The sequence below is a fragment of the Vulpes vulpes genome, chromosome 4 (assembly GCF_048418805.1).
Source record: "Vulpes vulpes isolate BD-2025 chromosome 4, VulVul3, whole genome shotgun sequence".
Lineage (NCBI taxonomy): Eukaryota > Metazoa > Chordata > Mammalia > Carnivora > Canidae > Vulpes > Vulpes vulpes.
Genome location: NC_132783.1, coordinates 121896745 through 121968833, shown reverse-complemented (window position 1 = coordinate 121968833; position 72089 = coordinate 121896745). Strand labels below are relative to the sequence as shown.

The following is a 72089-nucleotide window of genomic DNA, read 5'->3' as shown; positions in this document are numbered from 1 at the left end:
AATCCAAAATACATAAATATGGGTTAATATTTAAGAAATTTTTGAATGAGTAAGAACATTTCTAGCACCAAATCAAGGAAATAACTATATGAAAAAGATTCATAGTGTAATTACCAAAAAAACCTAGAACCAACCTTTACCGTAGATGTAGCAATGGCTTAGTAGCCTTAAAATATATAACTCTTATAAGGGGGAAAAAAGCCCTCACTGAAAATGATATACATAAAATTCAAAAATTTTCAAAGACAATTAAGTTTGTTTTGTTTTGTTTTTTTAAGTAGAGCCATGATGGTATGGTGGTTAAGAGCTTGATTTTAGAATCAAATTTCTCATGGGAACAAGTACCAATTTTGCTAGTTACCTGCTGAGTGACCTTGGGAAACTTCACAATTTCCTGAAGTTTCAATTACTACATTGTAAAGGGGTGAAAATAATATGGTACTACTTACCTCACATTGATATGCTAAGTTTAAATAGGATAAAGGCAAAGTGCTTGGCACAAAGAAAGCATTCTCTCAGTGTTGGTTCTTGTTCTTAACCATGGTGGTTGTTGATGTTATCATTACTATTATTAGTAATAGTATTGATACTAGATCTCTAAGTATCTTATTCATCTATTATCTTATAAAATGCTTTACAGATGCAGTCAATCAATAAGGTTTTGTTAATTGAATAAATTGATGTTTAATTGAATTGTCAAGTATAATACATTGAACAATATCATAATCAATCTCTACTAATTGCTTACCCAGAGATGGGTAGACTCTAACCTACATAGTGTACAATTGTGTGCTGTAGAATCAGGGTTTCTGATAGGCTCAACCTGAAACTGCTAGCATAAGCCATACAAAGTTAAAACAATAGGGCGATTATAGACTAATTACATAGTAGTCATACAGAAATAGAAGTCAGTTAGAAACATAACATTCTGGATGTCTATCAGTTAAATCCCACAACACAGAATTCCTCCAGAATTTACTCCCACAAACAAATTTAGGAAAGGAGCATCTACACACGTGCCAACATTGAGGGAGTCAAGAAGAGACTAGGAGGCACTCAGGTTGGCTGCAGAAAGAAGCTACCCTCTCTCTAGGGCTAAGGAGCCACCGGAAATTCCCAGAGCCTGGTAAGTGTTGAGCCATTAAGGAGTACCACCCTCTCTGTTTGCCAGTGTCTCCCATTGGCTAAACCTAACTAGAAGCTAACCATCAAGATTAGCCTCCTTGGGCATAAAAATAGGACTATAGCAGGAAGACAATGGATCTGGAAGTGAATATTTGGGTAGTTGGAACATGGGTGGAGAAGCCACATGATGCATAAAATATATTGCATTTCCTCTATGGTTTTCAAGTATTCCTCGTAATTTTCATTTATACAATTGCCACAGGACAAGGTGTGTATTTTGTTATTCTAGAGCTGTGAGGGGATCCCTGGGTGGCTCAGCAGTTTGGCGCATGCCTTTCGCCCAGGGCGTGATTCTGGAGTCCCGGGATCGAGTCTCACGTCGGGCTCTCGGCATGGAGCCTGCTTCTTCCTCCTCCTGTGTCTCTGCCTCTCTCTTTCTCTCTGTGTCTATCATAAATAAAAATAAATAAATCTTCTAGAGCTGTGAAGAACGTTGAGTCGAAATGTCAGTAAATGGTGTCACTGGCCACAATGAGTAGACTCATAAAATGTTCTCATTTATTTCAAATTTTAAGAGATTGGAATTTTGTTGACCTTTTTTTTTCAGGCTATTAAATAATAATATTGAGTCTAGTCATGGTAGTAATAATATATTCATGCCTGACATGGAAAATCCTTTCTGTCGGGCATATCACTTCAGTTTCTAATCTTCTTGAATGCATTCAAGGTGTTAGCATGCATAGAAAGCAAACAGCAGATTCAATAACCTTTGTACTTAGACATATTCTAAGCAAATTAGGGGGGTTTTTCTTCTGCCTCTAACTTTCCAGGGTAGACAATAAAAAGACTGGACATAGACTCTGAATATTTATATCACCACTTTATCCTTTTGGAGTATATGTAGGCAAATTGGCCCAGAACGATAAAGGTTCTGGGCCTGTCTGAATGAGAGGGAAAGACAGAGAGAAAGAGACTTGTGTATGTTTTAAAATATTTTCTATTTTATATTCTTGGATATATGCACAGATATTTTATATTCTTGACTAAAGTGGGTAATGACTATACAATCCACACACCACTGTCTAATATATGTTTAATTAATATTGCATAAAAGGCTTGCTGTGTTTTTTTATGCAAATAGGACCATAAGTATATCTGTAGATTTTCTTTTCTTTCCTACTTCTCTCTTTTGGAGTTTTGCTCTCCTGAGGTACAAAACTGAGCAACAAAATTACCTTAAAGAGGTTTTATGAATCACAAAAGAGAATTCTTTATGTACCTTGTTTCCATATGAAAGTAGCAACATTTGTGCATAAATGGCTTGCATCATTTTTTTATGAATTGGGCCTTAAGTGCTCATGATTGTCCTTGGTATTCAGTTTTTAGTCATTAAGTAGCGTTGAAACAACAGGAGGAGAAAAAAGGAAACATTTTGTACCTGTGGTACACACTTGGACAACACAGCTTTAGGAAAATAGCTACACTCTTATCCTTTTATATGTATAAATTATTCAGGGACAAAGACAAGTGTGAATTGATGAAAAGGCAAATAATATATTTCTGAAACATTAATAGTCGAAGCCATACTCAGGATAAAAAAAAATTGCATTGATTTTCTTATTTGATTCACATGCACTCTCATATTTTGCCAATCTATATGGCTCCGTTGACAGAATTAGGTTGCTCCAGATGAAGAAAGGAATAACTCTCTTTCTACCTCTGGTAATATGTCACCTCTCTTACCACATTACCTAATAATCACCCCCCAATAACTGAGGAAGAGGGCCATGACATATAGATTTTTTTAAAAGGTTGGTTTTTACTATTTTATTATTTTATACTGCAGACAAAAGTAAAAGGTTTGAGATGAGAGAAATCTTTCTTTTGGATATTTGAAAAAATATATAAGGGAAAAATCAAAAGATTTCACTCTCTCTCTTGCAGACTGAAATGTATCCTTCCAAATTCATATGTTGAAACCTTCATCCCAGAACCTCGGAATGTGACTGTATATGAAGACAGGGCCTTTAAAGAGGTGGTTAAGTTAAAATGGGGTCATATGAGTGGAGCCTCATGCAATATGATTCTGTCCTTACAAGAAGATATTAGGACACAGACACACATAGAAGGAAGATGATCTGAAGATAGAGGCAGAAGACAGCAATCCACAAGCCAAGGAAAGAGGCCTGGGAGAAAAAAACAAACCTGCTGACACTTTGATTCCAGATTTATAGTCTCCACATTTGTGAGAAAATAAGTCTCTATTGTTTAAGCCACTGAGTCTGTGGTATTTGTTTTGACATCCCTAGCAAGCTAATACAGGAGACTGCAGCTATAGGTTATCCCCTGAGGTTAATGGAGGAGAATGAACTGTTTGGTGGAACCTTGTACCACTGGTCTTTATTGAATGCTGAACACATTTCTTTCTAGTACTTCCTGAACTCTCAGTTTCTTTGTTACAGTTTCAGAAAGTACTTCCTCAAACCATTATCACTAATAATCACATTTAGATTTATTGTGTGAGGTAGGCTTATTTCTATTGTTAGAGGTAGTGAGGCAAAGCCACAAGTGTCTTGTATGAATTAATATAGTCCCCTCTAGATCCCATGGCTTCCTTCATTGCCTGAAACATATTTAGGAAATGGCTAAGTCACTACACCTCCCAAGAGCCTGACTGAACTCTCTGCTGGAGGCTGACTATAACAGATACATGGTCTGCATTCAATAACTGTTTGAAGAACTAGCAAATAAATTAATGTTTTCTCTATAAAGAAGCTCCCAAATAGTAAAGATGGATGATACATTTAAGAGTATATGGGCCAACAGTATAAGTCTCAAAATTACTAAATCATGATCCCATGTCCTGAAAAAATGATTTCTCCTTTGCAATATGAAGTGATCCAACTTAGCTTTTTGATTCTATGTCCACTCATAGTTACTTTTTTGACTTTATCATTTCTCTATATTGTCATCACCAAAGGTGTTCTCTATTTACTATTTTCAATTCCCAATATAACTTTCAAAGTTTCCTCCAGACTAATTCAAGCAAAGAAGTAAGTGGTAAGAAACCGATGTCTACCTCTCTCAGCTACAAATACTACAGGAATCTCCTGGATTATGTCACATTATCTAGCAATGGAAGTGGGATTTCAATGTTATAGGAAATCTATAAGTCTTCCAACTTAAACCATGGAGTTGGTGGCTATCTATGACATTTGGGGAGGAACCACTGTGCACACATACTGGACTAATACAGTATCTAAACTTTCATCAAATTAGGCCAAATTGAAAAAGTAAGAAAGGAAAAATGCATGAGCTGGGGGAAATAAACTTTATGAAAACTACTACATTTTCATGATATCATTGAAATTTAATAAAACTCACCAAAAAAGAGTGGATTTTCATCACGATCTTGGCAATTCAAAGGATGAGAAATAGAAAACAGTGGAGGTAAGACAATTTCTCAGGTGTAGCAAAGATGAAAAGATATTAAAGATTCCATAATGCCTTTTCCATACATGTCTTAAATAATAGCTTACATATTGAAACTGAGTTTTGGTCTATGATGAAATCAATCAGAAAGGTGAGATCAGAATCCAGTGTCTCAGTACAACTAGTAATATTTTAACATTTTCGTTTTTATTTTGCATTCACAATCTGGCTTCTTTTCATGCTAAATTGAATAGTAATCTTGCTTACTAACTTTATACTTTCAAACAACTAGAGGGACCTGAGAACACAGCAATAATAAGAGTAATAATAACAATAAAAAGAAAAAGCCGAAACAGTTTACCTTTACAGATAACTTACTGGGGGTCAAATGCTATGTAAACTCTTCCAAATACATTATCTCTTTGAATTTTCATAAACCTATAAGCATTATTAATATTCTTGCTTTAATGCATGAGCACAACCCAGGATCAGAAAAGGAATTTCTTAAAGTCACACAACTAATAAGCAGAACCATGATTTTGAATTAGATTATTTAATTCTAAATCTAATGCATTTTTTCATTCCATGGAATAAACCTATAGGAAAGGTTTGGAAAATAATGCAGTACATGGCAAAAGTATTAGCTTCTAAAATTAATGAAATAAATTAGTCATAACATTGATAACAATACCAGTTAATTAATCCAAATGTTCTGTGTAATTAGCTAATGAAGATTGAGGGCCTATGCTGAATTTCCCACACCTTATGTTGCTATCAAACTCAGTTCCATTTTGTTCTTTCAAGTTGACAATAAATAGATCCGCTCAACTTCAAACAGTAATTGTTTTTGGAGGAGTCTTTCTTTGTAGATAATTTTAATTGATATGCTTTCTATTAAAACGCCAATTAGACTTGATTTTCATCCTTTATTATTTAAAATAGGTACTGAATAATTTTGTTGCAGATATAAAACCCACAAACCTTTAATGAGGTAAATTGCTTACGGAGTTGCTGTTCAATTAGTTCAGTCTCTAGCTGTCATTCCTAATTAGGTAACTAAATTTCCTACTTTTAGAAAATATCACATTTAGTATAAACTTAACACTGACAGCAATTAGTTTAATATCCCATGGCTACATTTATGAATTCACTTACAAAAAGTTGGCTTTGTAGGCATTTGTTTCATTCACTCATATTTTAATTTTAACACAGGCTGCATTATTATTTTTCCTTATCTTTCTCTGTCAACTTTTGTTTATTCAAAATAATCTTTTGATATATGATTGTTTTAAAAATTAAATAAAATTGGCTGTTAATTATTAGGTTTGTTATTTTGGTTTTTATCATGTAATCAAAAATCTTTTCAAGATCTCTTACTTTTTTTTTCCCAAGAAAACCCAAGATTTTCACACCATCATTAGTGAGTACATGTTTCTTTCTACCTACTCTGATTTCTGTTGAACATGATCTACTTTTTATTGTAAGCTGGATTCAAATCTGAACCTACAAACTCCTGATAGGCATTCACTTTTTTTCTCTAGTTTAATTTGACTTTTTGTGTAATGAAGCTGTAGCCCACATTCTTGGCCTAAATGTAGAAGAGCTGCATTAGGTTAAAAGCAACTCATATTAGGAAATGTGAGCTCTCTCATCGTTTTTGATCTGTGATTTTTATTCCCCGCATAGGGAATAAAGAAATCACTTTCCAATTTTAAGTGATTTTATTTTTTTTATGAAAAGATAGAAGATTAAGGAGAATATCTTGACTCTTTTTAAAGGCATAATTAAGAATTCTAAGGACAGTCTCTTTAAAAAATAATAATTTTATTATTCATTCTCCTTTTCAAAAAAGAGTAAGATATCATGTAATACATATATGAAATTTAAGGGATGAAATTATTACTGAAAAAGTAAGTCTCTGGATAATACTGCTTGTGGCAAAAAACATGGATTTGGGGAGATAATTACAAATTGAATGGAATCTTAACTTTCATAATCATTGTTAAAGGATATTATAATAATCTATAGAAGATCAAGGGTAAAGTTTAAATGAACTTGAACAATCGTATTTATTTATAATTTCCCAAAGACACATAAATTGGGCAATTTCATAATATATGATGTACATATTAAGGAATATTCAAAGGCCACAAGAAAAATAAAATATTAGGGTGATCGCTTCAGCAGATTCTGCATCTAAGACTTCTCTGGGCATGTGGCCAGACTACATTTCCCAGACTCCCTGACATCCAAGAAGAGCCAAGTGACTAGTTTTCCTGAATGGGTTTAGGCAGCAGTGATTTGTATCACTTCCTGCCTGAGATGGTTAAAATCATTTCTCCTTCTTCTTACTCTCATCCTGAGGCAAAAGATTCAGAGAAGAGCCATGACAGTTCAGAAGATGGCAGAGATACCAGACGGCAAGAGGTGAGTTTCTGTGTGACTTTCTGATGTGAAAAATGAACCCCCTGCCACTTCCATTGCCCCACTCCCTCTGACTTCCCTGACTGTAATGAGTGTGAGAAATCCACCTTTATTTATAAATGTGAGATTTGAGTTATTTATTGTAGCAGTTAGCCTATACAATATGATAGTTACAATAGCAAATAGATAGGAAGAGTGTTGCAAAGACCGACCAGTAATAAACAGACCATACAGGTGAAATGAAGCAACTACACAAAAAGTAAAAAACAAAATGAAACAAAAGTCTAAAGTAAACACCACAATGTGGAACTATAAACCAAGTAAACAGGGTATGCTACCTCTTGAAAGACGTTTGCGGATATTGTCTTGGAGGTGATGTCAAAAGCTAAAATCAATTATGCTAAAATTCATTGTAAAAGTTACACATTTAAGGATCTCACATAAAAGAAAACATGCAAATTCCACTGGCCTTCCTTTTCTTACTTTTTCTAACAATTATATACAAATGCTATAGAGTCTCAAATACATGGGTACACTTAAGTTTAAATTATTGTAAAAACACCTTTTATTGCTACTTACCTGCCTACTGCCATCTCATTCCTTCATCAGTTTCCCAGATAAAATTGTAATAAATAAATTGTGGTTAATAATTTGCAACATTATGAGAAAAATAGTTATGGGAATTGAAAGAAGAGGAAAAAAATTTAAGCCATATTTTTATGTTCATATAAATAAAGACAGCCACACTTTAACCATGCCACTCTGATATTAGGACTAACCAGTGCAGTAGTAACATCACCTCTTGTTTCTTCTTCAGGATCTTCAGCTCTATGTTTCAACAAGCCCCTCTGGATGTGTTGGCTTTATTTTAGATAATACTGTTAGAAGGGATATTCATTTTTTAAATTTTTTTTCTGAATGATTCTCTGTAAAAATCATCAGTGCATTTCTAATTATTTGGCATGTTTCCTTCTGCTTGTCTTGATTCTCATTTCCTCTCGGGTTCCAAGTATGCAGATAATTTAAATGTTTGGGATGCAGTGAGAGAGTCAGACACAATCATGGGGAGTCCTCATTTCTAAAACCTATTTCATCAAACCAATGGTTTTAACTTGCCTATGACAACTTTGTACCTCCCTTCCTTCTTACAGAGTGCCCAAAAACATATTGAAAGTCCAGACTTTCTTTCTTCCATCTTTCTTTATGCATTTCAAGGATATTTGCTTTACCTAAGGTTTCTCTTAGACTTACACTCTAGACTTAAGCTCTAGATTCTTAACCCTCAGAAATCTGAATATGAAAAACCTAAGACTCATTAAGGAACAAAAACATATATGGCTATGAGTTGAAATGTGTTCATATCTGCCAGAGGACTCCATATCTGGAGTGGTAATCATGATTGACTAAGTAAACATTTATTCTAAATTAAGACATGCTATGTTAATATATTTATGATTTCTTATTGTTTCATGTTTTTTATTACAAAAATAATTTGTCAAAAATTTTTCATAATTTAAGATAAATTACATGTTCCTTAAAGTTTTTTTTCAAAAAATATGAACAGTAAATATGGACAATTAATAAAATATTAATGAGCCTATTCATTTGACATATTCTTTATGTTAGGAATCTTCCACTAAATAAATATACCTTTAAAATCAGAGCAGGAGGGGCACCTGGGTGATTTAGTGGTTGAGCGACTGCCTTTGCTCAGGTCTTAATCCTGGGGTCCTGGGATGGAGTCTCCCTGCAGGGGAGTCTCACATCATCTCCCTGCCATTCTCTCTGTGTCTTTCATGAATAAATAAAATCCTTTAAAAAATAAAATAAAACACAATCGGAGCAGGAAATTTTACCTAACATTATGTTTGTACCCAGCAGTCAAAGCTATCTGAATAAAGTATGGTACATTGTTCTATTGGCCAATTATGAACAAAGATAAAATTGAAATAATTGGATATATTATAAGTGTGAAATAGCAAGCCATGTCAAAAAACAAAACAAAACCAGATTATTCTTTCTGGCCATTATTTTGTTTTGTGATCTGGAATATTATTCTACTTACCCAAAACTTAAAAAAAATGTAATTACTTAATTTTTCCATCTTTGATTCTCGGCCACTTATCTACCTACAGACACAAATGTTTATCCCATGTTGGTATGGAGATATAATTAAGAATGGATAAGATCTACAACATGTGTTGAAATGCATAGCTTACAAATTAAATAGTAATTTTATTTAAGAATTTTATTTTATTTTTTTAAAGATTTTATTTATTTCTTCATGAGAGACAGAGAGAAAGAGAGAGAGAGAGAAAAAGAAAGAGAGAGAGAGAGGCAGAGACACAGTCAGAGAGAGAGAAGCAGGCTCCGTGCAGGGAACCCGATGTGGGACTCGGTCCCAGGTGTCCAGTCTCAGGCCTTGGGCTGAAGGCGGCGCTAAACTGCTGAGCCACCCGGGCTGCCCTTATTTAAAGACTTTAAATATGAGTCCTTCAAATTCAGATTGCATAGTATCCTTATCTAATCTGTTTAAGGGGGAAAATATGGTAAGGTTTTCTTTCAGGGTTAAGATTTAAAGTTTCTAGAGGAAGAGATTTTATATACTCTTGTATTCTTCATTCTCTAGCATCATAGTAATTAAAGTTAACATATAACTAAAATTAGATCAAAATAAGAGGAAAGAGAAAGAAAATATAATACAAATCCAGATGATGCTATGAAACACCAGATGAAGCAAAAATGTTTTTCCTCCTGAATTATTTTAGCTGCTTAATTCCCACTTTTCATTTGTCCTTAACGTAAATATTGTAATATTCCTAATATAATGGATTCATGTCATTTATTTTTCTGAATCCAATTCCATACTGAAGGAAATTTTCAAAATTACTTGACATGCATTGTTTGCAACGAAGATTCAGAAAGGCAAAACCAGAATTTAACTCTGATCTTTCTGATAAAGCAATGTCTTTGGCAATCTTTGCATATTGCCTTTATTCCAGACAACTTCATTCTTAACAATCAATCCTTTTGTGAAATTTGTTCCCTTCTGCAGTCACATAAGGATGACCACCCTCTATACCACTCTGAAACATCTTTAGATTCAGAAGGATAGATTATGCCCAGGAAATACATTCATCATGTCCATGCCAATCATTAGTTACAAAGAAAGGACTAACATCTCTAACTCAGAAAGTAGTTATCATAAAAATAATACATCTACATATGTAGTTAATTACAGCTTTTTCCTCAAAATATTAAGTAAATCAAGTCAGGATGATTAGGACACATACAAGGAGGAAAAAAATGAGTTATACCATGAAATTGCCTTTTTTTATGGATAATAACAAATTCAATTATGGTTGTAAGAAAGATAAAAAAATATAAATGTGAGGAAGGAAAAAGGAATTTGACTATTTATTTTTTAAAAGATTTTATTTATTTATTCATGAGAGACACACACAGAAAGAGAGAGAAAGAGAGAAAGAGACAGGCAGAGAGAGAGACGCAGGCTCCATGCAAGGAGCATGATGTGGGACTCATCCCAAGTCTCCAGGATCACGCCCTGGGCTGAAGGCAGCGCTAAGCCGCTGAGCCACCCGGGCTGCCCTGGATTTTGACTATTTAAAGTAAAAAAGTCTTTGCTTTACAAGAAGTTTGAGATTTTTTTAAAAATGAAAAAAATAATTCACAGTTCTTAAAATTTCACACACTATCTTTATAGTAACATTTACTTAAATTTTTTTTGTGTGAAACTACCACAATTTGGCATCATGACCACTGCTTGTCAGAGTCTATTCCAAGACCAGCCACTTACACCTGGTTCACATAAGAGAAAAAAGATTATCTTGGGTGTTTTTTCCCTCTGTGTTGTGTTTCCTTTTCTTAAAGATGGGTCTCCTCATCAGTAAATAGATTGATTTTATTGAAAAAAAAAATGAGTATTTGGTGGACCTTAGATTTTAATGCAAGCATTAAAAGTCAAAATGTACATTACAAACAACTAAAACCATCTGATGATAATTTTAAGATCAAATTTCTTTAAGAGAGAACTAAACAAAAACATGGAGCTTTTTTATGTTTAATAATCATCACAATAATAATTTCCTCACATTTTTGGGTGACTTTTTCCAAGAACTTATGAAATCTATGTGCAAAAGGCAACAACACAAGTTAGATTATGATTCACATAAAAACACCTATATAATGTACATAAAATATCTGAAGTATTTTTTAAAAAGTTAATGCTAGTGAAAACTGCTGATAGTTGGTTAATACGTAAAATTAAAATAGTCAAGTCCTAATGCACTGGTATCAGATTTTCTTTATATTCTCTACTAGACAAATGTGATTAACTATCAAATTTCCAATTTCCAAACACCAACATAGGATTAAAGAGCTGCAAATCAGTTGACTCATGCAATTTAAAGTTTTACCATTTTAAAAAATTCTTCACTTTTCATTTATTTTTAAAATTTGTCATTCTCACATTTTTCTGAAACCACTATATAATGTTTTCACATTTCAGAAGAATAATTTTTTATTAATAATAATTATTTCACTAGGAACTAACATGGCTCTAAATATTCTTGACATAATTTGGCAATGTTTGCAAAAAAAAGCTTTCAAGTGGGTCATGAATATTTGTGATGATTTACTATCTTCTTTACAATATATTTTTAAAAAGAACAGTATACATTTGAAAATGTTAAAGCACTCGTGCATGTTTAACATGTGTAAACAATTTTTCATATATGTGTGTAATATATATGATCTATGTTAAATATCTTACCATTTCAGTTACATGTGAAAAGTACATCATTTCTTTGAAAAGAAAGTATTTATGAAAACAAAGTACAAAACAAAATATACTAATATGTTAAGAATCACTAGATGGGGGCCATGTGATTGGAAAATATTTGTTTTCATCTTTGCTTCTTTGTATTTCAGTGTCAGTATTTCTTGTATCTTGAGAACAGATCTTAGAGAAACCGAACACAGCACATCAGGATGCTGAACGAGTATTTAAAAGGCAGTGGGGAATTTGACAATGTATGGACAAGAAGCAGGTGACTTTTCCGGGGCAGTCAGGCCTCTTTCACCCATAAACTGCAGGATGCAAGTTGCATGTGAGTCTCAAGAGAAGATGGAATCAGGGAACAGTAAGCAGCAGTTGAAGATAAACTATGAGGTTTTACATGAATGACATGAGGTAACAGAGTTTGGTCTAATGGGCTATGAATAATATGCCATGGTGGAAATGTTTAATAACATTATCCTTTCACATTGGGAGACTCTAATTTGAGGATTCTGTTGTAGTGGAGATGATGATTGTTTTGTCCTGTTTTATGGATATTTTTTATTTGTTTCCCCCTGTGTGTGGTAAAAAGCCTGGATGGGAATCTATCACCCTTGAACCTATACATATTCTTAATGGGGTCAAATGTGGTGGGGAAAGAATGGCAAGGTAATATACAATTTTTGACTTCTTAAATTATTTAAACAAGTACTTGATAGAGCAATTGCACAAAATTGTGACTATGAGTTACAGATCAGATTTCTTTATTTCAACAAAAATTTTGTACAGATTTACTATAAAATGAAAATTAGAAGGTAAAAATAATAGTAATGACTCACATTCCTAGAAATTGTTATTGTGTTTTCAGTAACAAAATCTAACTTAAAAAGTTAATGGTATCAATAAGGTATTTATAAAATAAATTTTTCTGTGCTCTGATGAATACCCTGTTTTCTTCCATCTTTTGTTTTAGAGGAATAGTTCAGAAATTTAGTGCAAAATAATGCTTTAAAATGTGCATATATTATGTATATTTAAAATGTTGTCAGCTATGTGTAAACTACTGCAACATAAAGTGACCATGACAAGACTTAAGGTAAATTGTTGGTATAGAGTAAGGGTTATTGTGAGTTCCGCAAATATGTACCGTGTGTCTGGGCTCAACTTTTGATCTACTTTTTCTATACAAGTTGTATTTAACATCTTTGATCTCCAAGTTAGTGATCTAATCCGCTGTATAACTTAGCTTTTATTGATCTGTTCTCATGCTAAGCAAATCAAGTCTCACTTTTATGGGGTAGATTGAAAAAGATAGTAAAACTGCCTCTGAGACAGCAGTTTAAATCTGTGCAATAACAGTGAAAGCAAGAGATAAGACTTTTATTACACTGCCAAACTTCACGTGAACTCAAAGTGTCATTAAATAGGTATGTGTCATTTGCCACAGATATTTATTTTACTAGAGAGCATGGTTACCACCCATTTGGAAGCAATGTGGTGTATTTTCTACTGTCATAGACTATATTGCTTGTCCAGGTACCTACATTTATAGTGACATTCAGTGCATAACATAGCATCCTTTCTGAATGAATTATTTATTCTGATTGAGCACTGTATGCTTCTCCTGGTTTTTCTTTCCTTTTAATGTAGCATCAAGAGCAACAGAGAGAGGTTTATGTTGGGTTGCCTTCGTAATGTTTGATTTTTTTAAAACAGGTTCAAGAGAACAAATAACCAATAATATAAATTGACCACCTTTGGTTGTCCCTGTAAATTCCTGCTGTTCCAAGTGATAGCTTATCAAAAACTGGAAAAAGGTGATGCAAAAGTTGAAGCTCGACTAACTAATATTGACAGATTGTCACTTGCACTCTAAAGGACACTCTGTTAGAGCTGGAACTAAGAAATTCAGAATATGAAAGCAAAAATAGTGGTTTAAAAGTATGGATTGTAATAGTTGAAACAAAGAGTTCTTTGAATAACATTTTATGTCCCTATTTATGAGTGTACTCCAAAAAGTTATAATATAGTATTAACAAATTATAATACACCACCATAAAGCAGTACCTGTTCTTACACAGTGTATAGCAGACACAGAAAATTTCAGAAAAGAACATAACTTTTACCACAATTCCAAAATTCTGAGAAAGTCACCATTAGAAATTTAATGTTTCAACTTCTGTGAGCTTCATTTAGTTTTAAAATTCAAATTATTAAATTGGTAAAACATTAAATGTTTGTTTCAATTTTTAGTTTAATATTTACTTCTTTAGACATATACTTACGGCTTTATAATATCCTATCATACAGACACTTATAATTTGCTTTATCATTGACTTTAATGTTGCCCATTATGTTTTTTTTTTCAAGAGAAATACTGCTATAAACATTATTGTGCCAAATCTAACTTTCTTTCAGTTTTTTACCTTAGCTCAGTTCTCTGAAATAAAATTACCAGACTGAGGAATATAAACCATTTTTTTAAGATTTTATTTATTGGGGCAGCCTGGGTGGCTCAGCAGTTAAGCATCTGCCTTCAGCCCAGCGCATGATCCTGGAGTCCCTGGATTGAGTCCCACATCAGGCTCCCTGCGTAGAGCCTGTTTCTCCCTCTGCCTGTGTCTCTGCCTCTCTCTCTCTCTCTCTCTCTCTGTCTCTCATGAATAAATAAATAAAATCTTTAACAAAAAGATTTTATGAAATCTAGTGGGTGGGTGAAATATAGTGATTCCTTTTATTACCTTCCCTTGATGACTAATGAAGATTATACTATTTTGGACTTTTTATTGTTGTTACTAGTTGCATTTCTTTCTCTTGTGTAAAATGGATGTGTTAATAATTTACTGATCTGGGCTCTTAGTAATTTTTTTATGGATTTTTAAAAATTTATTTGAGAGAGTCTGTCAGGGGAGGGGCAGATGGAGAGAGAATCTTCAAACAGATATCCTGCTGAACGCGGATCCCAGGACTCTGAGATCATGACCTGAGCCAAAACCAAGAGTCATATGCTTAACTAACCGAGCTACCCAGGGGCCCAGGTTCTTAGTGATTTTTATTTTTATTTTTATTTTTTTGTGATTTTTATTTTTTACATCTTTTTAGTTATGTATTTTATTTGGTTATTTATATAATTTAGCTACAACTTGGATTGTAACAGGTATTGTTTATATCTTTATTTTTATTTTGATAATTCATATAGAGGTGTTCAGTTTTGAATTACCCAATATATTTACCATTCTTTTAAATAGACTGTATCATATCTGCCAAAAATGGTTTGGTAAATACGCACTTCTGTTTTCTACTTGTGTTTTATAGCTTGGAATTTTAATTATTTTAAAATATTTTTACTGTTGCTAAAAATCAAAGTTCTAAAACTTTTGATGACAAAATTAAAAAATTCTCAAAGTTCTTCGATATGAAAATAATAAGTTTATTTATTATCTTTGTTACAAGTTTGATGGCAATAAGTGCTAAGAACTCTAATTCAGGAAAACAATGGTTTTACTTAAAAACTATGTTATATCCAACTCAATGTAGTTTAAAATTAAAAAATAATAATTTATAGTTCACACAGCTAAAAAGTGTAAAGGGATGAACTGCAATCCATAGCTGGAACCAATATTTAAATGAAGTTAGTTTCTAGCTTTTGTGGGACCTCTGGGCTCTGACATTCTCTTGCTATATTCCCAAGCCACATAGTCACCCTAGACTGATGACTGTCTCTGAGAGGAAGTAGTACTCCTACTGGGAAACCTGAGTAGAAGTGCCTATCCCTGTGCTTCAGAAGGCAGATCACCGGATTCTAGCCTGTTAGGGATGGGGTGATATCAATAAGGAAGGGATATAGAATCCACAAAATGAAGAATGTCTGGGTTTTACCCAATTGCATTTCTCCAAGAGTCTTTGAGTTAAATATTTCCTTTGCCTCAAATGGGTTACAAAAACCATTGATAAGTTCCACCACACTGACATGTCACAGGAAATAGAATTCAAATTCATGACTCAAGATTGAGCAGAAGTAAACTTCAAAATTTTGTAATGTTTCTACTTATATGACATTTCTGTTTGCCAATAAATTGATAATGTTTTACTATATCAGAAATACTTTATTCTGCATAGAAAGTTCAAGAGAAGAAGCTTTTCCAAAATAATTTGTAGTTTATTAGTAATGTCTATAATGTTAATTATAAGGTCTTGAAATGTGTCTCTCCTGTATAGTCAAAAATATCCTCCAAGTAAGCCAATCTAAATAATTTCTTCCTATTGAAGAATGACTTCTTTGTTCTGAAAAAAGTCTCACATTTAATTAAAGTAATTTTATGCTTATTTTTGTGAAGAAAATAATCTGCTGTTGATATAAAATAATTGTAAAAATTGAAATTCTTATTTGGTTAACCTAGCATATATACAATCAAAGAAAATGAATGATGAGCTGGCCAAACAGAGAAATAGCTATTGCTGATTAGAATTGGAATTGCAATCAATTACTCCATAACCTTTCTACTTTGAAATATGAAAGAATGTTGGAAATGCTAGAAGTAGATGGTGCCATTTGGCAGAGGTATTTCTTTGGTATTATTGCTGATTATTAAAATATCCATAATTCTCCCCACTTCCAGAAAGAAACAAAATCTATTTTTGCATTCCCTGAATCAGGATTAGCCATGAGACTTGTTTTGGCCAAAGAGATTAGCTAAGCAATCAGAGGTTTGAAAAGCATTTGTCCATTAGGACCTTTGCTTTTCCTCTTCAAATCCTGTTACAGCTATGTGCATGAGTCCTGGCTAGCCTGCTGGATCATGAGAGATCTGTGGCTCAGTTACCCCATCACCCCAGCCAGCAGCTGGACTGCTTCCAGATATGTATAAGTAAGGCCATCTTGGACTATCCAAGTACTAACTGAGCTGCCACTAGGCAATAGACACATGAAAAAGCCCAGCTGAGACGAGCTTAGTTCAGCCCAGATCAGTACAACCACCTAGTTGTCTTATACATCCACAAGCAACAAATGTTAGAAAATTCAAGTCACAAAATTATGGATGATTTTTTATATACTGTTAGATAACTGATAGAACTCACCTTGTTTTAAGTAGCAAACCAGAGAAATTGTTTCAAGGGAACCTGGAATGGTTTTTCAATCATGAAATACTGCTTTTGCTAAATTACTGAATAAGCCACCTTGCAACAAAACTCTAGGACAAGAGCCTTATAATGGAATAAATCCCATTTCAGTCTCTATTAGTAAAGTCTTCTCTTCCACATAAATAATCCACATTTTGTCATGGACACAGCTAAAACATTCTTTCTTCTGAATTTCCAAATGTTATTTGCCTTATAAGCATCACCAAGATTTTGGTTCATTTGTGTGTAGTAATGCAATTTAAGGACAATCTTATCTTTTCTTTGACATTTTCCAACTTAAGTTTGGTGACTCATTCATATGTGAAATATAAGAAATAGTGCAGAGGACCATAGGGAAGGATGAGAAACAATGGGAAAAAAATGAGAGAGGGTGACAAACCATGAGAGACTCTTAATTCTGGGAAACAAACTGAGGGTTGCTGGAGCAGAGGTGGGTAAAGAGATGGGGTAACTGGGTGATGGACAGAGGGAGGGCATGTGATGTGATGAGGATAGGGTGTTATACACAACTAATGAATTAAAAAACTATACCTGAAACTATACTGTATGTTGGCTAATTGAATTTCAATATAAATAAATAAATAAATAAATAAATAAATAAATAAATAAATAAATTCAATTAAAACTTAAAAAATTAAATAAATAAATACTAGAAGTTGATAATTATTGGTAAGGTATGCTTTCTTTGAATCTTACAGTAGAAAAGTATTCTAAATATCAAAACAAAGACAGTGGTTGCATGTTTCCTGGCTATATACAATGAGTCTAATGCCATCTTATATTTCTCAGAAAGGAAACAGTAAAACTTTATTTGTATAATGTGACATGAATTGTTTTTAAAAGGTAATTTTTTAAGCAAACAAGTAATGTATTAAGAAAAAAAGAATTCGGTCTTTGGTTTTTATTTTTAACAGCCAGTTTGTAGATGTCATGACATTCAGTCATGGGTCACAGCTAATAAACCAATACTCAAGGCTTACTATTAAATAAAATGTTGAAAGTAAATAAATTTGAAATACTTTCCATCAAAAAATAGGAATAATTGGATTTAATATTAATGGTCCTTTAGAAATCTTATAAGATGATAACATAGTATCTCACATATTTTTTTTCTGGATTACCATATTTCCAGGTAGCAAACCATCCTTAAAAATCTAGAATTGGGGCAGTCCTAGTGGCTCAGCAGTTTAATACCACCTTCAGCCTGAGCTGTGATCCTGGAGACCCAGGATCGAGTCCCATGTCAGACTCCCTGCATGGAGCCTGCTTCTCCCTCTGCCTATGTCTCTGCCTCTCTCTCTGTGTCTCTCATGAATAAATAAATAAAATCTTAAAAAAAAAATCTAGAATTTGTTTTCTGAATCTTGGCAAATAATTTTTTTAAGCATTCAGATACCATTAGAAGTATTTTAATTATTATTTTCTATATCATAATTTAGAGAACACATATATATATACATATATACATTAGCATATGTACATACATATATAGATATAGACTAGATATGTGTATAGCTATCTTAGAGCTTTTGTATGCTTAAGGCAATATATGCTCAGTTAAATGAATCAGAGTTAGTTTTATTTCCTACTGGCTGGAAAAATTTTAAGCATTGCAATTACCTGTTTTTTTAACTTCACAAGTGACCCCATTTAGAAATAATTGCAGATGCATTTTTCCAGCTTTTCTACTTCTATGGCAACAATGGAATACATTTATTTTTATACAATTATTGAAGTTTTAAAATTTATCAGCATGTAACTTTCAAAATTGTGGAGAATTTTCTAATATTGATCAATGTGTTATAAATATTACATTTTCTCTCATATCTAATTTATTTTAAAATTTAAGTTAATTACAGGTTTCTCTATCTCTATAAATTTGTGTAAATTTGTATCTGCAGAACTTTTATCTGTTACATGCCTATCATACTACATATTTATTGGTTTAGGTTTATATTCATTTATTACACTAAGTTCTCTTCTCCCTATATCTGCTCCACTTTTTTTTAGATATGTCTTTTTTCTTTATAATTCCCTTGTTCTTTTTCTAACAGCTTAAATTCAGTATTTTAGTTTATTATTTCCTCTTTTCCCACCAGTGAAAACATCGTTACCTGTGACTCTATCACTTCTGAAAGGACAGAGCACTAGAAAGAATTAACCCATCTGCTCTCTTACATTTTTCCACTTTTTGTCAGAAATATTATAAGCCTTGGGCATCTGGGGTGGCTCAGTGCTTTAGCGCCGCCGTCAGCCCAGGGTGTGATCCTGGAGGCCTGGCATCAAGTCCCACGTCGGGCTCCCTGCATGGAGCCTGCTTCTTCCTCTGCCTGTGTCTCTGCCTCTCCCTCTCTGTGTCTCTCGTGAATAAATAAATAAAATCTTTTAAAAAAAGAAATATTATAAGCCTTTAATTTTAAATTGCAATGTTTATTTTAGATTTTCAAACTCCTAAAAATCTTTTCCTGACTTGCTTATACTCTTCAGTACTTGAGTCATTCCTTTATTTTAGGATATATTCTACATTGTTTCCTATTCTAAACAATACAAACACAAGAGCTAGAAACAATAGGAACACTCTCATGCAGTATCATCCTGGCTTTTACACTGGGTAATTTAATAAGGACAGTCTTATAAAGCAGATAGTAGAACCTTGAAGAATGGGAAAAAGGGTAGGTAAATTTTGGAGGGGTGAGGAAAACAATATATGTAACTATTTGTTACACACATTACATGCCCATGAAATATACAGAGGAAAGAGGCATCTGTACCTAATAAGCAAAAAAAGTAGAAAAACAATATGTGTACTCATGAATAAGTTCACTCATTTTACAATTCTGCATATTTTGTTAGTCAATAAACCTCTGTACTAGGTAATTTTGTATGGGAGTTGTAATATGACCATGACCTTCCGAAATCCAACTGACTATCCTACTGAAGTCTGAGGCTATAAAAGGATAGATGAAATATTAATATATATTTATTATACATTTATTTTATGCATATACACACTCACTTATTTTCATATCAAAAGCACACATTAAAGTGGTCAACAAAGTTTTACAACTTTCAAGAATCAGACTACTGAAAGTGACTTATCTGGCTATCCAAAGTGTAAAGGAAAACCTTCCCAACTGTTGAATGTACAAATTATTCTTCATTTCTGCCTGCTGTCATTGGATCATCAATAAAAGTGTATGGGAACATGAGGTTTAGTTACTTTTATTAATCAATCATAAAGCATTTCCAGTGCTTCTGAAACTTGACAAAGCTCTTATAAGGTACAAAGGTAATTAGCCTTCATGCTATTTAAAGCATATTATATAGTGTATCTTTTTAAAAAAGGTTTATTTATGAGAGAGAGAGAGAGAGAGAGAGAGAGAGAGCTGAACAGGAGGAGGGGCTAAGGGAGCGGGAGACAAGCAGATTCCTTGCTGAGAGGGGAGCCAGACACTGGGTTTGATCCCAGGACCCAGAAACCATGACCTAAGTCTAAATCAAGTCAGATGCTCAACCAACTGAGCCACCCAGATGCCCCTATATTGTGTATCTTAAACTCCTATAAGCAGTCTGTCCCTACAATTAGTAATGTAACAATGTATAGTTGTGGCAAAACAGCACAAGTTAAAAGTGAAAATGTTGTATTTCAATAGTGAAATGGTGTTTCATTTCAAATTCATAAAGGCTAATGAAAGTGGCGGGTTTTAGTTTATAATAATGCTGTCACTAGATCAATATGGTAATTTTAATTTTAAGGACACTTTAAGGACTTTAATGAATTAATTTGCAAATCAATTCGAGAAGTATAGGAGTCTTATCTCTATTTCAAAGGAGGTGATAAATACAATTATTTCGGAACCAGATTAACTGTGGGCTTTTCTCAAAATTCAGTACATTCATTTATTTCCCTATAAAACTACTTAGGGACTTTTTTTCACCATCCCTAGAAAAGAGTTATGGGATGAATTATGGGAATCATAATTATGGATGGGAGAATTATGGGATTAAAAGGGATTAATAATTATGGGATTAAAAGGGATTAATAATCTGCACATGAAGCATTGATAAGCCAGAGAGATGATTGTCCATCCATCTGTCCACTTGTCATAAGAAGATTAAAATTTGAGTTTAAAATTAGTAGCCTCTAGGGGTGCCTGGGTGGTTCAGGAGGTTGAGCAACCAGCTCTTGATTTGGGCTCAGGTCATGATCTCAGGGTCATGGAATGGAGCCCCATTTCAGGCCTCAGGCTCAGCGTGGAGTCTGCTTGTCCTTCTCCTTCTGCTCGTCCCTCTTCTCTCCCCTCTTCTCGTGCTCTCTCTCTCTCTCAAATAAATAAATAAAATCTTAAAACATAAAATAAAATAAATTAGCAAACTACTGGTTGAAACAGTAAATATCAAGGCATTTTTGAGCAAATATTAAGGGAATCTCTCCAGCATTTGCCTGATTTGTGGGTAAATTGCCAATAATTCCTGATGAATGATTTCATTCTGATAATAGCATATTTTTATATTCAACTATCAAAGGTCCTATTCACAGAGTTGTGTATGTTTCCTCCCCTTCCTTAAATGTAAATTTGATGAGACCTGACACCAGATGTTTAGTCACCTGCTGTGTTCTCAGTATCTTGCCCACTGCCTGGCACTTAGTAGGTATTCAGTAAATAGTGAATGCATGTGCAATTGCATGAAGACATTTCTCAACTTTCATGAGCATACCTTATTTGTTTTAATTTTTGTTTCTGAAAGGGCTTTTTTGAAAAGAGTATCAATAATACAAAAACTAAAGTGCCATTCTGAGAATTACTTTGTTGAAAACTGGAGTAAGAAGGTCGAATAGAGGAAATCCACACTTCTTTTAATAATGTTTACCAACTTAATATTAAGTGCTAAGCATGTTTTGATGACCTTATTTATTAAGACAATTAGAAAATATCTCAATTCCTTTAATAGCTGCTGCTTTAGTCTAGACTAAATTAAATAGTATTCTTGTATTAATATTTAGAAAGGAGAAAATTTATCCCTTAATTGCATTCCAGTAACTTCCAGATCATGAAGATAGGCACATGCATTATGTGTATGTGTGTGTATAAATGAAACTGCTGAGTGACTTTAATAAAAATTATTTCCAATTGCATAAGTAAAGTTAATATTACACCATTTTCCAGAAATGACACTGACTTAGCTGTGTATCCTCCTGAAAGCAACATGATCTACTTAAACATTAAAGAGAAAAAAACCAATCGAGAAAAAAATGGGCTTGATAGCTGTGTGGAAGAAAAATCATCACATTTAATATGCAGGTATATTTATTTCATCAGTACAAATGTTCCATTTACAGGAAGGGAAGGATTTGTGTATTTTTCAAAGTTTTGCTCAGCCTAATTCCTATAAATCAGAGGGAAATTAACATTAGGACATGATAAAGCAGCCAAAACAAAATTGAAATTACTAAAGCCTATCCTTCATGTTTCACCACCATAGTTCCATTTTATGAATCTTATCTCGACCAGGGAAATGAGCAGCTTTGTTTTTTTTGTTTTTTGTTTTTTTGTTTTTTTTTCTTGACCAGGGAAATGAGCAGCTTTGAAATGATTTTTTAGATTTAGTTTTACCCCTAAAATATTTTTTAAAAGAGATTACTTGAAGCTCAGAGTTCATGTGACATGTCAAAGTCATACAGTTAATTAGGATCTTCTGATTTTGTTCAACATTTTGAGTTTATTAAATTATATCATGAAATACACTCTAAAGTCCAAATATTATTTTAAAATAAATAAAAATAAGGCTAAATGCATAATAAAGCATATAAAATGGATTTAGTGATGAATGGAAAAGCTAAATCAATAAATAATTGGAAATATTTTTTCTTCCCACATGCCAAATCTGAAATAAAATTAGTTGATATGTTTTCAGTAGTCTCATTTAAAAGAATTGTTCATTCTATGTTAGGGAAGAGAGGAAGACTTGGATCTAGAATAGGTCCAATAGAGATCTGGGAAAAGTCCATTTGCCAAAAAGTCCTCCTTTAAATACTCTAATCATATTGATAACCTCCTTGATTTAATTATGGGAACTCTAAAAAGTATAAACCAATCCACAATCTCTATATGAATGAATGAAATTTTTATTTATTTAGCCTAGAACCTAACCTCCCTTGGGGAGGGACAGTGTGGAAAGGGAATTAGAAACGTGGAAGGAAAGGATCACTCACTCAGGCAAAGAGTTACACTTCCAGTGGAAGCAGAACCAAATGGTATATCCCAACTGATACTTCAGAGTGACATGCAAAGTCAAGTTTCAGGATTTTGGAGAGATTGTTTATAGCCATATTTATTTCAGAAACTACATGAACAGGTAACTGAGATGGTTTTGCTCGGGCTCCAGAGGAAAGCACTCTAAGTCCACCAAGCTGGAGCTTCTCTTCTCAGAGAAGTAATATATTTTTCATGAAGCAATCTCACAAGGTTTGATTAAAAATTCTGATTAATTTGTAACCAAGAGCCAACTACTTTCTGCTGCTTTGAATTTCTGATTTTACTGAATTAGGGTTTGTGTTATCTAGTATACACCTTTTAAGGGTGTTACCTAGAGAAATTTATCATGATTTTCTATCACCGGCACCCAGAAATTATCCTCTTAAGATAGTAGAATATTTAATTTTAAAATCCACCATGTAATGTAGCTTTACAAATGCTCCCAAATAGTGTAGATATGAATCCAGAATTTATTTAAGATTAAAACCATCCTGGGACACTCAGCAGTTAGGCATATGCCTTTGACTCAGGGCATGATCCTGGAGTGGTGGGATCGAGTCCTGCATCGGGTTCCCTGCATAGAGCCTGCTTCTCCCTCTGCCTGTGTCTCTGCCTCTTTCTCTATGTGTCTTTCATGAATGAATAAATAAAAATCTTTTTTTTAAAGATTAAAGCTGTCTATTGAGAGTAATAGTCCAAAAAGAATAAGCCTCGGATGAGTTGATGTAGTCATCAAGTGACTACTACATAGAATATACTATACTATAGGTTTTGTGGGAAGTTTTATAAAACATCTAAGATACAATCTCTAAAGGCACTCACCATCTCGTTTAGACAAAAGGACATTCAATCCCAATAACATGTAAACTCATTAGGTTCTAAAATATCTTAACACATGGTCTCCAGCTAAATCATTGGCTAGTGAAGCATGTGGAACTTTAGTCAGAAACAGGTTAATATTGTTTCAGTTTTATTCTCTAAGCTACACTATACATTTATCAGGGGCAACCATATGATAGGATGTTCCAAACCTCACTATTCACAAAACAACTGTGATCCTTGCTGGGTGGTTTGCAGTGCTTCATGCAGCTTTGCTTTGCCTTGTTAAAGAAGTTTTGCCTAGCTGTCTGACTGCATTCCTTCCTTCCTTCCTTCCTTCCTTCCTTCCTTCCTTCCTTCCTTCCTTCCTCCCTCCCTCCCTCCCTTCCTTCCTTCCTTCCTTCCTTCCTTCCTTCCTTCCTTCCTTCCTCTCTTTCTTTCTCTCCTTCTTTCTTTCTCTCCTTTACTTTTCTTTTTCTTTTCTTTCTTTCTTTCTTTCTTTCTTTCTTTCTTTCTTTCTTTCTTTCTTTCTTTCTTCTTTCTTCCTTTCTGTTAAAAAAATGTGTAGGTAGATTCCAGGGGTAAAGCTAAAAAGGGAAAGGTCAGAGTGGGAATGGAATTTAGGAGACAGGGTCATTTAAAACAGTCCAAGAGAATCTTGATCTTCAGAAAGATGGGGGAGGGGGAATAAGAGGCAAGATTTTGAAATAACATCCTGAAAAGTGGATCTAAACACAGCATGATTATTGTCTATTATTCCAAAATTGATTTTACAAAACAAAGTATTTTATCTAGAGAAGATATGCTGCTTATCAATTGAGAAATGTAAGTGTATAATGAGCTTGATCCAGTCAATGTTTGAGACAAAATAAGAAAGGTAATATTTCCTGAAGGAGTTTTTGGTTCTTTTGTTTAACTCTTTTTTATAATAAGTCTATCCTTGTTACTGGAAATTCTCGTTCTCTTTTCTTTTCCTTTCTCTCTTTCCTTCCTTCCTTCCTTTCTTCTGCCCGCCCACCTTCCCTCATTCCCTCCCTCCCTGTCTTCTCTTCTTTCCTTCTTTCTTCCTTGCTGGGAGATCATATTTCTGCACTCTGAAACTGGTAAATAGTTCCTGAAGTACTAGTTAAAATATGCTTGATCCTACTCTGAGACAGCCCTGAAGACTTAAATGAATGGTGTTTGGTGATCTCAGCTCAGTCCCCAGTAAATGTCCACATCACAAAACCACATCACTTAATTTTAGGTGATTGATTATATCTGCTTAGCTTAAACTCAGGCTTGAGTCAGCCAGAGGACTTTATTACTCTCCATTCTGTGAGGGTGGTCCAGCCAGGTCAAAGTCGAGGTCAATAATAGGGCAAGAAGGTACTGGCTTTGCCAGTAAGCAGACCTACTCTCAGCCAGAACAAAGAACTTCACTCCTCAGAGATGCTGTTTATGCAAACAGACATAGTCTCCACTAATACTAAAAGGCTACACTGAGCTCAAGTAGCATATTAACCAAATAAAAATCTTTTCATCATCCAGAGTATGTTTATAATTTAATCTAGGAAACAAAATATAAAAATGAATAATTTATTTGATACTTTAAAAGCAGTAGGATTACATGAATCAATTCACTAACTAAAATATGTATTTAAATATGAAAATTGAAGATACAATTTTAAAAGTAACTTCTAATAGAAAAACATTTAATTATAAATAGTACACTCAAATTTAAATTTGTACACTAACTTGTATACCGTGAAACATTATAAATAAATAGTTTGTTCCTAAAAGGAATTTTGTATTTATATTTAAATGCAAAACCAAAATATCTATGCATTTTTATTTAAAAGTCACATTTTAAAGTAGAACTAAATATTACTCATGTTAGGGGATTTCAGACTGTACAGCTGCAGCAAAATAAGATAACCCATTAGCACTAAATGTATACAATTATCTTATATGATTGTAATGGGAAATTATGACAAGAGAAATATTGATTTTAATGGTAACATTAAAAACCAGACACTAAAATATTTCACACAAAAAATTATCCAAAAAAGTTAATTTAGCCCTTAAGTACTATTAATTTGCAACTTTCACATGAATTAGCCCACTAAATTATGAAGAGAAAGTGCTTTAGTATATTTTTGAACTAGAAGCCATATTTTACATAAAGCAAATTAAATTGAATCAGATAAAAATGAGAATAATAATAAGTCAATAGAGAAATATATATTATAAAGCTTTAGTGGGTAATGAAATAGACCTTTGTATAAACACCACCAATGTTTCTTATTGAATGTGAACTTGGAGAAGTGATTTAATCTCTGAACAAACATTCCTCATAAGGTGGTAAATTGGGACAGAGAGTTTATGGGGAATAATTACCTCCGTACAATTTTGTCGTAAAGAATCAAATTATTTAACATAGATAAAAGATATGATATATATTTGATAAATATTTGTGGGTTTTTTTCCATGCAGAAAACTCATAGAGATGGCTTTAAAGAAAAATAGCTTATAAAGACTGTAAATCAAAACTCAATGACTGTTTTCTAAGTTTTATAATCCCATTTGTTCTGCAGTGGTCTATTTTGTAGGTAACCTCTACATAAACATAATCTTAAATTCATGTTATTTGTAAATTAGAAAATTAGTTGTAATAAATTGGACAGCAAGCAATAGAAATTCCCTCTTGTTGTCATGATGTGAGGTAATGTGGCCATGTCCACATGGACAGAATGGCTCTCCCTTTAGTTTGTCTTGACTTCTTACCAATTATTGCAGGGGCACCTGGGTGGCTCAATCCATTAAGGGTGCACACTTGTACACTCTCTCTCTAATAAATAAAATTCTTAAAAAAAATCAGTGCAGACTACTGTAAATGCAGTTCAGCAGTAGCAGTCAAAACATACCATGTGGCAACCAAAATAGATCAACCATGTCCTGATTCTTTTACAAGACCTACAAGGATGCACATTTTTAAAAACTTATATTTGTTTAAAATGTTACTTCCTATAAGAGATTTTCCAAACTACATTTGATATATAACTTTATTAGATAAACAAACAAAAAACTTCTTTTACTTTTTGTCAAGTTTTGCATTTTTTAAAACTGAAATAATGCACAAGATAAATTACAGAGGTACAGAAAATAAGAAATGAGAGTCCTATAACCAATGATCCCATTTTCCTGGGATGAATATTATATTTATTTACTATTTATCCTTTCAGAGATTTAGATACACATAAAAATATATATCCTTACACATTATTTTTAAAGAATTATTTATTTATTCACGAGAGACACAGAGAGAAAGAGAGAGGTAGAGACACAGGCAGAAGGAGAAACAGGCTCCGTGCAGGGAGCCCAACGTGGGACTCAATCCTGGGACTCCAGGATCACACCCTGGGCTGAAGGTGGCGCTAAACCACTAAGCCACCCAGGGATTCCTTCCTTACACATTTTAAGCAAAATTAGTAGCTTATATGTATGGATAGGTATGTATATTCATATAGAGGTATGCAGGTATATATAACAGAACTTTACCATGTTCTGGTTAGTTTAGGCTAAGATCAAGTTTCTGCCTTGTAAATTTTGGTTAAGTTACTCAACCTGTGCCTCAGTTTACACAATATTAAAGTGGAATGATAATGATAACTATCCTAGGATAGTTGGAAACTTTCTAACATACTATATGTGCTCAATAGTGTTAGATATTATTACTATTTCATATCAGTATATATAATTTCTATCATTTTTAAGCTGCACAGTATTGAATAGTTATCCCATGTTTATTTACCAATTTCTTATTGACAGACTTTTATATTATCTTTAATTTTTTGTTGTTATAAATAAAGTCTACTAAACGTACTACAGGATAATTTTTTTGTGTACTGTAGTGATGGTGTCTGTAAAATGATTTCCCAGAATTGCTAGATAAACAATTTTCGTAGATATTCTCAAATCACCCTTTGAAAAGATACTGCAGAATACCATGAACTATTTAAAATATTTATTTTATCACACTATTTACAACACTAGCTACTATCAATAATTTTAATCTTCACAAGTTTGATTACATTGAATGAAATAACTACTTCAATATCTATTTTATTATTAATTATATCAGATATCTATTCTATTCATTTGCCTTAATTTTCCTGTAATCCATTCAAATTCTTTGCACTCACCTCCCAAGATTTTCATCTTTGTATTTTTTTAACTTTCTAAAAAATATGGAATGCTTAATGAATTTGACAAATTTGTATGTCATCCTTACACCGGGGCCATACTAAACATCTCTGTATTGTACCAATTTTAGTATATGTGCTGCTGAAGGAAGCACTTCATCTTTGTATTCTTATTCATCTGTTAAAGCTCTTTACATGTTAACAGTATTAACCATTCTTTGTATCAGAAAATATGAGCAATCTTGGCAATAATCACAATCAATTGCTTTCTCTTAACAATTTTTAGTCAATACAAATAAATCAGAGGCCTTTAATTTTAAAATGGTCCATATATACATATTTGCACATAATTAAAATCATGGTTGCTCATCCAAAATTGTTTTTCTAGAAATAATTCACCATTTACTTGGTCTCTTTTATAAAATCCAAACTGTTATGATCACTCTTGTAAAGATAAAAATTCTCCTGTACATCATGGAATATCTAAGGATCCCCAATATTTTATGTTGCTGGCATTCTTATTTACATAAATTTCTTTATTTGGTTCCATAAAAGGGATATTATTTTATATTTTAAGCACTTGATTTCTGTCTGCTTTAAAAGAAAATTTTCATACTGTAGTCAGAGTAATCTTTTATTTTGTATTTTTAAAATTTTTAATTTACATTCAATTTAATGAACATATAGTATAGTTTGAGCTTCAGAGGTAGAATTTAGTGATTCATCAATTGCATATAACACCCTGCACTCATTCCATCAAGTGCCCTCCTTAATGCCCATCACCCAGTTACCTCCATCCTCCCACCCATCTCCCCTGTAGCAACCCTCAGTTTGTTTCTTATAGTTGACAGAGTGATCTTTTAAAACCACAATATGATCATATTTAATTATTTTAATAGCTGTCATTGGCAAATGTTTAAGATGGCTTTAAGCAGGACTAATGTAAAAAGTGTTGTATAAGGAGGGGCAGCATTGCACATCTTCATTACCAGGGACCTTATTAGAAATGTATAATCTAGGGCCCTATCACAGACTTATTGAATCAGAATTGATGCTGAAGTGTGAGAAGCACTAAACAGGAACTTAGATGAGCGAAAGTGAAAAGCCCAGTCTTTCTTTTTCCAGTCTTGTTCTCCTCTTGATCACTGCATTTCACACTGGCTTTTTTTTCAGCTACACATTCCCTTCATGCTTTGCTTCCATGTGGAATATTTCTTCCCTCCTTTTTTCCCCACTGAATCTCACTTATTATTTATTTATTTTTCTTGCTTATTATTTAGATCACAACTTAAGTGTTCCTTCTTTGAGGACGTCTTACTGTGTCATCAAACCATACTCTTTCTTATTTTATGTTTTAGTATTTTCTTGTGCTTTTTATCAGTACACATATTGGGATTTTTAAATCCACCAATTCCTACCCCTTCACTCTTTCCTAATCATAAGAAGCTGTGCCCTTACTGGTTCATCCTTGAATCCTCAGATCCTATCATAGTGTTTGATACATATGGAGACTGAAATAAATATTACTTGAAAGAATTAATAAATACATGAATGAACAAAATCCTCCCTAAAGTACTTCCTCACTAATTTGAGAATCAAATCTAAACTCAATTATCACATTATGGCTGAAGACTCTTCTGGCTTCCTCCTCTTCTTCAGGATGTCATGTGCCTCTTTTCTGTGCCCATTTGCATTCCCTGTTCTGACATTTCCTTTGTATTATATTTTAACCAGTTGTCGAATGCCCTGGCTTGTCCGCTTCTCCTCGAGGGTAGGAAAGGCATCTCTCTCCCACTCTCTTGCTTTCTCTCTGTCTTTCTCTGTGTCTTTTACTTTATCCTTGGTGACTGGAGCATAGCAGACCCTCAATGACACCTTAAATTAATTGAATTTAGCTAAATGTTAAGACAGACTGTGCCACAAGTTTGTTTTGAAACCCAGGGTCAGACAGTTAATTTCTAACATTTCAGTTTGCTCTGCTTATAAAAGGAAAGCAATGTAAAGCAACTTAAGGAACTTTTTGAAAGATGATCTATATTTTTATTGTGGAGGTGGTTACCCAATGATACAAGATGAACAAAACTCATCAAACTGCATTTAACATGGGTGGACTTCATTTATGTAAGTTACAATTCAGTGAACTTAGAAGAAAAATGAAGGTATGAAACTAAATCATGTTAGTGGTCCAAAACACCTTTTTGAGTTGAACTTAGAATGAATCTTATTTTTTTAACTTATTTTAAGAGAATCTGAATACCTCTGAGCCCAGTCCTCACTTCTATCTTTCACAAGTCCATCTCTATGATGACTTTACATGAATGCTGATTCTCCCGTTTTTATTCATCTCCAAAAATAGAAGCCCTTTTACTGGTCCCTTTGGAACTAAGTTTCTATGGTTTTCCCCGTAAACATTAGATCACAATCAAGTGTCATTGCTGAATATGATACCCACTTGAAGATGATGTAAATCCTTAATTATCCAATTAAGTGATTTCCCTAAAGGCATATATAACCGGATGATTTGCCTGTGTTTTCACCGTAGTTCAAGTGAAACTTGAAATAAATTTATCTTTAGATTTATTTTTTATTTATTTATTTTTTTAAAGACTTTTTTTTTTTTTAAATTTTTATTTATGTATGATAGTCACAGAGAGAGAGAGAGGCAGAGACACAGGCAGAGGGAGAAGCAGGCTCCATGCACCGGGAGCCCGATGTGGGATTCGATCCCGGGTCTCCAGGATCGCGCCCTGGGCCAAAGGCGGGCGCCAAACCGCTGCGCCCCCCAGGGATCCCTATCTTTAGATTTAGATGCATCTTCACATCACTTTTCTACCTTATAGTAAGATCATCTTACTGTGATGATTAAAGCACTGCCACCCGCACTAGTGGGGGTGGGGGTGAGGGAAGGGCCAGGAACTCACTCGGTAAAGCTGATAATTGTTGACATGAAACTGGCAGGGGGAAGGAGTGGGGAGATGCATGCAAGAGTGAGAGTTTCAAAAAAGTTGAAATGGTGAGAGGAAGAGAACTCCCAAGACCTTGAAGTACATCAGAAGTGAGTACAACAATAGCAATCTCTTCCTTTGTAGAGGACAGGGGAGGAGTTCCCACGCGGCTGCAAACTCGGGAGACTCCATGCTGGGGCTTGGGACTAGGGGCTATCCAGAGAGCCTCACAAGAAGGCATCGCACCCCTCTCGAAGGCACCCGAAGCAGTCCCGGGACTGCTTAGCATTGGCACCACATGTGTCCTTCAGCCATTCCCGGAAGAGATCTTCATCTTTCTTTAGCACCAGAAACTGGCCAAGGACCACATAGGCCTTGTCAAAGCCCCTTTCCTCCAGCTTCTTCTTTTTTTTTTTTTTTATGTGTGTAAATTTCTTTTATTGGAGTCCAATTAGTATGAATTCTTTCTTCAGCAAGGGTGTCATTAAGGATAGAAGGAGAGATAAAGAGTTTCACGACAGGCAAAATATAAAGGAGTTCATGACCACTAAACCAGTCCAGTAAGGAATTTTAAGCGGGACTCTTCTAGTGGGGGAAAAAAAAGAGACCAAAAGCAACAAAGACTAGAAAGGACCAGAGAACGTCACCAGAATCACCAACTCTACCAGTAACACAAAGGAACTAAGTTCATATCTTTCAATAATCACTCTGAATGCTGATAGACCAAATGCTCCAATCAAAAGATATAGGGCATCAGAGTGGCTTAAAAAACAGGATCCGGAATGCCTGGGTGGCTCCAGGGTTGAGCCTCTACCTTTGACTCAGGGCGGGATCCTGGAGTCTGTGATCGAGTCCCCTATTGGGCCTGGTGGGGAGCCTGCTTCTCCCTCTGCCTAATTTTCTGCTTCTCTGTCTCTCTCTCTCTCTCATAAATAAAATTGTTATTAAAAAAACAAGATCCATCTGTATGCTGCTACAAATGCTCACCTTAGACCTATAGGCACCAGCAGATTGAAAGGCAGGAGCCAAACCGTTGCGCCACCCAGCGATCCCTATCTTTAGATTTAGATGCATCTTCACATCACTTTTCTACCTTATAGTAAGATCATCTTACTGTGATGATTAAAGCATACTATATGATCAGAACAAAGGTGACTTATAGAGTAATATATAAAAATATATTACATATAATATATAATACAATGTATACTATATAATATATAATGCATAATAAAATATAAAATATAAGATATGAACACATAAAAACCGATAGCATTCTTCACACAACTTAATGTTTATTTTCAGTTCATATTAATCTTGCACTGTTAATATAAGGAGTTGTTTCACATCTGATGTGCTATTAGGAAAGTGCCATTATTTAGAACCTCGGAGACACCTGCCTGGCTTTGCTGGTGGGTTACTTTAAATTTTATTATGCCAGGAAATTGTTTTTCCTTCCCATATGTTTGCCCTCTTATCACTCATCCCATCTCACACTTCCAAATCCACCCTGACTCTAATAGGCTAAGATGTTCAATCATCCTAGAAGCTGACAGGTATAACACAGAGCAATAAGGAAAAGAGGGAACAAAGGTAGACTGCTGCACAGCCACCTGTGATAAACATGAGAAATGAGAACTCACATTTTAAATTATAAAAGAAGAACTTTGTTATAATCTTATAAAAGGATTATTCTACCTTTATTTTATTTTCTATTTTCTTAAAAGATCATTCTCACATATAATCTGGGGCTACATGGATGAAAGTATTGTGTAGTTATATATTTTAAAAAATTCTAATATAAATAATTGACTAATTAGTTGTGTTTTGCTTCACAGAACAGCCAAACAGTAATTTCCGTGGTTCATAATAGAAAACTTTCATTTCACATTTAAAAATAGTTTCCTTTTTTTTTTTTTTTTTTTTTTAGAAGATCTGATTTACTTATTTTAGAGACTGAGAGAGACCGAGCAGGGGGAGGAGAGAGAGAGAGATAAACAGCCTCCACACCCAGCTCGGAGCCCAATATGAGGCTCAATCCCATGACCCTGAGATCATGACCAGAGCTGAAATCAAGAGTCAGAGGCTTAACCAATTGAGTGAGTGAATGACTGAACCAAGAAACATGAGAGATGCTGAGTGGAGAGCAGAGATGAGAGAAGTGTGGGAAGACAGGAGAAAGGGTGGTGGGAATGCATAGGAACTGCAGAACTTGGAAAATAGAGAAAGAGGAGTTTAGATAAAATGAGAAAGAAAAATCCAGAAAGTAAGAGAAACTGAAAGGGCTCAGTTGTTTTTGTTTTGTTTTGTTTTTGGTGATGGTGGTGGCAGATTTGGTCAACTGCCAACGTCTCCCTGCCTTGCATTAATTTGTAGCAAGCTCTATATTTTGGAGGACGTGTCTAAGACAGGCCCAATCCTGAATTTGTTGTGTCAGTTAAAACATTCTCTGTCTCTATGAGTGAAAGGAACACCTGGGCCATCCCTTATAAAAGCTTTAAATGAGAATGTCATGAAACCCCACAGGTGGAGTCATTTTCTGATGAAGAGCAGATGCACGTAATGCTGCTACTTATATTGAAACACTGATCCAAATCTTTTTCTACTATTATGAGAGCTCTTAATTATTGGATCCTAAAAGAATGCCTAGACCTATACTAAATACACTTCAGTTTTTAAATAAGTTAATTTGCAGTATTGCTATTATGATTTCCATTTTAAAGATGTGGAAACTGAGGTTCAATGACACACATTTGCCAAGGTTAGGTAGCTAGAAGGTAACAGTCTAAATTCAAACTAAGGTCTGACTTCATAGTCTGGCTCATTTCACACACTAAAACTCTTTCTGATAGACATCTCAAAAAGCTAAGATTTTTACTAACATACTCAGTTTACAAGAGTTTGCTATTTCATGTTGGCATGATGTCGCAAAGCTAGATATAGCTGATGATCCATAGTTAATAGACTGTGTGTCTATAAAATTGTTTTGTAACTTTAGAAGAGAGTGTTTCTGTGCAAGTCAGTCATGTAAATAATTTTACTAAGTTAGTAAAACTCAATATGAGGATAAGAGTAATTCTTGTTAATTTCTAGCCTGGCAGATGGTGGGGACTGAATTCTAGGTTTAAAGCACAACCAGAATACAACTACATTTTTGTTTGTTTGTTTACTGTGTGCTTATAACATTGTCTCACATAAGAAGAAAGTTCCGACAAATACCCACCATTTGCTTCAACGTGGATGGAACTGGAGGGTATTATGCTGAGTGAAATAAGTCAATCGGAGAAGGACAAACAGTGTATGTTCTCATTCATTTGGGGAATATAAATAATAGTGAAAGGGAATATAAAGGAAGGGAAAAGAAATGTTGGGAAATATCAGGAAGGGAGACAGAACATAAAGACTCCTAACTCTGGGAAACGAACTAGGGGTGGTGGAAGGGGAGGAGGGCGGGTGTTGGAGGGGAATGGGTGACGGGCATTGAGGGGGACACTTGACGGGATGAGCACTGGGTGTTATTCTGTATGTTGGTAAATTGAACACCAATAAAAATTAATTAAAAAAAAAAGAAGAAAGTTCAACTAGTTAGCAAATGTTAAAAACCAAAAGCTTTCAAATATCTCACACATTTATTTTTTAACATAAAATATACATCTATTTTTTTTTTCAGTTGACCAGTACTATTATCTTTTGAATCTTAAATAAGGGATGATCTCTGACCTTTGAGTCTAGAAAAACTTTCCTATTGCAAGGCAATTGTAGATTTCACCCTGAGGAAACAAGACTAATTTGAAAATAATTTTTTCTACCTTTATGTCCATTCCACTTTATATCAGTTATTTTCCTGAATAAACTCAAAGAAAAAGTTATTAATCTAAATATGAGATATGATTACAAAAAAAATTATGAGACAGTTGCTTCAGCCCTTGAGATACTGAAGAAAAAATTCTGAGTGGTGTTAATGGGGCAATCTCTAATTTGAAACAAAAATGCAAAAAGCATGTAAGACTCATAGTATAAGGGTTCACTTTTACCCATGTGTTTAGGAATAGATTACATCCATAATTGAGAAATGTGTATGGAATGCCAGTGTCTTCCTTAGATCTGTTAATATCATTTTAGTTGAGTTTCTCAAAATTACTCTAAGTATATAGAAGAATTTATAAATTGCATTTTTACATTTCAGTCAATATAAAATTTGGGAAAATTACGTTTAGCAGTTTTTCCTGTTATTATTTAGTATTTGATTTTGATTCTAGTTTTCCTGTAAAGACTTAACTAACCCTGGGTTTTAGCAGTGGGGTTTAATTTAATGAATGTTGGGTCTCTATGTTAGAGGACACAAATTCTTTCTTTGCTGTGTTTGGCTTGCAATGATAGATTTCAATAATTTGTTGTAGTATCCATGAAATATATCTCAATATGTGTTAGGTTTCCTAAATAAATGTTTTCAAAATAATGGTTTTAAGTATTATGGCTTCAGATTCATTATCATAGCTATTTCTTGGTATAATATCTATCTAAAATAATCTTTGTAGGAAGGACAAGGGTATTTTATTCAGGTAATTAATACTAGCACCGTCTAATGATGGAGTGAGGAGGAGGAGCCAATCTCAATCATGATGGTCAGGGAAGTTCTCCTCAAGAAAGGCAATACATGAGTGACACCTGGGAGAAGGTGGGAGAGCAAATAATAGATTAGAAGGAAGTTCTAATACAGTGAAATAGTTCAACGATTTTAAATTTAATGGTAGATACACTGAAAGTTGCAAAAAGTTAAAATGCATGCCTTTCTTTATAGGGATCCATAGACTTATGTGAAAAAAATTTCTTTTTTTTATAGATCTTTTCACCTATATATTTTCTATATAAATTATATTTTAGAAGTAATAACCTGCACACCAGAAATGATTATTAAATACTAATACAATTCCATTTCTAAAACACAAAGTAAAAGTGATCAACATACTTATTCTCAAATAGTTTGATGGGGAAAAATTGTTCACACTGATTTTCACTTTTATTTACTCTCCTTGAAGTATTTTAAAATAGAGCATGAATGAGTACAATACATTTAACATATAGGAGGAAAACATGGGGGAAAAGGATCCTTTTCAAGCCACGGGCCTAGAGGCTATGTAATCATTCAGACCTGGAACAGCATGTAAACATTTGTACATTTGTTCAATCTCGGAAGGCTAGGCTTGTTGTCTAATGATTTAAGACTTCTTTTTAACCTCTGACTCTTAATAGCATCTGAAAGTCATCTGTAAACCAAGAATCTACTATAAAAAAAGGATTACTTTGGGCTTTCAAACAACAAATGAAAGAAAGAAGTGAGGAAGATCAAATCGTCTGCTTTTCATTCTAAACTTTCATCTTTATTTGAAAACTTTTTTCTACTCTTTGGCAGTTCTGCAAATCTGGCAAGTCTGGCCAATACTTCCTTGACTAAAAACAAAAATGGATACCTGTAAGATTTTATATTCTGAAGAGGCTATTTTCATTGCATTCTCAAAAAAAAAAAAATCTGAATTTCTAAGAATTGAAACAATTGGTGAAAAGACGAATAGAGAAGGTCAAAACTATTATATTACTCTTTGTTCACATTGCTTAGTTTGGGCTTTTTCACTCTCTCTCTCTCTTTTTCTTTTTTTTTTTTTTTAATTTTATTTATTTATTCATGAGAGACACAAAGAGAGAGGCAGAGACATAGGCAGAGGAAGAAGCAGGCTCCCTATGGGGAGCCTGATGTGGGTTGGATCCCAGGGCCCTGGGATCACAACCTGAGCCGAAGGCAGACACTCAACTGCTGAGCCACCCAGGTGCCACCTTTTTCTCTTTTCTAAAGACACAATTAGATGGAGCAACAATCTGGCAAGTAGAGAATATGTGTTCACGCTTCCCTTTTTCTTTTGTGTTGGAGCAGGCTGTAGTGAGCATTTCCTCTACACAAATCACATGTGAAACTGTAGAATAGACTGAAAAAGCTTCCAGCCCCTCTACACTTAAAGCCTGATCTATTTTGGCAATGTGGCTTTCCACAGTTGTACTTGGAGGGCAGTGGGCAGTGGAAGAAAGCGCTCTCAGGCAAAGACACAGACATTGGAGGATACAAGTCCAGGAAAGCACACTGTATTCTCCAGGGACATGGACAGGACCCTGATGGCATGTGTTACATACCCATTGTCTACTGTGGGCTAAACTCCTATCCTTTTTTATGCAAAAGTAATTTCTCATACATTTTTCATTTCATTACTCCTGGCAACACAGTGAAGTAAGTTACTATTCCCTATTTAATAGATGAGAAGAAAACTACTAGTTTGGAAAGATTAGTAACTTGCTGTATTGGTTTGCTAGAGCTGCTCTTACATTTTACCACAAACTGGGTGAATTAAAGAACAGAGATTTCTTGTCTCAGTCCTGGAGGCTAGAAGTCAAAAATCAAGGTATTGGCAGGGTTGGTTCCTTTCAACTGTCAGTACAAAACTGTTCTAGACCTCTCGCTCCTTGGATTATAGATGATTATCTTCTCCCTGTGTCCTCACATTGTATTTCTCTATCTACATCTGTCTCCCAATTTCCTCTTCTTAGGAGGACACTAGTAATAATAGGTTAGGGCCTATGCTAATGACTTCATTTTAACTTAATTACCTCTGTAAAAACCCTATCTTCAATAAAACCACATTCTGAGCTATGGGAGTTAGGACTTTAACATGCGAATTTTAAGTGGTCACAATTTAACCCATAACACTTGTCAAAGGTGCCTTAATAAATGAGTAAAGATGTTGGGTTTCAAACAGGTGAATGCATGATTCCAAATTATATGGCCTTCAAACAATAGAGCACTGTCTTCTTATGTAAATATGATACATTCATATTTACATAAGACAGTTACATAGTAAAAAATTAAATCTACTTTCCCATGTTACATAACTTTATAGAGAAGAGGCTACTAAGGACAGGCTGTCATTTATCAGTCTTCCAGTCAAGGAGCTTACTTCCCTATCAAGGAAAGCAGTTGCATAAGTGTCTTGTGATATGATTTACAGGGACTAGGAATGGCCATCCTCTCCCATAGGTCAATTCTAATGCTACCTTCACCTGTATGGACTTTCCTGATTCCTTTATTATAAGTAATAAATATTGTTAAGTATTCTTCTCTACTTTGGTGCATTATAATTTTTTTCATGTCTGACTTTACCAACAAATTATAAGCCCCTTGAGAATTTGTCTTCTCATATAATGAAAATAAAAAAATGGAGAATAAAGAATTAAATCTAAGGAAACTACATTAAAACAATCATGTCATATCACTATCCATTAGAATGGTTCACATTTAAAAATACTGAGAATTCCAACTGAAATTCTCATACATTGAGAATTTTAGTGGAGGCAGGAAATTTTGTAGAGAATAATTTGGCAGTTTCTTATAAAATTAAACATACACTATCATATGACACACAACTTCAACTTCTGGGTATTTACCCTACATAAAGGAAAACTAATATTCACACTATAGCTTGTATACAAATACAGCAGCTTTATTTAGAATAGTCAAAAACTAGAAACAACCCCAGTGTTCTTCAATAGGTGAAGGAAAAGCAAACTGTGGACAATAGAAAAATACTCAGCAGTAAAAAGAATGAATAGTTGATAAATGAAGCAACTTGAAGAGAGCTGAGTAAAATAAGCCTGTAAAAAGGTTGTGTGCTGTATAATTTCTAGAACATGACATACCTGGGGGCAGGGGTAAACCACCACATTGATAGAGAGCAGATTCAAGTTTTCTAGGCTCTGTGGGTGGTCGAGGATGGTCACTCATAAAAACATGTATCAGAGAGTTTTTTGGATGATGGAAATATTCTGTATCTTGATTGTGGTGGTGGTTACAAGTCTATGCCTGTATTAAAATCCATAGACCCATACATCAAAATTAAGTCAATTTTACTCTCTTTTAAAGTAAAATTAAAATACTCTCCTTCCAAAGAAAAGCATATAGGGATCGAAGAAATACTGATTAAATCTCATTTCTCCCATTTTCATTGTAAGTCACATTTTCTGCAAATATTTGAATATATTTTGCATGTTCCTTGGTGAGGAAGGATGCAGGGACATTTGATGAAGGAGGGACATAGATGGACAAAATAAGACTAGAGTTCCTGGCTCCACTGAGAGTGACCACTTAGACATAGAGCCCCCATTGATGCGGCGGGGCACAGAGGTGCAAAGGATGCAGGGTGCAGGGACAGTGGGCAAAGACCCTGATATGGGGTTACCTGAGGCCACAACTGCCCTGTTCATTTGTAAGGACCCTCTTTTGAAGTTGTTTGTTGTAATTTATTTTAAGCTAAGGGAGGCTGAGTAGGATGGGGCCATAGTCACCTCAGCCTCCATGGAGAAGGAAGAAGGGAGAGCTCATTTTAGATGACTTTTTCCTAATCTGTTTTCCTGTTTCCCTCTCTCCATTTGGGGCCTCTGGGGATTTTGTCATCTCTTCATTTAGTACCTGGATTGTCTTTCTTTCTTTGTTGATTCTAACTTGTAAATGAAGAAAATTTTATTTTAAAATGCTAATTACAAATTTTAAAACTTTTAAATTTATTTGAAAAATTAATATTAATTAATTAATTACTCAGACATTTACAAGGTTCTCAGAATGGTGAAATGTTAGTCTTTGTGTGAAATGTTGTTTCACAAGCTCTCTCTTTCTCTCTCTTTTTTGTTTCACAAGCTCTCTTGAATGAGAGCTTAGATATGCAGTGAATTCTAGTTGTAATTTTTCCATGTCATATTGTCTCTTACAATACTGAATTTGTCTTTTCTTTTTGTTCCTTGTAAGAATTTCTTACTATTTTTCATGGCTTAAGGAATCACAAGGCTGAAGCTAGATGTTTGTATCTGCCCAGAACTCTATTTGATTCCTCAAGTGAAAAATGTATCTCTTTCTTTAATTATGGAGAATTTTTTAGAGATTATCTTTTCAAACAGTTCCTCTCCCACATTCTTTTTTGTTTTTCTTTCCTGTAAGAAATCATTTTTTATTCCTGCAACTTATTTTTAGGCCCCAAATCTTTTGACAGACTGTAAGCCTGCCCATTTCTTATTACCATTGGTAGATTGACTTTTTGAGTAGCGGGGAATAAAGAACAGATCAAGGCTCAGAGTTTATGTAGGAGTCCACTTAAAACTATTTCAGTATTCAGAACTGTGTCCCCCAATCTCCTCATTGTATATGGTCGTTGGAACCTGAAATGTTAGTGCCTAGACCATGGGCCTTTGTTTAGACCAATCTCAACAGGCTGCTAACGTTTCAACCTTCTCTTTAGTACTCTGGCTTTGATTTCTCTTCTTCATTTTTAAGATCTATATATTTTTATTCATTATGTAGAACCTAGTAATTTATAAATTTTAATTTGATTTGATCCAATATTTCTATGTGTCCGTGTGTGTGTGTGTGTGTGTGTGTGTGTGTGTGTGCAGGGCAAAAGGGGCTTTGATGGCATATCTATTTCAGCTCATCTCATCATAATGATGGAAAGCATCTCAGACACATACTAAGGATTGAGAATAACCTCAGAAAAAAAGTTGTAGATTCACAAATGATAGAATACAATCTTATATTTCATTTTATTCCCCTTCCCTATTAGCCACAATATAAACACAATGTTCTTACAGTTATATAAAAACTTATGCTAGGAGGTGCTCAAATATATAGTTGTTTAATGAATGACTATGAATGAAGAATGCCCAGGACATTATACACTGATACGTAAAGCAGAGGTCTTCGCAAAAGTTTCTCAACTTTTGTTTATGGCAGATAGTTACTTTCATTATTTATCTCTCTAGCAAATACATTTAATTCTTTATATTTGTCAAAGTATCAAGAACTTTCAAAGTTTATAGTTGTGTCATGTCAGTGTATGTTTGTTGGCCCATTATTCTACCAATATGACGCATGTCATATAGCATCATTATGGAAACGGGATAAAAATATCCCTGACTCTGTCAGAGAACATTAGTGAAAGCTTTCCATAGGCAACTGCTTTTGCATTGAGACTTAATAGATGAATAGAAGGGACTATGGGCGAGCAATAAGGGAAACAGTCAATAAGGAAGGCCATCCTCAGCTAAGTAAACAGCAGCAAATGCAAAGGCAACAAGAATTGAATAAGGATAAAGGAAATTATCTTCTAATATGACTGAAGAAATGCATATTTGTTTCAGGGTGGCACAGGGGCTAAGAAAGCATGAGAGGTAAATTTAGAAACATTGGCAGAGTGAGATCATTACAGTCGTGTTATGCTACTGTAAGAGGTGTGGATTTTATAGTGTAGAAGCCTTGTGTCACTGAGGGATTTTAAGAGGGGAAATTATATCATCAAATTACAGATTTATTTATTTAAAGATTTATTTTAGTTGTTTGAGAGAGAGATAGAGAATACATGCATGCGTTGGCAAGTGCAAGTGGTGGGGAGGGAGGGAGGGAGGGGAGGAATCTTTAATCTTTATTCCCTTCTCCAAGTGTGGAGCCCAGGCTGATCTTGACTTGGAGATCAACCTCATGACCTAGGAGATCAAGACCTGAGCCAAAACCCAGTTGGTCTTTCAACTGACTGAACCATCCAGACGCCCCTCAAATTAGGGATTTATAAGGCACCTGCTTAAAGCAGAATAGAGATGATCTGGAAATGAACATGACTAGTTAAGTGCTTGGCAAGAAATTATAAGGCCCTCACCTAAAGCAGTAGAAGGGAGCCAGTGAGGAGGAGATAGAGAAATAAGTAGGTGGTCAAATCCACAAGGCATAGTCAAATCTGGAATATGTGAATACACTTCAGTCAACAAAAGGATTCAGCCCATGTAAACTATTATTCAATTTGCATGACATCTAAAAATTTGAATTGATTTTCTGATGAGAAAGACAGACATTTGCCCAAAAAACTTTGGGTCCATAGCTGACACTTTGAAAAGAGTGTCTCTAAATTATCTGAAAGTGGTCATACATGGATGATTCTGACATTTAAAAAAAAAAAAAAAGTCTACATAGCTAAATTTGTCTCTTGCCAAGATATTTCCTTCCTCCTATAGTTTTACAATTGCAGCCCAAATATGAATTGTGAGCATATTTGCTTTCACCAAATTCAGGCAACCTCATTTACAGCAGCAGCATCTGCAGACAATGTTTAATTGCTTCTTCTTTTCAATATAACCAAAACTACCAAAAGCATAGAGATGGAATTTTAAAGTGCAGCTTTTTGTAGTTTGAACAATTTCTAGATGTTGAAAAACGCTGATTGGTTGCCTAGAGGGTTATGCTAAAGAAAACAAGACAGAAATCCAAGCCCTAGAATTCATGAAAACCTTTGTCATGACAAACAATAGTGAAACCCAACATTGCCTGGAAGGGGAAATTTGAGTCTGCAATCTGTTAGACTTTATGCACTGATAAGCGATAAGATTCTGTGCTGCATTTGGAAAGGAATACAGTAAACACAATTCCGGACAGATCTGCCTCAGGCTTAACATGACACTTAAGTGCTCTGTACGCGAAAAGAAAAGGCAATCCGGGACACTACAAACTGCTTTTATTTTCTAGCATTAAAGCTAAAATGTCAAGTAATATCTATTAACAGGAAAAAGTCCTCTTCACTGTGTTTTATCTAGTCTATATAAACACTGATGTGGAGGGAGAAGATAATTATTATTTTAAATGGGAATATATGTGAATGTTTGGAAAATTCTATCACAGAGGCACTTTAGATTTTAAATATGTTTCCGCTCCAAAACAAACCTAATGCAGATGGAAGTAGAAGTAAATACTTATAAGTAAACCTGAATTGAAATTCGTTTTCTACAATAAAAAATAGTAACTAATGACTGTAATTATTAGCTATAACAGCAATCCATCTTTGATACATAGCTTTCCTACAGGAACCCACAACCCAGGAGGGGAGAAAGAACACCACCACAACCAATAACAACAATCACATGTATCTTTAATTATGTTGGGTCAAACATTTGATGACGTGGGATAGAAATTACCTACATTTTCAAAAGTAAAGCATTTGACCAGTACCTTGAAATAAGGATAATCTGTACATAGTGATATTTTTAAAATGTCCCCACTTATTTAAAAATTATAAAACTTATTTAAAACTTATTAAATTATTAAAATTATAAAATTATAAAAGAAAAGATTGAATGACTTATGAACATTTACTAAAGAAAAAGTATTCTTCAGTGTTAGAGCATATTGGTTTCTATGAAGTGGAATATATGATATAACACAAAAAGTTGTGTGGCATTTGTCTTAAAATTATGGAGGGGATTTTTGGTTGGAAAACAAAACTCATTTTCTAAAATTTGATACTGAGACAAATCTTCTTCCCTTCTTATAATCCAAAGTAAGCAAAATTACCCATATAGTTTATAATTACATATACACAATATAAATAAGATGAACAGGAATTGGACAACAATATGGGTTGAAATATAGTTTGTCTTTTATTATCATAAATCATCTATTTTATCTCATATTTTCTGCTTTATATTGGCTGTAAAGACACATTTTTCTATTATTAGACTTGCATTTGTTCAGTGACATTTATAAATAGAAGACTAACAAATTTATAACAAAAAATTATAATACATTAAAAATATTTGTTTCTCTTTTTTTTTTAAAGATTTATTTATTTGTTTTAGAGAAAGAGAGAGCACAAACAGGAGGGGCAGAGCTAGAGGGAGAGAGGAATTCAAGCAGACTCCACGCTGAGCATAGCGTCCAATGCAGGGTTCAATCACATGACCCTGAGATCATGACCTGAGCCTAGACCAAAAGTGAAACTTAATCAACTGTACCTCCCAGGTGCCCTGAGTTTCTCTTATATTTTAAAACACTCTCTACATAATTTTCATATTATTGTAATTATGTAAATTGGTTAAATAATTTAATATCATTACATTATATATATTATTTCCCTGAAAGCAAAGCCAGAATTGAGAAGAAAGTTCCACTGAATTTAAAGCTGAGAGCAGTGACTTTTCCTTTTACTATTCTAGGAAAAATTGTGTGGTATATGTGAAAGAGCAACAAATACTTGAGATTGAATCTAAGTTCTACTACCATAGCATTTTGCTCTGGGAAAATTAATATTCAAATAAATAAAAAATTTAATTAATCTCATTTTCCTGGTCAATCTTAAAAATAAAATAGCCAATTAGTTTACCAACAAAATTAGTTTATTCAGAAATAGCAGAAGAATTGCAGCTCAGAACATGTAAACCATAGGCAAGTCCAGAGAGCAAAAGAGTAGAGCATTATTTTATAGAGGGAAGGAAGAAGTCGAAACAAGCTGTGTAGAATCAAAATTCATTGGAGGAGAGCAAGAGTACAGGGTTATGGAGACTTCTCATTGACTGAGTTGTGGAGGCCCCCATTGGTTGGGTTGTTGCTAAGCAGAAGATCTGTGATGAGTGGTACAAACTCAGGACTTCCTGACTCCATTTTCAGTGAGGTTTTTCTTTACTTGTTTTTACATTTCCGTGTCTTGATCAAGATCTCCCCTCAACAGCATCACTAACCAAGGGTTAGGTTTTCCACATTTAATGCCAGTGTCAGGGAGGACCTTTCTTGGTTGTCATGTGCCATGTCAGAGGGAAAGTGTGCAGACTGGAAACCACTGAGACACCATTTGAGGCATAAGGAAGGGTAGGAGGAAGAACTCTCAGGCATTTGTCACCAAAATCTATATCTTATCAGGGTCATAAGCATTGGAGATCATCTCAATGTACTGGGCTAGTATTGCCCTAATGGGCATGTTGTCTCTGCAAAGGTTAGATTAGCAACAGGTACAGAGTCTAAACATGATTATACAAAGTAATATGAGGAGCAGAATAATGACCCCCATTTCTACAATAATGACCCCCATTTCTACAATAATTCTAAACAAGGAGTTTAGACCTGAAGGTAATCAGCTAAGGAGATGAAAGGATCATGGATCATTAGATGAAATTTGTTATAGCCAATGTTTTTGTTCCCTAAGCATATGTAATTGGGTTTCCACTTCTCCAGAGGAAATTATCTATGTACAGTTGGGGGTATTTACTATCACACAAACACCTCCTTGCTCAGCAAGTAGGTAATCAAGAGCCATGTGATTGTCCAAAACTACATTAGCTGGCAAGTCAAGTGATCTTTGTTGAGCTGCAGCTGCCTTGGGCAGGGAAATGGTTAGCTCCCCTAATGAAGAGCTCCCTTTCTGATCATGCATTAATTGCCACTAAGTCTGGCCAAAGGGAGAAGGGATATCTCCATGGAACAAAGCCCAGAGTAATATGTGCCTTCTGAAATTTCCCCTTTAAGAAGGCCCTGGAGGCTTCACTATTGGGGTGAACCAATAGAAAGATCAATGGGGGATCCCTGGGTGGCACAGTGGTTTGGCGCCTGCCTTTGGCCCAGGGCGCGATCCTGGAGACCCAGGATCGAATCCCACATCGGGGTCCTGGTGCATGGAGCCTGCTTCTCCCTCTGCCTATGTCTCTGCCTCTCTCTCTCTCTCTCTGTGACTATCATTAAAAAAAAAAAAAGAAAGATCAATGGGAGTCTTCTGATTTGTTATGAATGTTAACAGGGAAAGCTAAATGTCCCAATGAGCATTAGCATTAGCCTTCAATTTACCAGCTATCTAAACATTCATATGCCCATGGAAAATGCCATCCATCACAGACAAAAAAGAAACCGGGTGGAGTACAGAGGACTCCAGTTAGTCTGCTTATTGATAAATTCATTAGATAGAATTTCTTGATACTAAGTCCAGTAGGAAACATCCATACACTCGCCAGTATAGTCAACAGTGGCATCTGGGATTAAGGAGAAATTAGTTATAGTTAAGATGATTAGAGTATCTGACATCATGAAGTTATCTGACATCAGGTTGAAGTTTCTGTTGATAGATCCATTAGTTAGAAAAGTTTTTCCCTTTTTGCAATAGATTGGGAAATGCAGATAAAAGTATTTTCTTTTCAAGAAAAAGAGTAAATAAGACAAAAAGTAACAGCAAGAAAAATATATATTGGCTTGATCCAGTCATCTTGGGAAGGCTGTTTCCTTCAGCTACTGTTTGCTTCGATTCCTATAGATCTTTGTTTTCCAGTCACCAATTGGTATGACTATCCAACGTTTGGTGCTTTCCTTTTGGTGTGACGTGTGGATCCAAAAGTCTATTCCTTGGAGTTCCATGACACAAAGGATTGACCAACAGAATCTGATAGGGGCCTTTCTAGTGAGGTTGAAAAGTCTTTCTGGAGATGTCTTTTCCCATACCTGAAATCTCTGGGTTATAAGGAGTGATGCTTTAGGTCTTTATCTCCTGAGAGCATGCTGTTTAAAGACTGCCTTACTAAAGTATGGCTATTTTCAATAGATTTTGTTAGACTTTTACAACATTGAAGTATATTTCCTTCTGTCAGCTGTGGATCAAAAGAAGCAGGGACTAAATACATCAGGCACCTAGTAATCATTTTGAAAAGTATATGTTTATGGGCCACAAAAGGAATATCTAGAGATTTAGAAGGACTAAAGGGAATGTTCTGGGGCAAGGTTTTTGAAGGGTCTCTACAAATTTTGCCAATTGAATCTTACTGATACCATTAGTGCATTTGACCAGCCCTGAGAATTAGGGTGGTAAGCACAGGGAAACCAGCCAAATAACACAAACTTGTCAAAGTACCTGACCAGTAAAGTCAATTCCTTGTCATTATGAAGTTCAAAAGAGTAGGGGTATCCCCAGGTAGAAATGATCCTTTCTAATGGGATCTTTGCCACAGAGGAAGCAGTAGCCTGTCTACAAGGTAGACAGATTCTTATTTAACTTGCACAAATAATTAACTACATTGGCTGGAAACCAGCCAAATAACACAAACTTGTCAAAGTACCTGACCAGTAAAGTCAATTCCTTGTCATTATGAAGTTCAAAAGAGTAGGGGTATCCCCAGGTAGAAATGATCCTTTCTAATGGGATCTTTGCCACAGAGGAAGCAGTAGCCTGTCTACAAGGTAGACAGATTCTTATTTAACTTGCACAAATAATTAACTACATTGCCACAAGGAAAAAAGTACTCAAAACTTTTTAAATTCTGGAAGGATTAGGATGGGAAAAAAGTAATTGTTTCATCTTCACTTACAAAGATTTTACCAAATTACTCTAAATCATGGTTTAGGAGAAAATATTTCCCTAAATCCAATTCACTGGTATGATCTGAAGGCCATCAGAGACCTATATTCTAGAGTACTTGTCAGAATCCTTTTCATGAATTTCTCTGACGATGAAACACATTTGCAAAAGCATAAGAATAAAACAATAACTGTCTATAAATGACAAAAGTCTTAAGTGCCAATTATTGGGACATCCAGGTGGCTCAGTGGTTTAGCATCTGCCTTCAACTCAGGGCGTGATCCCAGGGTCCTGGGATTGGGCTCCCGCATTGGGCTCCCAGGAGGGAGCCTGCTTCTCCCTCTGCCTATATCCCTGTCTCTCTCTGTGTCTCTCATGAGTAAATGAATAAAATCTTTTTATTAAAGCCAATTATTAAAGATCTGGTGAGAGTTAATTATAATGTATTTGACAAGGGATTTGTTTATTTCTGTGACATACATTTTAAAATTATGACTGGTAACATATCAGGACAAAGTAGAATTTCAGGACTTTCATATGTTTTGGAACACTTATATTAGTATATACCTATACAAATACAAGGTGAAGAAGGTTTAGTATAATTCTTATTTGACATACTTCCCATATAATTTAACCTATCATATAAGCCTAATTTAGTCGAAGATCTTACTCTTTTATAATGAGAGAGAATGAATCCTTTGAGATGGTCTAGGGACCCTTCAGAAAAACCTAAAGTTAGTTCAAAGTTAAAAAGACTCCACCCAAAATTTGATTTTGGGGAAAGTTATCAAAAATATCAAAAGATTTTGGATGTTTGACCAAATAGAATCACAGATAATTATGAAATGACTTAATTATCCATTTAACTAAAATGACAAAAACAAAAATTTAAAGGTAAATACAGAAAGTTACATAGTTGCAAAAGCCTTAGCTTTTTTTTTTTTTAATAAAGATAGTTTTACCTAGTAATCAAAAACCTGATAAAGACAGAGCACAGAATAGAATCTTTACTTTCTTTATAGGTAAAGAAATTTGTTTACAATTTCTTATTAAGAGCAGACCAATGATCTAAGAAATCTTTGTCCTTTTAACAGAGAGGGGAAAAAAAAGAAACAAAATCTAATTCTATGCCACTATACTTTTAATATTAAAATTCTTTTTTTTAACTTAAATAAATTCATTCCAATCTTACCTTGCCCTGACAGAAAAATCCTTTCTCATGATTTCTTTTCCATAAACCTTCTATAATTTAACATATCCAACTCAGCTTTTGTCCTTTTTCCTTTTTTACTCTGGCAAAAATTTTACTTCAGAACAAAATTAGTTTCTCTTTCCTCAACAAAATGCATCTCCATTCTTCATACCTTCTTTTACTGAAAACACACATCCTACTTCCCTTGCCTTCTTTCATATACAATTATGTTCTTTCACTCATATTGTTTCTACTAGTTTTATTTTTACATATATATGTCTATACATATATAATATTTATTTATTTATCTTTTTTTTTAATTTAGTTTTAAGTAATCTCTACACCCAGAATGGGGCTTAAACTCAACCCGGAGACTGTCGTACACTCCACTCACTGAGCCAGTCAGATGCTCCTACTTTTATATACATTAATTAAAACTCTTACCTTTAGAATTCTTAATTCCTAGTACAAACTAAGAAGGAAACAATTGTAGACTCAAATTTATAAACACATTTCATAATTTTTTGAAACATATGCCCCTTTAGCTAATGTAATCTTTCAATGTGGCACCAGACATGATTACTAACAGACCTAAATTTATCTTTCTTTGCAATTGGAAACCAAAAGTAGATAAAATTATTTTCAGTAATAAATTTTTAGTATTTTATCTTGTTGGGAAAATGACCTCAATGAAATTCTATCATTTAATTTAACTTAACAAAATCTAAAGTTTCTAATTACCAGAAAGATTTAAGGAAGCTATTTTTTTAATCACACGTACTATAAAACATAATTATTATACCTAAAAACTCTTAACCCATTTTCATCTACCTAGGTTACTTGTGTCCAAAATTTATATTTAGATTACTCATAAAACTTCATCAAACCTTTTCCTGTTAACAAATTTTGAATACAGGCCTGCTTTATTAAACAAATAAATTAAACTAGCATTTATTTATCAAATAGTACTCAAATAATGTAAACTTGAAAAACATTTGTGTTAGTTTACTTAATTTTTATAAGCTCTATTTTTTTCCTTAAACTGATTAAATAAAGCTCTTTACAAATTAATTTTGGCTATACCATCTGGAGATAGAAAAATATCACATATTTATAGCATACATATATAACATGCAAACAGACATGGAGATCTTAGAGATTTGTTTTAAAAATTTTAGCCATGTCTCAAGTACAAAACAAAAGAATAGTATCTAAATTGTGTTTTGTGTTTCTGGCAGATGGACTAATTTAAGGTTCTCTGCTCAAGTTTTTTAGTAGTTTTTTTGTTTTTGTTTTGTTTTTTATTCTTTATTTTTATTTTTTATTATTTAATTTTATTTATTTATTCATGAAAGACACAGAGAGAGAGAGGCAGAGATACAGGCAGAGGGAAAAGCAGGCTCCCTGCAGGGATCCCGATGTAAGACTCAATCCCAGGACCCCAGGATCACACTCCAAGCCAAAGGCAGATACTCAACCACTGACCCATCCAGGGATCCCTAAGTTTATATTGTTCTTGTTTTGTTTCGCATGCTGTAAGGATCATTTTGAGCTATTTTTTTGGAGTCCTTTGTCTTTTAGAAGTTTCTACATACTAATAAAAAATGCATCCCATTGTCTCTGAGAGGGTTGGAATCTTTTAAGAATCTCTCTTAATTTATCTAAATTCATCTAAAACAAATCCTCCTCAGAATAGCATTACAATTCCCAACTATCCAAATATTTGTATATTTTCCATAAAGGCACAAGAAGATCCTGGTTCAAGGATCAGGTGAAACCTATCTTGTATTTGGATTCCTTAAAATATCCTGTGAGGGACCTTGTTTTCCAAAAGCTGTTGTAAAACACTGGGAATTGCACATTTTACCCCTTAGAATAGAGTGGCTTACCAACAAGCTTCAACAGAAACAGAAGAGAATAATCAAACAGGAAAAGAAAACAGGTACAATAAAGACTGACACAATAAAGACTGACAACTTAGAACACAGAGCAGAGAACCAGAGGTTTAGAAGAGTGCTTACCAGGAATAGCTATGCCTTCTTAAAAGCAGATCCCAAGTAAAGTCAGAGCTCAACTAAAAGGAGGGAGCTGAATCCAAGAGACTGGGTAAATAAAAAGGAAAAAGAACTCAGAAATGGAATGTGTAGGGCTCAGGTAGGTACCACATGTGAGTCCAGGGCTCCTTTATTCCTCACGCTTTGTCTCATTTGGATCCCATTTCTAATAATGTGTAATGTCAACCTTAAGAATAAAATAGTTGATTAGTGTACCAGCAAAATGAATTTATTTGGTAATAGTAGTAGCAGAATTAAAATTTGGGAAAAAACTATGGCAGACCATAGACAAGTCCAGAGAACAACAGAATGGAATATTACAGAGGAAGAAGGAAGGCAGGATGTTTGGAATGAAAGTCCATTGCAGGAGAACAAGAATTCAGGGTTGTGGTGACTTCTCATTGGCAGAGTTGTGGTGGTTCCCACTGGCTGGGTTATTCTGACCAATAATATTTCCCTTCCTCTTACTCGGGTAGTAAGTAAGCTTCTTATCAGGAGGTATAAAGTAAACTGCAACAAGTGGTACATGAATGAGGGCTTCCCCTTTAAGACTTCCTGACACCATTCTGAATGACATTTTCCTTTATTCAATTTCACATACTCAATTACAAAATGAAACTAATAATAATAAAAAGAATAGCAGCAACTTTGGAAGATTCGTTTAAGATTTAGAGATGATGTAAAGAAATTATCAAGGGAGTCAGCACACAGTAAGTTTGCAAAATATAACAAAAGTCCTAGAAGTGAAAGCAATAGTCATTAGTAAAGGTGTGTAAGTACCACCACTATAGTTATATGTAAAATCACTTTATTTAATATTCTAAGTTAGTATTACTATTTTAAAATATTTATTTTATAAACAAACATATTTAAATTACATTCTTCTTAAATCCGTTTTGACAATGTTTTCCCTCTTTATGACAGTTTATCTTCATTGAAGATAATGCTATGCCAAGTTGTATTCATTGTCAAGACACACTGCATTAGACACTACACAAAATGATAGACACAAATGATAAAAGTCTTTAAAAAACCACAATTGAGCTTATTTAAAGAAATGACTATGCTTATGAATCATTATTAGAGTATAAAAAATATCAGCATTATTGAAATATCAAAGATATTTGTCCAGTACAAGAGATACCATTTGTGAAGTGGGTTTTCATAGAAAAGGTAATACTTGAGAAAAGTTAAAAAAATAGAAATGAAATGTCAGGCAACTAGGTGTGAGAGTTTAGAGTAAGAAAGCTTTTCACATCAAAAGCCAAAAATCTATGAAATGATTTGGCATTTTAAGGAACTGCCCGTAATATGGTATTATAATATTTAATAAGAATAAAGATGTACAAATGTGATCGAGAAGAAACATGCTAAGAAATTGAGATATTTTCTTTTCCTTAAAGGTTATGGAGAATCAATGATGAGTTTTAGCCAAGAAATGGTATGTTCAAATTTTCACTAAAAATAAGTAAATAAATAAAATGTGATTTGGAGGATAAAAGACAAACAGTAAGGACATAAGTTGCAGAATATAAGCTAGGGGCTTAGACTTAGGTAAGGTATAAGAAAGACAGTTTTAAAGATTACAGAGTGAAAAATCAAGAGAGACAAGGCATTTCATCTCAATTTGCCAAAATCGATATTTAATATCATGATTCCCTCTGCTACTCATAACATTTCTTCACAATTAAAAGGACAAAAATATCACCAATGTTTGAAACAGCCTATGGCTTTTCAGGTTAAGCAGTCAAATTATAAGTATTTGACATAATTTTCTCAACTAACCATTCCTTAGCTAATTACACTATCATTGACAAATAAGTTTGTAATTATAAAACAAAATGTTATGTATGTATGTATTTAATTATTTATTTCTTAAAATTTCAGTGTAATTAATATACAGTGTTGTATTAGTTTCGGGTGTACAATATATTGATTCCACAATTCTATACATGACTCAAAGTGTTCATCTTGGTAAGTGGGCTCTTCATCCCCCTTCACCTATTTCATCCATTCCCCTCCCTTCACCCCCTCTGGCAACCACCAGTTTGCTCTTTGTTATTTAAGAGTGTTTTGGGGGCACCTGGGTGGCTTAGTCAATCGAGTATCTGATTCTTGATTCTGGCTTAATTTATGACCTCAAGGTGGTGAGATCAAGCCCCTGTGTGAGGTTCACCTGGGCATGGACCTGCTTGGGATTCTCCCTCTGTCCCTACCCCAACCTCCACTTGAGTGCATGCTCTCTCTCTCTCAAAAGAACAAAAAAGAGGCTGTGTTTTTGTTTGTCTCTTTTTTCTTTGTAAAATGCATACATATATACATACATAAAATGGGCTTACTAGGGAATATGTGAATATTAATTAAAGTAAGTAAAATGAAGAAAATAGAAATCTAATTATAGAGAATTAATTATTGTTTCTAATTTGGTGTGTATCCACATATATTTGCATATATTTGGTTCATAGCTACAGAAGACATCATGTTTCTGAAATTTAAAGCATTTAACTAATTCCTATTGATTGCATAATGAAATTCATTTTTGTATTTTAAAATTATTCACAATAATATGGTGAGCATCATTGAAAACTCTCTCATACTTTCTTTAGAGTAAACTCTACATCAATTGGTAAAGGCATTTTTAAGTCTCTTCATATGTTCAAAGCTGTCCAAAGGAAAGGCTACGTCATTTTCATTGCTCATTTTTATCACTAGTGCTGGGTATGGTATGTTTTATATATATTTTAAACATAATAGAAATAACCATTATGTCATTATTGTTTGCAATTTTATTTCTTTTCTTAACAATAAGGGTAAAAATGTTTCAACTTAGAATTTGGATATACAAAAATTATTCATTTTTTCCAAAACTTAAAAATAAGAAAAGGGATAGTTCCTTCCATCCAAATAAAGCATCCAAATAAATCACTACCAATATAACTACAAAACCATAAAGCACAACACTTTGTTCTTCCTTGCATTTATATTTTTTTCCTTATATTAAAATTCCAAGATGTGCACATTCATTTTAGAGATATATATTTTTTAACAAATAATTGAAATTATGAGATAAAATAAGACTAGTAACCATTTATTGAGGCAGGAAGAAACACATTTTTTTGGAAATAAGAAATCAACAGAAAGGTTTAGATTTCCTTGCTTTTGACCTCGATAAACAAGATTACTACAGAGGGCGGGTAACTTTTCTTATAAACACCTAAGAAAGTATCGTCAGTTGGTACACCAAAGAGTACAAAAATTAAAGTTAATGAACTTTAGGTTTTAAAGGAAAGATAGAAGGAATTATGGTTTGCTCTTTAAGTCCCCATTATACTGTGTCAAGACAAAGGTTTCATAAACCTCGACCACACAAAGTCACCCGGAGTTATTTCCACCGCTGAAAAGCAGCCTTAGTACTGGCAGTAGCATCCACCACAGTATGCGGCGGTGCTCATTACATTTCTGTTGAATGCTTGGGTTCAGGACTGTGATTATCTGGATATACAGAATTTAAAGGAGAGAGGAAGGTATAATGAGAATGCATTGTCATAAAAATATAACTTACTTTTGCCAAGTGTTTCTATCTAGAAGCAAAAGGGCTGAAAGTAAAAATAAGACTACTAATAATAGGCGGAAATATTTTTAAAAGTTTTCAGATAATATAAATGCAAGGTTTAGGATTAAATCAAACTTCTACAAACTACTAAAGACACATGCACTGGTTCAAAAATAGAATTTCAAACTTATAAATTGTGTTGAGAAATAAATACAATTGTCTGCTCTTGGTCAACCAAGTTATAGAAAATTGATAATAACATTTAAATTTCAAACACAGAGGAAATAAAGAGAGTAAAAGTTAAGTTCTTAGGGAACTTGTTGACAAAATCACAGTGCCATTATAGCTACTATTTAAGTATAGGCCTAAAGATGTTAGATAATTTTAAAATGCTGAATGTGTCATTTACTAATAGCAAATAAGGATGTATTAGAGGATTACAGTATGGTTAGAGTAATTTTCATATCCATAAACCTTCTAAATTTATGCACTTAATTAATTTGTATTTATCAACAGAACAAAAGAGCAGCATTCCATTCCTTTTGTGTTTCCTGCCATCAAATTTTGAATTGATAGAATTAAAGAGGAATTTTTTTACAATTTCTACCCCTGAATAAGGCTAGATTTAAAGATTGTCTTTCATTAATAACTGTTCAGAAAATGTTCTTTGAACTGAACTGAATTTAAAGGCTTATTATTTTGTTCTGAAAGTCTAAACTTGTATTTTCTACTGTTCAACAAGGGAAATTTAGGGCTAGTTTGGTAGCATATTTCCAGCATTTAGATGAACCCCTAGGGTATCCCATTAGTATTGCAGAGATTATATGATAGTTCTACTCTATTAAATTTTTATATAAAACATAACTTTTAAAAAATTGAGTTGAACAAGAATTGCCACCATCTGTATGTTAACCTTGATAGAAACATCACTGAAGAACAAATGAGTTACCCACCTAATTAATTAGCAAACTTTATAAAATTCTTATTTTAATATGACCTTAATACAATGCCTAGCCTCAAAAAAAAAGAAAAAAGAAAAAAGAAAAGACAAGAAAAGAAAGAAAAGAAAAGAAAGAAAAGAAAGAAAAGAAAAAGAAACAGAATTTTAAAGCTGTCCTTGTTATCAGCTTATCCTTGTAAGCTTCCATTTATCTTATCAAAGTAAGGCATCACTTTTGCTTCCTTCTGCTAATAAGGTCTGGAACAGAGCTTTTCTCTAGCAGTTCACTAATTCCTTTTGCAGACAGAAATGTTCAGTCTGTTGGCTCTCCCCACCCCCAATGTGTCTCTTCTCTTTAGTTCCTCCCTCACCCTCAAGGAAATTAGAGATCCAAGTTCTTCCATTGCTGGAATTTTAAGATTTTAAAGAATATGAAGCCCTTTTTTTATCCTCAAGACCTCAATTCTAAGTAGGTTTTCATTTTCTGGATGTCTAAATGATTGTGTAGGAATGTAGACCCTGGGAATTCTGGGGTAAGTCACGAATCATGACCGAATCATGCTTAAATCAAACATAATCATATTTTTGGCACTTTTGTCCAAGCCAGTGATATAACCAACTATCAGTAGTTTTGTGTAACATGCTAATGAAAACTAGTAATTTCCAAGTATTTGCAAAAATAAATAAATTAATATGAACATGATGTAATGGCATGTATTATTATTATTACTACTATTATTAATATTACCATTAAGTGAGATAATCTATATAAATATCTGATATCATTATTGGTTTTATTGTTGTTGCTGTTGTTATCATATATTAGCTAGTTATCCCAGTTAAAGAGTAATTCTCAATTTACAAATGGTAGCTTTGGAAAAAAGATTTCTAATTCATTATTACCTCAGTAAATTTGAAAGACAGTCAGATATAAACAGATGACAGCTTCATCAAGACAAAGTTAAATTAGAACGGTTGAAGAGGATGGCAGTGGAGGAGGGAGGAAGAATTAATTGATTTTATTTGGGAGCAACGGCAAAAAAAAAAAAAAAAAAAAAAAAGCGTATGTGGAAGAAACCAAATGTCAGTCAACTCAACAGTCAACAGTGTCAGCTTCCCAGCTGGTAAGGCAGGAACCTGATACAAAATGAAGGACCTAGGATGTAAGAACTATGAGGTAATCCTCTTAATGAATGGACAACTTGTCAAACCCTTCCTGGGATTCTGTATCATCTAGAAGACTCCCAATCTTAAAAGGAATGCAAAAACTTGGAGAGGGTTCAGAGGACAGCCACAAAGATAATGAATTGGTTGTAAAGTAAGACCTACAAGAAAAGGTTAAAAGATCTGGAATTATTCAACTTGGAGGCAAGAACTTAGAAGTTATTTAAATCCTCAAGTTAAAAATATATGGTGCCCATCTCAAGCTTCTCCATGAATTAAAAGGGAAAAAAATCAGTTTAAATCTCAGGATGGAAAATTTATGGAATTTAAACAATAATTTAGCAAACAGATTCATTACACATCATTAAGGACTCCTGAGAGTGGTTTACAAAATGTACATGCCCCTTTAAGTTGTATAATTTATTTACATATTTATTTTAGTGAGCTGTGAAGGTGCATCTTTGATGAAGAAGAGAAACGGCCTAGATGACCCAGCAGGGTTCTTCACAGTCTTAAATTTCACTGAAATCCAGAGTTAAGTATTAATAGTCTACTAAATCATTGCCATGCTTCTTGCCTTTCTCTCACTCATTTATTTTAGGACTGTAGGAGTGAGAAGGAAATTGAGGTGATTTGTACCAAGGTAAGTCTGGGCAAAAGGGATAGGGGCGGGGTGCAGAGAGGATGGAAATGTTTAGTGATACCAGCCTATTAAATAGCAACATCAAGGAGAGTAGTCAGGTCCCTGGACTCCATGGGATATCTGGGCCTCAGGTCATGTGGGGATAGTCCATTAGTTTTTTGTTTGTTTGTTTGTTTGTTTTGTTTTTGTTTTTGTTTTAGGGAGCACCTGATGGCCATGAGAACAAAGTTTCTCAGATAATTTTGTCTGTTTCAATTTTTAATATGCCATTCATTCATCCTGTTTTAACTGATGATGGTAAAAGTGGCAAAACTTTGGGGTTACAGACTTCCTTAATTATTCTCTCAGTGAAATGGGTACCACTATTATTAGATATATATGAGGGTTTTCCCCAAGCAGGAAATGTAAAGTTTAAAACTTCTTTGCTCGGTAAGAGCAGCTGTTTTATTGTTAGAAAATCTGCAGAAAGTAAAGAAGGAGCATGAAGAGGCTTTTAGCCAACCATGACACAGACAATATTAAGATCATATTCATAAATATATGGGAGGGGCTAGAATAAGCATGATTTGTAGATATTCAAACATGCTTAAGATTTTAGCCTGTATTCTTAGCCAATATTCTTATCCTACTTGTAAGTTTTCTTAGGATTATGGACTTGAACAATAGAAAAAAATAGACATTTTGGACCATCTCACTGAAGTTCCAATAACAAAGTATAGGATGGATGTTAAGTTTTTCTATCCATAGTAGTTTATAACTACAGCATTTTTTATAAGACTGTTTCAACTTATTTGGGCTGACTATATTAGTGCCACTAGAGACTGAATGGAACAAATAATCTAATCTTTACTATAAAGTGTTTTTTTGTTTTTTTGTTTTTTTCCAGAAATAGGTGCCTAAAAACCGGCATTAAATCAAGACTTGACATCAATCAGGGTTTTGTTTTGGCTTTGATTTCTGAACTTGTTGGATCAGCTAGATGTGTTTTAAAGCAGTTCATTTAGCATTATAATCTGCTAAAGCATTGCCTTTTGCTTGTTGAATCTCCTTTTAAACTGTGCTTTAATCTTAATTATTACCAATTGCTCTGTAAGAAACAAGTCAATTAATTGGGTTTTGATATGGTTGGCATATTTAATTGCAGTTCCACCTCCAGATAAGAAATCTTGTTGCTTCCAAAGCACCCAAATCGTTAAGGACTCCAAAAGATAACTGCTATCTGTATAGACATTTCTTTTCCTATCTGTACCTACTTGACAGGGCTCAGTAACCCCAGCATCAACTAGAAATGAAATATTTTGTTCTTGCCATTGTAGCAGAATTTATCCCTCTTTTGTGAAGGGTAATTTTGGTCAAACAGAAAGCATCATTCAATCAGACAAAGTTTGTTTTTTATCTTTTTAGATTTTATCTTTTAAGATAAGACACAGTAATTGTTCTTTAAATGTCCCTTGCCTTTCCTATAATAACAGGTATGTGAGGTTTTGCTGTTGCTATTGTTGATTTGTTTTGTTTTCTGAGTAGTCCCAGAGATGTCCTTTGTCAGGTTTACTTAATTATTAAATTTGAAGAGTTATTACATGCAGGTCTAGAATTTTTGTTTGTTTGAGTGAAAGTGTCTTCAAAATGCCCAGCAAAGTCTTATAGAACAGAGAGGAGGAGGTCTACCATCCTCTTTGTTTTCTTATGAAATCTACCACTGCAGACTTAAGGCAATCAACAACAAAGGTGAATAGGACAATTGTAATATCTTCTCCCTAACTGAAACCAGAATACTTTTTGAAAGCATTAGTGAGATGGTCTCTAATATCTTGGATGCATTTATTTTTATGCCCTTGTATTCAGAACTGAATGTTTGACCAATTTTTCCAGGAAAGATCTCAGGGATAGTTTTAACAAATCTTACTCAATTTTTATACTCTTTTTATCTCCATTCTTGGCCAAATTTTGATTCATATAATTGATATAATTTTGGTAATCAATTCACTCTGATTCTTCCAAGTTTTAGCATTCTCTGTTCCCAAGAGGTGACTCCTGGACTGAACTTCACAAGGGACATATTAAATCCTCCTATGGATTTCTGTGTTGTAAGGGTCAGAAAAGTCTTTAACTAGATAATGCAAATCTAATCTTGACTAAAGCTTAAAACCCTAAAGCCAGCAAATTTGGTCATTGTCTGAAACTATAAGACATTGTAAGTGGCTATTGTCCAACAGGAGTGGGAAGGGTTAGTGGACAAAAAGGAAGAGCATAGAAGGAGTAAAGCAAGGGGTAGACAGGTGGAGGGTTCAAATTAGAGCAGGGGGCCAGGGAAATGTTCATTGTAAAATTGTACTTGGCAGAGGGGTGAATTCAAGTTTAAATTTTAGTTCTTCCATGTAGGTAGGTCTTTTCTCAGAGTAGCAATTTCAGAATTTTTCTGGATTTTAAAAGCCTTTTTCATTAAGCTACAATACAGCTGGCTACTAAATATTTCAAGTCTTATGATCCTTTTATTTCTAAGATCCCACACAGGTAAATTATTTTATTCATATCTTAAGTTCTTCATGTAGATCACTGAGTTTCTTTATGGTCATTAGTAAAACCCTGCAAGAGCTTCAAATATTTAGTGTTTTTTTCTTCTCTGTCTCCTTTTTTTTTTAACTATAATGTCCATTCATATAACCCAGATAATGATGACACAGAAGTGCATAATAACTGATGATTATCTGTTTTCAAATAATGAGAATAAATGAGAGAGGGAAAAAAGAAAGATCCCAAGAGCCATCTTGTTCATGAAAGCCCTGAAACAAATAAATCTAAGTTTTTAGCACAAGAAATTAAAAGTATGAATAAGGGCTTCAATGATGCTCAGTTTAAAGGAGTGAGTAGGATTTATTCAGTGGTCCAGTGCCTGAGACTCCAAGAAGGAGAGATGTCAATGACCTTCTGCATGGTCTATTCTTATCAAGGTGGCCTGGACTGAGAAGCAAGAGGACATTGGCTCATTCAAATGACAGAAATTATGTTTTTATAAGATCTCAAGGTTAATTCTTGAACAGAGCTTCTATATTCTTTTAACAATGGAATTAAATGCATTTTGTTAGTTTATCAAACATAAAACATATTTTAATCATGTGCTAGTTAGACTTTGCTATCATTGGTTTATAAGTGATTAATTTAAAGATGCCTAAATGACAGTGGACAGAATTGAATCATAACACTGTTTAGAGTACAGTGACAGAAAAGTATGGCTGCTACTGATGTCCACTGCTATCTATTGCCCTCTGTTCTCTGTCAAATAGACCCAAGAAAAGAAACAATCTATTAGGATGAGAGAGATAAATTTAGCTTAGAATACATATTTTTATGACTGTTTTTCTTCAGAAGAATAATATTTGAGAGGTTATTAGATTTTATACTTTATATATGAACTATTAAAATATCAAATTTTAAATTAGTTTTGTCTATAATATTAATTTCATATCTGCATTAAAAAGCAAACCTATCCATTAAATAAAAAATTGAATATTCATTTCAAAACTTCAAGACAACTTTATAAGAAAATATATGCTTATAATAAATTTAAAGAAAGAAAATTAGATGTAAATGATATTTTTCAAAAACTATCCCATTGACCATCTGAAAAAATCTGATCTATAATATGGAAAAGTAATGTAAGTAATGTCCCTTAGACCCATCTATATTCATAACACACTCTTCCCCAAGTCTGAAAGGAAACAACATATTTTTTCTTGATTTGGGGCAGAACATTAAGCACAAAAGAGAAGGAAAAGAATATGATATTTAATGAGGTCAATCTCTTAATATAAAGCAAGTTCCTATAAATTGGATATAAATCTCTAAGCCCCTATACAGAGTAGTTAAAAAACACATAACAAAAGGGAAATATGTAACATAGAAACCAATATTCATTCTTACTATTAACCAATAAATGTGAAATATAACATAAGTGAACCATTTTCTACTTACAAAATAGTCCAATCACTGAAGGAGATAAGCTCAAGAATATGCATTAGAAGCCACAAAAGATATCTCTTGTCTCCATAATCTAATAAAAACACTTTTAAGAGTTTATCCAAAGAAAATGGTAAGATACAGAAAAATGATATTATTAGAAATATCTACAATATAAAAAATAAAAATTATTTTGAAATATTTAATACAATACTTTAAGTCAAAAATTAAGACACAAAACTATGTATTATAGTATCTCAAATATTCAAAAATACCTTATGTAGTTGTATTTTTACTTAATTTATTTACTTTTATTCTTTTAATAATTTTTTTAGAGTTTTTATTTTAATTTCAGTTCATTAACATACAGGTAGTTTCAGGTATATATTAACATTAGTTTCAGGTATACAATATAGTGATTCGACACTTTCAACACCCAGTGTTCATCACAAGTGCTCTCTTTAATCCCAATCACCTATTTCACCCATCCCCCCTCACCAACCTCCCCTCTGGTCACCATCAGTTTGTTCTCTATAGTTAGGAATCTGTTTCTTGATCTGACTCTCTCTGTTTTTTCCCCCTTTGCCTTCCAATATTTTGGTGGTTTAATATAACAGGAACTTGTTTCTTGCCCATAGAATCAGTTGACTGGTCAAGATGCTTTAGTTACCAAATCACCACATGAAGATAAGCCATGCCTCTTATCTTGAACTTCTGTAGTTTTAAACTATAAGGCAAGATACTAAAAAAGTAGATGATGATTTTTGTTTTGTTTTTCAGATTATTTGATGATTTAAATTTTTTATTCATATTTTTCAAGTTGTTTAAATTTTCTAAGCATGTCATGTATTGCTTCTCTAACTATAAAAATGAAAAAAAACTCCTACAAAACTCCATCTTTTTCTAGATGGTAATTAGGCATATTAGATGTAGTATTGCAAAATACATTGCCTCAAATTATTCATGGCATTTCTCAGCCAGATTTAACCTTCAATATTTAAAAGACATAGTTACATAAATTACATATGTAATACACATATAATTCCATATATGTATGTACATACATAATCTGTATGTATACATATATGCATATGTATTTACATTGGTGACAAATGCCAAAATATTGTGACATCAGTATCTTAATAATTAAAAATTGTTAAAACATCATTCAATGAAATCTAATTTCAAAAATCACAGACACATCAAGGATTTGTAAATTCTAGCAAGATAAAATGTAAACAAAACAAAGCAAAACCAACCAACACCTACAATATCAGCAAATAGTCAACTATATTTCAATTTTTTAAAAAAGTCAGTGAATAAAATGGAAGTGTTATTTCAGGAACCCAGTTTATATTCAGGAACCCAGAAGTTCATAACTTCTCTACTGAAATAATGTATGGCAAGGCTCAGTGGTAGAGTTGAAGTCCAAAAATCAGAACAGTCTGTGATGTCATTAAATCTATACAGTTTTATATCAATTATCTAGTAATCTATTAGGTTTTATCTCCAACAAGGGTTAAAAACTTAAACAAGGTCTATTAGCAGTAAATAATCCTGCCAATATCTTTCCCAGTAGGGCAACTCCTCCAGCAATTTTCAGGATTAATTATCAGTAGCAAGCATTTTCATAATCTGTTCTTAGTTTTGCAATTTCTGAATGAACTTGGCTCTGACACATTCCTTATTATTTCCCTACTACCAGTAGGATGAACAACTTGTCCAGGTCATGCTGTGTCAAAGAAGTGCTAATGTGTTTATATAAACTCTGCAAACAGCACCTGTCTTGAATGCTTTGTATTACTTTTTTTTTTTTTCACCACAGCAGAACACACACACACAATTTCTTGGTATAAGAATACAAAGGAAGAAAAAGACAAACTGGAAATTTATAATGCCAATAAAAATTAAATTGTTTTTGCTGAAGCCAGTCAGCTATCATAACATTAAAACCAATTTCTTTTCCTCATCCAACTGCTTTTCCTAAAACCAACTGCTTTTCCTCATTTGCACTACTTATAGAAGTAGAAATTTCAGTTTGTCCTTTTCAAATGCTTTGAGAATTATAACTGAACTCATTTTCATTCTTTTTCTCAATATGTACATTAGAGTGAAAAATAAATTAATATGGCATTTCTTTAGACATCTGTCCATATATATAAATTCTAGATTTTTAGGTATAATTAATACTTATGAATCATCTAAAAGGAAAATGCATAAATCATGACTAAACTTTGATAATATTTCTGATCCCCCAGATTATTTGCCTGATGAACCAAAAACCTTATTCACTTATGTAGTTCATCTTCTTTCTGTGTTATTTTGAAGTGTATATTGTAACTTACATTTCAGTCTCAAATGTTTGTGTGAAAGAAAATCCCTCATTTTTAATTCCAGTGAACATATGGCACATCTTTAGAGTCCTTTTCTAGCTCTTAAAATAAGTCTAGTAGTCATAGTTTCCAGATAAATATAAAATAAAATTCATTCCAATCAGTTATATAATTCTCTTACTTATACTAAATAATTCAGCTAGGAAAATACTTTGTTTTTCTAAGGAATTATAAAATGCTGTCAGTTTGGTGAATTATGGAATACAAAATGGAAGATGGTAAATGTATATGAAAATGCATCAAAATAAACAAAAAAAAAGAAAATGCATCACTTCCTTTTTAATGAGGGTTAAATTGGTAAAGCTTGCTAACTTCTACTCACATCTTATAAAAGATAAACACCTTCTATTGTGCAATGTGAAAAACTTGTTAAAACTTTAATTGCATCATGATGGTGTCGGTTGCTAGTCCTTCACTTTCTTAGCTGTCAATATATTTAGGCTGAATGTTATAGCAAACAAATTCCCTAAAATGTAACAAAAGAATTGGGGTTGGATAAAATGCTATTTCTAGCCTGAAGTAGGGTAAACTGAAGCCTAAAATAAACTCTGCATCCTAACTGCAACCGAGTAACTTAGAAATGTTAAAAAAAACTGAAATAATAACATAAATAAGTTTTTATTGTATGCTTTGGCACATATGAGACAGATTGAGAGACCAAGACAAAGATGTAAACGTCCACAGGGCAGTGTACAACACTTGGTCATAGGCATATGCTTGAGGGCCAGGGCTGAGCCCCAAGTAAGGGTTAAAGGGCCAGCATATGGAGCCAAAAGTACTGGAGAGCATGGTTTCAATTCTAAGTGCCACCATGGGGCTCATAGTAACCTCCATTGTTGAAAAGGAGTCACCAGCTGGATCAAGATTTGTAACCACATTAGAAGCAAGTTTTCTAGTTGTCAGTGCTTGGGGCAAAGATTGTAAGAAGTGAGCAGCTGTCTCCTGAGAGAAAAGAGATCAGCTTTGGTGAATTCTGTGACAGTTCTGTCACTGAATAAGGGGTTGATAGGGTTCACACAGATGAGGATTTTAAAAGGGAGCTTCAAGGTCAAAAGGGAAAAATGAAAGTAAATTTTTAATATTGCTAGGATTGTTAGGTTAAAGGATACTAATATGAAAATAATGCTTGTAATGTGTGTTGGAAGAAAAGCAATGGTACACAAATGTAATCACTACCAGGATATGGTGGCATGTCTAAGTTAAGTAGGTCTCAGTCTTAGTTTCTAACGTGTGCAATCATCACTTTGAGCAATAAATTTTTCATTCTGACCTAAAAATTACAACTAAAGATTCTTTGTGCTATGTAAAAAATATTTGTAGTTCTATGTAATGTGGAGAACAATATTATAAAAATATGAAGTTCTAAAAGCATATATTATAAATACTATACTATTTTCAGTGACCTTCCCTACTGCATACTTAATAGAAAAAGTGGTTACTGATTTGACATTAGGTCAATAGACATACATCTTTGGAACAGCTAATGCCATATTAATCACATTTTTTTTTTCTGTATTGTATCGCCAAATTTGTGACAGAGAAGAGCATGAGAAAAGTTAGTGTAGGTGAGCATAAGGCTTAAGGGTTCCTCTGGAGCAAGTCAGAAATAATACATGAAAGATGGAGAATAAAGGAGAGATGGGGAAAGTGTGAGAGAGAAACAGAGACAGAACAACCCAGAGAAATGGAGCACGTGTGCACAAGAGAAAAAGTGATGAAAGGAGCTAAGATGTTAAGAAAGAACACAATAGAGATGCCCAGGTGGCTCAGTGGTTTGGCGCCTGCCTTCAGCCCAGGGCGTGATCCTGAAACCCCGGGATCGAGTCCCACATCGGGCTCCCTGCATGGAGCCTGTTTCTCCCTCTGCCTCTCTCTCTCTCTGTCTCTCATGAATAAATAAATAAAATCTTTAAAAATATATAAAAGTAGCCATTGAAAATATTTTATTGGTATTGCACTTGGGTTGGTTCAGCCTATAAGACATTCATTAGCAATGCATGTACTATGGGAGACCTTCTCCAGCTACTCTTTTTTTTTGTCAAGTAGACACTATATATCCCATGTATTAAGTAGAGGTTATTATCCATAACAAAATGCTTTCATCAGCATTGATGAGATGCTCTGACTACCCATGCTGTTGGCAGTCAATACATGCTTAATAGTAGTAATAATACCACAGATAACATGTAGTTTAAGAAATAAAATTGTCCTTCACATATTTGTCTCTTTCTCAAAGAATAAAATGTCTTCCCTGGCCCTTTTTCATCTGATGTGATGTGAACATTTTCCCATTAATGTGAGGTAGATGTGAATAGCTCTACTTTGATGAATGCTTCTGCTGCACTCAGGAAGATAAAAGTAGGCCAGATCATAATCACTTGAGTTGTGTTCATGGAAAGAAATGCTATAGGTTCTCAAAACATTCTACTCATAATATGTAATGTAGCTAGTTTAGTTGCATCAACTTTCTCTAACATCTTTGATGCTAGATGGAGTATTTGTTATCCTGAATCATGCGTCTAATTTCAGATTGTAAGAGACAGAATAGAACAAATTGCATGGAATAGGATTATTATTTTAACGAACATATGTTATATTTAAGCTACAATCTGTATAAAAGTACTCTAATTGATACCAAATAGGTATCTCAGAAACTGAATGTATTACATGTGAAAAAAAGAAAACAATAGGAGAGACAAAGACATACAAGAATAAGTTTATACTTTTGCAAACTACATTTGAAACTTACAAACATACATATTGGTTATATACTAAATGTATAACATAATAGGAATAGGATATTTAAGAGTTTACTAAAGTAATGTGTATAATTACTGAATCATATTTTGGACATTTAGTGAAGTTGTGTCAGATTCTTTGACAGTTTTGTTTAGAGAATTTAATCTTAAATTACCATTACTACTGCTACTAAACTCTAATGAGTTATAGAAGATAATCTTTGTGTACGCCTGACATTTTTTTCAAGGATCTGATACACTCCTATTAGTTGTATTTGTATCTGTTTGATTTCCTTTTCAGGGTTCTTTGTCACTTTTGATAACTCGCTTGAATCTTCTAACTAGAATGCACAAGAACACTTGCTTGCTGGTATTCAAAACACTGTGAAAAGGACAATGATGAAAGGAAAAGGCTCCACTCCTGTTTGAGTACTCAATGACATCTCAAATTTTTGCAGCTAAAGTTTTATAGAAACACAGCCTTGCCCATTCATTTACATATTCAGGGCAGGATTATGTATGTGGGACAGAGAGCTTATAGTTTGCAAAGTCTAAAATATTTTCTATCTGGCCCTATATAGAAAAAACTTCCTGACCTCTGGCTTATCAAAATAAAGTAGCTAAATTGCCTTAAGCCCTGTTGCACTCTTTCCCCAATCTTTTTTCTTCTTTCCCTCCACATCGTAAAATAGATAGATCGTATTCCCTTCTTACCATTCATTGCTTGACTACATGGTCGTCAAGTTTTCACTTGAGAAACATTTTTTAAATAGTCTAAGATCATTTAGTTTGAATTACTTTCAGAGATAACCAAAAACCTCTAAGACCAATTCATTTAAAATCATAATAGCAAATACATATACAGCACTTACTAAGATCCAATCATAGTTCTGAATATATAGCTTGTATTAATTTATTTAAGCCTCACCACAACACCTTGGAGAGAAGCATCATGATTATCCCCTTTTGGGGAAAGAAGAAATTTTGGTACAAAGAATGTAAGTAACTTACTTAAAGTAACATAGCTAAATGGAAGGCAGAAATGGTATTAGATTCCAGGACAGCTGGATAATAACTAAACTCTGGTTTCAGTGTATATATGTTGGTTAATTAATGTGCTTTACATTTTAATCAACATCATTGCCCCCCAAAAGATCATTATCTCTTGTTCTCATACATTATCATAAAACTCTAATGTTAGCCAGGTGATACATTAACAATTTAAGGCTTTCATTTAATATACAGAGGTATCCTATGTCTCTAACTCTCCAGTGCTTAGTAATGCTCAGGAAACATTAAAGCAGCACTTAACAGTGGAGAAGAAGGAGAAGAGTGGTGATACTTTGAGCTTTATGTAACATATGTCAGAAATAAAATAATTTTACTATTACATGTAATTTTTATATGAAGATATAGATGAAGTACAGATAAATAAGTGAGCTTATGAAAATAAATAACACACACAAATTTACCTGGGTGCTGCACATCAGAATCAAAGTAGAAAGAACAATTTTCTCAGCTACAGAAATAAACCATCACTGAAAAAAAAATCCCTACAAATTAGAGAGAAATAAAAGGGAAAGATAGCTTTGAGAAAATGACTCTAATTTCAAACTAAGCATTAATTACTCTAATTATAAGTAAAATAGGTGAGAAAAATATGTAAGATCTGAATGTCAGTAAGACATCTTGAGAATGCTCTAGTTCATCAAGTTTTCCTTCTTTTGTAAAGAATATACCTAAACTATTCAAACACAAAAGAATTATCTCACCTTTAAACTCATAATTATTTTTGACTTATGAGCCTGTTTTCCTAATTCATTGTCTGAGAATCTCCTCTTACTCAGTCTTTGATTCACAAAAATAAAATAACACAACTATTTTTTTCCTAGAAAATTATGTAATGTACTAAATGGAGAGCAATAAAAATAATTTTTTAACAAGTAAGCTCTGAAAAGAATTGAACTACTATTGTGTGATATACCATATTATTTTATTCTATAAGATTGCATAGTCATCTTGAAAACAAAACGAACTAGGGGTGGTGGAAGGGGAGGAGGGGGGGTGGAGGGGAATGGGTGACGGGCACTGAGGCGGACACTTGACGGGATGAGCACTGGGTGTTTTTCTGTATGTTGGTAAATTGAACACCAATAAAAATTAATTAAAAAAAAGAAAACAAGAAATGCTATCAATTCAAAACATTACTTTTTACATTTAATAAAAAATATTGGCTATTTAGATCAACCTTGAAAAAATAAATTTTATTGGATTAAAATTTTTGTTATAATAGATGTTTTTATAGCAACTCATTCGAAACTGCTTAAACATTCACATCTGATGGAGGGATAAATCTGTTTAAAGGGGTTTAAAGCACAACCACTCACAACTAAGCTGGCCTTTGTCAGCATGCACTTGACATCTGAATGAGTCTATTCTCTATGTGGTGAGGGGTCAACACAATAAAATGGCTGTCAGTGAATCATCCAGTAGTTTTGGAGAATACTACCAAAATGCTTTCTAGGTGTTCTGACACTAATCTGTGGAGAGGTCACTTTCACCTGAGTGACCTATGAAATTTCATGGTCAAGAAGACACAAACAATGGTTAGCAAACCCAGAGACAGTAAATAGTTAAGCAGCTCTCCCTTGACCAAAGTTTTGTATTTAATCAGGCTTTACAGGAGTATTGTTAGATCTGCTTTGGAACTATGGAGACAATGTGAACTTAGGATAGATGAAAATTTTCTATTCCAAATCCCATTCTGATTCAATCACAGGTACTTTAATATGTTCATTATTTTTATTATTGTTGCTGTTTAAGATGTTTAAAATATGTCAGATTTCCATTGAGAAAATGGGTTAACTATTTAAAAGTAGATTAGAAAACCCCTGCAATGATGAAACAAATTAGTTTCTGAGACTATCTCAACATTTAACATAGTTATATACTAATTCAGTTTTTTAAATAGTAAGGTGGTTTGATGCAAGATGACTCTATAAATAGTCTGTATCTTAAAAGGAATATTTCTTCAAAAATTGGGCAGAGGGGCACCTGGGTGGCTCAGTGGTTGAGCATCTGCCTTTGGTTCAGGGTGTGATCCTGGGGTCTTGAGATGGAGTCCCACATCAGACTTCCTGCAGGGAGCTTGCTTCTTCCTCTGCCTCTGTCTCTGCCTCTCTCTTATGAATAAATAAATAAAAAATTTTAAAAATTGGGCAGAGTATAAAATAACCTACATGATAATTTCAGAATTAGATGTGTTACTGTGTTTTAAAATGATGTAATTGTTAAATTTGTAATTTTTGTAAAATGGCTCAATACACTGATTAAGGAAAAAAGTGTATATTATAAATCAAAGAAGTATGTATTGCAGACCCAAAGATTCTAAAGACTATCTTAAGAAAATCCTGTGGAAAAATTTAATAAAATCTGTAGATAGAAAATGTTGCCCTGTTTTACCAAAAAATAGGTAGATTGATTGGGAGACTCATAAAGAGTGGCTTGCAATTAATCACTAACAAAATTCTTGAATTGCAAGAGTTTATAAATCAAATCAATAATCATTTAGAAACCAGCACAATTTCCATAGAGCAGGTCACATTTTTTTCTAGAACTCCTTGATAGACCTATTTAGGCATGAGATTCTCATATGGACATCAGATATTGAAAATTACTTCTGGCCTCTTCCTCAATTCAACTTCCTTCTTTTGCTTCCTATTCAACACAGTTCTGCATTCATTCATTTTTTTTTTTTTAGGGTTTTTATCTAAATTCCAGTTAGTTAACATACAGTGTAATATGAATATCAAGTGTACAATATAGACATTCAACATTTCCATACTGCATTCATTCTTGAGTTCACTATTGCTCAATTATAGAAACTCTCTCTTCACCACTTTTGTTCTACAAAACCTTCACTGGCTAGGCTATATAACAGAAGGATATTTAGGTGATGTTTAAGAAATCAAAGTTTCATTTTTAAAAGTAGCTTAAATTTAAATATCAAGAATTTGTTTTATTTATTTATTTTTTAAAGATTTTATTTATTTATTAATGAGTGACAAAGAGAAAGAGAGAGAGGTAGAGACACAGGCAGAGGGAGAAGCAGGCTCCAATGCAGGGTGCCTGACATGGGACTCGATCCCAGGTCTCCAGGATCACACCCTGAGCTGAAGGAGGGGCTAAACCGCTGAGCCACCCAGGCTGCCCAAAGAATTTGTTTTAAACAGTGTTTTGGACACAGTGCATCTTGAGCTCACCAGGGTACTTGACATTTCGGTGGGTCTTCAATGAAATGTAATTTGCTAGAAGTTCAATTAAAGTAAATTAAATAGAGAGGTAAAGTTCTAGCAGCAAATTATAGACTTGGTAATTGTGCCCTTGGTCATAATTTTTGATAGAAATTAGCTGGCATTCGTTGTTCATATTCCTGCTTCCTCCACAACTCCACTCACTAATCCTCAGGACATCATGGATTTGATATATATCAGGCCCAAGGTTGATGCTGAGTGTCAAAGTGCTGAATTGGCCAGACTTGGCCCTCTCTCATGGAATTTATAGACATAAGCTCTTCCAAGGCAGGGAATGAGTCTTATTCATTTAATTGTATTATAAGTAAATAGAATAGGTGCTTAATAAATATTTACAAATCCTGATTGAAAATTTATAAGGCATGCATATCACATTTTCCAAAATTTGAGTGCTACTAGAGGTATACTCAGTATATTGAATAAGTGACCACCAGTTTAAAATATTTTAAAAATCTAGATTTTTTTCAATCTGCCTTCACAATGGGTATGATTAAATTTGTAGAGATATGCTTAAAAAAAAAAAAAAAAGCTCAGGTAACTGTAGAGCTACAGGATGAGCTAGATATAACCTTAATGGAAGTGTCTATGAAAAGACTTTCTCAATTTTAGTTTATTTTCAGTTCCTTGGTATAATTTGACTTCTGAAATAGTAAATAAAATTTTAAGTAGAAAATAGTGTTCAGATGAAAGAAAAGAGCAATCTCATTTGCCAGAGTATAATCAAAGCTAAGTTTTTCATTCTAAGATTCACATTGTGAGAGAAACTCACGGAAACACTGAAGGAATTAGTGTCAGTTTTGTTGGTGAAAGAGGCAGAAGAGAACTAGCTTTAAAAACACAAAAGAAGGGTCAACTGGGTCGCTCAGTGGTACAGCCTCTGCATTTGGCTCAGGGCATGATCCAGGGTCCTGGGATGCAGTCTCACATCAGGCTCCCCACAAGGAGCCTGCTTCTCCCTCTGCCTATGTCTCTGCCTCTCTCTCTCTCTATGTCTCTCATGAATAAATAAACAAAAACTCAAAAAAGAAGAAACCACAAAGGAATACCAAATGGAAGATGAATTACATATTTCTTGTATGGCTCCAAGTGGAAGAATCAAAGAATCAGACACTAAACTTCTAGCATCAGAATCCTAGGAAGATCAAATTCTAGGATCAGCATCTTTCTGGTCTCTTGGTTCCTAGGATAAGAATCAGGAAGAGGGTCAAAAATGTCAGGTCACACCTTACTTAGGAGGCCTATGAGGGAAGGGAAGGCCTAAAGACTCTCTGCAGAATATCTTTACCCCATGAGAGCTGATAGTCTCAGTACCTCTTATCAAAAATAATGAGAGAGTTATGAGCAGGAGATGAAGCTATGGCTCAGACACCCAGAAAGAAGGACACTGAGGGGCTAAAATCAGAATAATTTGGTTGCAAATAATTGGGATGTCTCATCAAAATGGGGAACACGTCACAGTTGGAGCAGGTGGATAAAGAACAGGCTTGAGAGAAGCCACATGAGGTAAATCGTGTGGCCACCATTTTCTAATGATGGCACTCCCTTATATAGAGGGATTCTCACTCCTATGCATCAAGTATGGGTCCCTAAAGGAACATGCTTCCAGAAGAAACTAAAACACAACTCAATTTAAGTACCTATGTTGTAACAGGGAAAGTGTTTAAAAATACAATGAGATTCCCTGTCTCCCGTAACTGAAAAAATTCTGACACACCACGTATCCCTGAGTTTTTCAAGTTGTGGGAATTTTTCTTAATTATTATCCCAGGCAAGTTATTTATCTCACACATTATACTTTAAAGTTGAGGTTTGATGAAAATCACAAAGTGTGGAATGAATTT

The 72089-nt window shown here is 33.8% G+C and overlaps 1 pseudogene; it reads right to left on the bottom strand.

Annotated features, from left to right (window-relative positions):
- Nucleotides 1-28220: 28220 nt before the first annotated feature.
- Nucleotides 28221-28336, bottom strand: LOC112933809 (U6 spliceosomal RNA; annotated as a pseudogene).
- Nucleotides 28337-72089: the final 43753 nt, after the last annotated feature.